General features: G+C 36.8%; 1 protein-coding gene and 1 pseudogene across 1 annotated transcript; both read left to right on the forward strand.

Moving 5' to 3' along the window:
* Positions 1–16,184: 16,184 nt before the first annotated feature.
* Positions 16,185–37,788, forward strand: LOC149248733 (uncharacterized). Its single transcript, XM_089450884.1, has 5 exons — positions 16,185–17,587; positions 17,966–20,258; positions 36,725–36,780; positions 37,335–37,432; positions 37,532–37,788. The coding sequence occupies exons 1-5, from the start codon at positions 16,185–16,187 to the stop codon at positions 37,786–37,788; spliced, it is 4,107 nt and encodes a 1,368-aa protein (XP_089307010.1).
* A 25,896-nt stretch (positions 37,789–63,684) lies between these two features.
* LOC149248734 (serine hydroxymethyltransferase 3, chloroplastic-like) lies at positions 63,685–67,159 on the forward strand (annotated as a pseudogene).
* The last annotated feature ends 4,930 nt before the right edge of the window (positions 67,160–72,089 follow it).

A 72,089-nucleotide genomic window follows, 5' to 3' on the forward strand; every position in this document is an offset into this window, starting at 1 on the left:
TTAAATATGGCCCCCTTCAATAATGAATAATTTTATTTTTTATGAAAACTTATTGGGTACATTAACTTTTTCCCAACCTCTTGGCCTTGCAAGAAAAGGTTTTGTCACCATCTACAATTAAAATATACCAAATATTTGAGCAAACAAATCCATGAAGGAGCATAAATCATCAAAAAACCCTAGATTGAATTCAATTCATAATGGATACCTAACATGATTATTATATTTGGGGTCAAGTTTGCTCTCCATCCCTTGAAATATGGTAATGAACCATCCATATTCTAAGTTCCACATTGTAATATATGTCTTGTTGTAGCCTTCAAGTTAAACAATAAACATTTATATCTCAAACCCAATCCCTAATATGATTTAAGAGAAATATCCTAAACCTACTAGTTTATAATGCACCATTTGTTAAATGCTTATTTGTGCTACTAGGAAATAAAGAATGATTCCCATTTGCTTCAAGTTTTTATTTTGCTTCGCATACTTAACGTTCCCATTTAGAAATAAACTAGCGCATCCATAAAAATTAAATGGTTGGTAAATGTCGATAGGCATCAATCCATAATAAGCATCAAATCATGTACTTCATAATAGATCTCATGTTGTTAAAATTTGAAAAATCATAAAACTAACTAAATTATATGTTTATTTTAAATTATTATTATTAATAATTATAAAAAGAATTAATATATAAGTTAAACATATATACATTTGAAAGAACATGGAGCACGATTCTTATATATGGAGGTTTACTCCCACTTTACCATGGAGATTCATAATATGTAAATAGACTTACAATACCATGGCTTATCAATACCCCATGTCCAAAAAACCATAACTCATTTCATATGGTACTTGTTCATACGACATTTTTTTAATTAAAAAGGAAAAAAGGGCATAACTACCTTGGATATAAATCTCAACATTTGATTTGTGCGTACTACTATGAACATTCTATAATATTCCATGGCGATTAAATCCATGTCATCCACCTAATAATTATTGATAATGAAATTTAAATTATGGAAGCCCTATTCCAAAATCGACATGCCTATTAGCATAATTAAACCCATTGTGTTTCCTCATTGAAGCACTTTTGTAGAATCCAAACAATCAATTTATAGTCCTTAATCCTCTTCCTCTAAGAATGTTATCGTAAATTCTTAACCATGCTCGACATCTTTGCGATGTAATTAACCTCCTTAACCAACAAACGATCTTGCTACACTTAGTATGAATTAGGATTTGCTTAAACAAGAGTTGGGTGCCCCAAATTAGGATTACCATTAGGAAAAAAACTTGATCCATTGTGATCTAAGAAGCTACTTATGATCAATCAAGTTCATTTATGATTGGATTATTGGATACGAAGAGTTATTTTCATCAGGCACAATTTTATCAACATTTGGATTTATCTTGGATTTGGTCTTTGACCTCAAGCTCTCGTCCTTACTAGTTGCTACAATATGAATAGACCTAGTGTGTTATGGACTATATAGTGTTTTGACAACCTTGATTTGAAGAACAAATTCCTTGAGGGCCATATGGTTGATTTTGAAGGACAAAATCAATCAAACAATTCTTTAAATCCACAATTGCATCTAGAGAGACATAACAGAAATGTTGGTCTAGAATGTTGGTTTCTCGCTAAGCTTACACACTTGATCCCACACCCTTGAAATACTCAGAGAATTCATATCCTTCACTACAAGAGAGAAATCCTTCCTAGCATAATCCGTGATTCAACATCTAAGTTGACATTAAGTTTTGGCATTATGATTTGAGTGCAAAGTAAGGGGATATTTTTATAACCTTTGACCATACAGGAATTAAGAACTTTTGAGATAGTTATTATATTCAAATCCTAGGATGTAATATGACCCATCACAGAGAAGGATGATAGGGAAAATTAATGAATTAAGATCCATACTTGCAACAATATACATTCTTAAGTTGGGCCCCTTTCTCGAGATTGTGTAAGATAAGAATACATAGATTTTGCATCTGCAGATAATGGATTGTCATAGATCCTACCTCGCTTAGACCTTGGTATTGAGAGGGATCCTCCATTAAATGACCTAGGAAAATATCTATGCATCTTTAAGAATTTGGTGTTGGAGAAGATTGAGTTGTTTAGATATCTTTCTCTACATGTTGATCTTCATGGCATATTTCCTAGTCTTCTGAACCTTAACCCTTATTCAATTTAGGTTCAGTTAAAACAATAAGTCATTGCCTTTGTTTTTGAAAAAGAATGTCACAAAGTGACCTCTTGGAAGGAGCTGAAAAGGAAAACTATTATGACTCTTTAGTTTTGTTTTAGAAACTTTAAATTTGTATTTTCCCAGAGTTAAATGCCTATAAAACAATGAATTACATTAAATTTTATGCAAGTTTTTTACATGTGTTATAAGAGGTTCTCACATTAACATGATGACTAGCAGCTTTATTATTGTTACTATTATTTTTTTTGACAATGATGAAAATTTCCTACCACCTTTTTCTTTAGAAAAGAAATTATCTCTTTTAACAGAGAAAGATTAGAAACATGTAACAATCCTATTTAAAACTATTTCAACAAAAAAAGACACTAATTACCAATGAAAATGTCACAAAAGCAAAATTTTATTTTTTCACACTTAAAATACATACATAATTACCAAAATTTAAAAATTGTATATATGATTGTAAGAATTTAATGAAAATAAACTATGAAAGACATGGAACCAATTTGTCTCTAACATCACCCATTTATTATCCTTGTTGTTGGCAGGTATAACACATTCAATAAGTCGTTGACTACCAAATTAGTTACTTATTTGACCAAAAATTAAAACTCACTATCTAAAGTTAACAATATAAAAACAAAAATATTCATTTTTTTATATATTTTGTTTTGTTTTTGTTGCATTCCATTGGTTATAGTCTTATTTTGCAATGATTTCATTATCAGGTACAACTTTCTTTCATGTTATTCAAAACACAAAGGTAATTACAAAGTGAATGTTTCTCTGTATCTATATCATCCTGATGGATTTGTTAGCCCAACACAAAATTAATTAGGGAATTAATGATCTTTTTTCCATATCATCCTGCATATTTGTGATTATTTATATGAAGGTTTAATAAAGTCTAGCACTGCATCATCCATAGATTTTGAGCTAGGGGTTTTAAGTAACATTGATACAACTCATATCTTGTTTTTATGACATATGATCCTAATAGCTGTATATAGATATGCAATTAGTAGATTTGTCATAATTGTGAATTACATCAAAATATATGAACAACATGTTGAAAAATGCAGTAAGAAATTCTTAATTTGATTTTGCCTTGATTAAATTGAGAAAATTTGAATTTCCACATCAGCATACAACTTTGATGATGTTAACTTGTGTGGCATGGCTTGTGTCACCTAGTTTACTCAGTAAATTCGAGTTGGAGGAGTTAGAGTTTAGTTTTGCAAGTGTGATTGCTAATTTGTAGCAATCAAGGTCAATTATCTCAGGTCATTTTTAATTAAACTAGTTCCAACCTTTAGAGGAACTGGTGGAAGGTCAGTGAAGTGGTGAGACTTCAATTAAACTTAGTGATTAATCAGCCCAAAATATCTAGTGCATGCAGAGAATTTGAGTTACCCAGTTGAGGTGGAGATTCTAAGTCAGTGTAACGTCAGTTGTAGACTAGTCTTGAGTTTGGAGGTGTTGCATGCAGTCAGATGATCAACCTAAGGAATTACGTAATTCAATTAGAGGAATTTCCTAACAATAGGGGCTAATTCCTCAAGGAACAATGCAAGGAAATAGGAGCTCAAACCTAGGCAAAATTTGAATAATTTTGGGTTAAAAGCCTTCAGTGAGTAGAGAAATAGGTTATGCGCTTGCAGGGTGTGCTCAATTGAGAAAACAAATTGTAATACATCTCTATTCATTTGATTAATGTAAGCAAACATTGGGATTTTTAGAAGATTGCTTTCCCCAGATAAAAATACTTGTTGCATGTGTGTTATTTCTTCTTGCATGTCTGAATTTTTTATTCTAAATTGTGAATTAATGTCTGCAAAGTCGTAGATTAGGTTTTTGTCTTGTGATTTTAATTAAAAATTCATGAACAGTTTCCAATATATAGCCTAATTTCTACACGGTATTAGAGTTGGATTCACATTAGAGAAGGAAATTCGAAGTTGTTTCTCATAGGTTCGAATTTGAAGATCAGTGTAGCGGGATTTCTTCAGAGCTGAGGAGATGGCCTTCAATGGACTAAGGCTAGAGTATGTTATGGAAGGCACCTCAAATTTTGTTGCATGGAGGCAGTATTGGATGAAAATGGATTGCTTGAATATGTCAAGACAGATATTCCAAGACCACCAACAGTTGATGTCCAGGACCTTGCACAGTGGAAGAAAGATGTATCCAAGGCGAGGAGAATAATCTTCGAGGGAGTACGAGATCATATTGTCTTGAATCTCCATGGAAAAGAAACTTCGTTCGCGATGTGGAAATCACTGACATAATTGTTCAAGAATAGTAGTGACCATAGGAAGTTGGCGCTCAAGGATAAACTTCGAAGTATCAAGATGCAGAAGAATGACATTATACCATAGTATCTGATCAGGTTCAGACAATGTTGTGATGAACTGGGAGGGGTGATGTTACTATCCCTGAAGATGACTTGGTAAACCTAGCCCTTTTGGGCCTTCCCAAGAGCTAGCATAACTATCAAAATTCGATGAACATGAGGGAGAAACTACCAAATTGGGAGCGCTTATGGTTCAATTTGGTACAAGAGGAAATAAGGTGGAATACCAGATATGGGACTTCATCCAAGGGTGAGGATGAAGAAAAATTTGCATTGGCTGGAAAGGAAAAGAAGGGGAAAGGGAATAAATCCCAATCCAAACCAAAATCCAGTCAAGGGGGCAAGAAGAAAGATTTGTCAAAAATTAAATGCTTCCATTGTCATGAATTTAGGCACTATGCCACAAAGTGTCCACACAAGAAGACAAGCAAGAAGACCTCAGGAGGAGAAGCAGGTGAAGCTTTGGCTTCACAGTTCGAGCTTGAATTTACCCTCATTGTATGCATGGCCAGCACAGTGATGGGGAGTGTGTGGTACTTGGACTCAGGTGCATTGTTCCATATGACAAGGTGTAGATACTTTTTCAGTGACCTGGAGGAGAAATATTTGTAGATGCACATTGAGATGGGGGATGATGGAAGGTATAGTGTTATCGGGATTGGTACAGTCACCTTTCAGAGGGAGTCAGGATCCCCCCTCAGGCTCAAGGATGTCATATTTTTTCCTTGCATAAAGAAAAATCTCATCTTTGTTGTAGTTTTGGAAGACCGTGGTTATGATGTGATCTTTAGCAAAGGAAAGGCATTCCTAAGACACATAGCCATGGGATAGGTGAAGAAGATCGGGGTTCATGTGAAGAACCTGTACAAGCTAGATGTGGATGATTGTGTTGCATTGAGCACAAAGGTGGAGAAGATATAGACTAGTGATGTTGGTGAACTTTGGCATAAAAGACTTGGCCATTTGCATCATGGCACTCTAAAGATCATGCAGCAGATAACAATAGGCCTCCCAAAAGGATCACTTGAGTAACAAGATGTATGAAAAGGATGTACCTTGGGGAAGTATACAAAAGTCACATTCCCTGATCAAGACAGCAAAGCACATGTAATCCTTGAAAAGATCCACTCTGATGTCTGTGGACCTTTCTCGATAGCCTCTACTGCCAGGGACAAATATTTTGTCATTTTATTGATCACTTCTCACGGAAGTGTTGGATCTTCTTCATGTGGAAGAAGGATGAGACCTTCCCCAAGTTCATCGAATTCAAGGCACTTGTTGAGAAATAAATAGGCAAGAAGGTGAAGGCTCTCAGGAGTGATAATGGAGGTGAGTATGTGTCGAATGAATTTGCAAATTTATGTGCAAAATAAGGCATTCGACGAGAATTGACAACACCCCACATCCCACAGCATTGTGGGTGCAGTGAGGGAAATGTTGCATGATCAAGGCCTACCTCTGCTTTTATGGGTCGAGGCATGCAACAAAACAATCTGTTTGCAAAACCAGAGTCCTCGTCAGATTCTAGGCATGATTACACTGGAGGAGGCTTTCTTAAGGAGAAAGTCAAATGTGTCGCACTTCAGGATTTTGGAGCCTCTGTTTACAGCCATGTCTCCAAAGAATCAAGGAAGAAGCTAGATCCAACAATAGAATTGGGGGTATTTATGGGTTACGCAAAAACTCCCCACAACTACAGTGTGTACTTTCCATCCCTTAGAATGACAGTTATGCAAAGGGATGTAAAATTTGACTAAGATAAAGCCATGTGGTGCTCTTTTGAGAGGGAGCTTCAAATCCCACTACAAGAGGAGCTTTTAGCTCCAAAGGAGGAACCTCGGGAAGTTGTGGAGCAACCACAAATTGAGGACAAGACAATGGACATAGCCATTCAAGCAAAACCATATAGAGAAAGAAGGAAAAGGACCAGGGAAGCTAAGAGACTTGTGCAAGATGTGAGGGAGAATGTGGGTGATCCTTCAAATCAGCACAAGCAGATAAGGTCACCATATCGGTAGACTGCCTACATGGCTCTAATGACTGAGCTTGTAGAGACTGAGCCATCCTATTTCGAGGAAGCAGTAGAGAAACTTGTGTGGTTTGATGCAATGGTGGAGGAATACGAAGCCATCATAAAGAATAGTGTTTGGTGGGTTCATGTGAGGAAATGGATGTTATTGTTTACTAGAAGTTGGTGGGTTGACTCATGTATCTTGTAAACACATGACCAAATATATGCTATGCAATCAACCAACTGAACCAAGATATGGTTAGGCCAACCAAATTATTTTGGAAGGTAGCTAAGCATGTTCTATGGTACCTTAGAGGCACTACCCAGTTTGGACTATGGTACAAATGGATAGAGGGAGTGAAGCTATGTGGCTTCACAGATGCAGATTGGGCAAGGATTCCATCAGACCGAAAGAGTACATCAGGTGGAATTTTCAGTGTTGGGTCCGCAACAGTTTCTTGGTACATCAGGAAGCAAATATTTGTGGCACTCAGTTTAGCAGAAGTAGAATACATGGTTTCCAGTTATGCGGCATGTGAGGTGATCTAGATGAGAAAGATACTTGTTGGATTGTTTGGTCATATGATGGATCCAATTGTGCTCTACTATGATAATCAAATTTGCATCAAGCTCTCTGAAATCTTGTTTTTCACGATCAATCCAAGCATATAGATATCCGTTATCACCATTTGTGGGATTGTGTGCAGATGCGGATAATGTTGTTGCAGTAAATTCTGACAAAGTAACAAGATGTTGACATTTTGACAAAGGCCTTGTCAAGAGGGAAGTTTGAGTTCCACAGGTGTAGGATAGGGGTGGTTGATAATCCCATTCTTGTTGAGAGGGAGTGTTGAAAAATGTAGCAATATATTCTTAATTTGATTTTTCCTTGATTAAACTGAGAAAATTTGAATTTCCACATCAGCAGACAACTTGGATGATGCTAACTTGTGTGGCATGGCTTGTGTCACCCAGTTTACTCATTGAATTCGATTTGGAGGAGTTAGAGTTCAGTTCTGTATGTGTGATTGCTAATTTGTAGCAATCAAGGTTAGTTATCTCAAGTTGTTTTCAGTTAAACTAGTACCAACCTTTGGAGGAACTAGTGGAAGGTCAGTTAAGTAGTGGGACTTTAGTCAAACTCAGTGCTCATCCAATTAACTAATCAATAAGCTCAAAATATCTGGTGCATGCAGAGAATTCGAGTTACCCAATTGAGGTGGAGATGCCAAGGCATTGTAATATCAGTTGTAGACTATTCTTGAGTGTATAGGTGTTGCATGCAGTCAGATGATCAGCCTAAGGAATTGTGCAATTCAATTAGAGGAATTTCATAAATAATAGGGGAAAATCCCTCAAGGAACAGCGCAAGGAAATAAGAGCTGAGGCCAAGGAAAAATTTGACTAAGTCTGGGTCAGAAGCCTTCAGTGAGCAGAGAGATAGGTTATGCACTTGTAGGGTGTGCTCAGTTGAGCAAAGCAATTGTAATACATCTCTATTCATTTGATTAATGCGAGCATACATTGGGGTTTTTAGAAGATTGCTTTCCCCATATAAAAATACTTGTTGCATATATGTTATTTCTTCTTGTAGGTCTAAGATTTTTGTACTAAATTATGAATTAATGTCCACAGAGCAATAGAGTAGGTTTGTGTCTTGTGATTTTGATTAAAACTTCATCAAAAGTTGAAAATCTACGGCGTAATTTCTACACGACATTATTACTTACGTGTTAGGGTTTATATGTAACTTATGTCGATTGATCGCCATAAGGTGTCTGCATGGGCAACAACGTGGCCTATAACACATTTCACATCCCATTCGACGTGGCCAAGTGGTAATTGGTGAAGTACTTTGGATTTACGATATGTCATTTCACAACTAAATGTCTGTCTTGTGTCTTCAACTTACAAACCACTATGCCGTGAATACTTTGGATAGTCTTTCAAGTTTAGCAGTAATTTCAGTCAGTTATAAGGTAGAGAACACTTGTAAGAGTGCACTGGAGGAATTTTCAAGAAACAAGAACTTTGGGGAATTGCCTGCAACTGAATTAAAGTCACTGTGAACAAGGTATGTCTCTCTCCCGTCTGATGTTTTTGGAGCTATAACATATTGGTCTAATAGTTTTCGAAGAAGACAATCAAGGAATCAATGTTTATATATTTTATTTAATTATAGTGGTGTAAGAATTAAATATTAGCTTCTTTTCTATCTTATTAGTGTGGTTGCCTCGTTCAGCCAACGATATTGTAAAGCTTAAGGTTTGATTTTTTTCAACCTGATTAGCGTAGCTGACCTTCCCCATTAATCCAAAAGTGATGCAGACTGAAAGTCATAGGATTAATTTCCAGCGTACCATTACATGTTCTATTCCGTGTACATCTCATCTAACCCACCATTCTAGTTGGCAGCATTGATATCTATTTACTACAAAATACTTTCCGTGTTGTATATGGAAGTCGTGGAAGAAACACACACTTTCTACAACTTCTATGTCCATGGCGACTTTATGCACATAGGTAACACTACAACGGTCTATTCCGTGTACAGGTCATCTAACCGACCATCATACTTTGTGGCATCGATATTTATTTATTGGAAAATTATTTGTGATAGATATGAAAGAAATGGACGAAACCCTTAATTTCCACAATGTTTTCTTAATTTACACAACTTTTAAGCGTAGTATCTTTATTTTCTATGCCATGTTTTTTCTCATGTTTTGTTTTAAATTTTAGAAATGTAAATTTGATTCATTAGGCTTGTATAATTGAAAGATTTTAGAAATGTTACGAAGAGTTAAATTTATTTGTGTATTAAAAAAAATTATTACTAAGATAATATAATTATTTTGAAAAGTGAAAAAATGTTTTTTTTTTTAATATTTCATTTTATATACGTGTGCAGATTTTACTATGAGATTGTCTATATGAAATTTATTTAATTTATCATTGAATTAAAATGAAATAATATTAAAAAAAATGTTTTTTTAATTTTTTTTACTTTACTAAAATCTGGTCGCATAATTCTCAATAAAATTTCAATATTTATAAAATCTCAATATTTATAAAAGTGAAGAAAAATGATATGTTGTCTATATGGCCATGCATATCCGTAATTTTTATATGAAGGTTTAATAAAGTCTAGCACTAAGTCATTCACAGGCTTCGAGCTATGGTTTTTAATGAACATTGATCAAACTCATATCTTGTTTTTATGACATATGATCTTGATAGCAGTATAGATAGATATTCATTCAGTAGCTTTGTCATAACTGCGAATTACATCATAATATATATGTCAATTATGTGGATTGATATCCATAAGGTATCCCACATGGACCATAATACATTTCACATCCCATTCGACGCGGCCAAGTGGTAATTGGTAAGATACTTCAGATTTATGATATGTCATTTCGCAACTAAATGCACATCCTGTGGCTCCAACTTACGAGCCACTACATCACGAATACTTGGGATAGTCTTTCAAGTTTGGCAGTAGTTTCAGTCAGTTGTAAGGTAGAGAACACCTCTAGGAGCTCGCAAGAGGAATTTTCAAGAAACAAGAACTTTGGGGAACTACCTGCAATTGAATTTGTGTCGTATAAAGTCACTATGAATAAGGTATGTCTCTCTCCCAACTGGTGTTTTTGGAACTATAGCAGATTGATTGGTTATGTTGTTTTTTTCGAAGTTGAATGGGTAATGACATTTCTTTTGTGTAAGCTTGGCAGTACTTCCTTTTCCTATTAATCATATATAGGCAAGTAACAAAAAATATGTTTGGTGGCCTCAACCTGCCTGAGGGAAACCAAGTCTGTTAGCCACCGATTAGCATCATATGTCGTCCAAAATTAAATAGTTTGAGAATATCCATACATGCTAAATATGCTATTATATCTACTATATGTTTAATCATTCTAGTATTAAAGTAAATGCTATCCGACCAGATCTTTATAAAAAACAAAAAACATTGATTTTTGCTACTCTACTTCAATCATCTGATGATTCGATAGGGGTCAGGTCCTTAGCACTCGACCCAAGGACTTCATTCTACAGCAAGCTTTGAATTTGTTTCTCCATTCGTCCCAAACAGACATTCTGATGATATTGTTGCACTTGCACAGCCTGAATCTCCCTTTGAATGTCCTTTAGGCTTCACCCCTCTTGTCGTGCTTGTTGTGGTTCTTCTAGGTCCATGTTTTTTGTCATGGCCCTGGCCAACAGGTTCTTCATTACCCAGTAAATCTGGACTAAACAGCGTTTTCCGGCCTCGGGTGTGTCCCGGATCTATGAGCAGGGGATCCCATTCCTCCGTTGGAAGCGGTTTTGTTGTTGCCTTGGTGTTTAGCTCTGCCTCCCATGTTGAAATTATGGCTTTAACCTGTGTTGGAGTTCCTCCATGGTATGCATGCATGAGGTTCTACATGTTTTCCTCTCCATTTTTCCTGCCCCTCTTCCGCTGGGTCTTGCTAGTCGAAGCCACCAACGATTTCTTTTCTTTTATGTCTATTTGAAAGCACGGCGACCCCATTTTCTTCCTGGTCCTCTCCCTGCCTTCACCATTTTGCTTTCCCTCTGAATTTATTCCTACCACCACCCCTCTCTAATTCTTTCATGCTCCTGGTGTAGGAGCATCGAAGTCAGAAGGGGAGGAAAATTAAATAAACCTGTAAGAGTAGCATAAGTACAAACATTATAACCATACCATATTTCATTCTTGGCCTTCAGCCATTCCATGTAAAGCACCATTACAGAATCTCAAATTCGGATTTGAGGGAGATGACCCGAGTTCCCCCCAGTCCCTTCCCGTCTTTCCTTCATCCTCACTATGCGCACTGGTAAGTGATACTCTTCCCTCAACCACTTAATTCCCCCCTTGGAGTAGCCAACCCACTGGGTTCCAGGCTTAGGCCCAACGACACCCAAGTTGACGGACAAGCAAGGTTTGGGGAAATCAAGAAAAGAAATGCAGGAGTTTGACTCTGTTCTAACTGAAATTGCAAGCCCGCTGAGGTCTGGAGCCCCCGGTTCCTCCCTCCTACCCCTTTGGTTATTGAGGCTACCATGCAGCCCGACTTGAACTAGATTGGCTAAGAGAATGGTGAAGAACATACCCAGAACTCTCCAACGATCAGTCTTATAGTCCTCTACCCAACCATATCGCCAATTCCACCGGATTGTACTCACAATGGCAGAATTACCAGCCGCACTAGGGTTCCAGTCCCCCAACTCCCAATTATTGCCCCTTCACTCCTCCGAATTACCCAGGAGCCAAGTTGCGGTCGGTTGGTCGAGATTTCTGAATTTGTGGTACCCCAACACCCCTTTCCTAACCCTCTGGGTCTAGAAGTCTCCCAAGAACCAAACTAAGCCAAACTAGACAGACAAGTATGAATTACAAATCCCTTACCCCCCTCGTATCCCTCACTGGCTCTAGAGATTGCGAGATGACCGCAGGCCCTCAGGTGAGCCTCGGCCCCTTCTACATCCCAGTCTTTGGGTTTCAACGATGGTTATTGCAAATTTCACTACCCAGGAGACAAAAATCCCTCGTATACCTCCATGGATCCCCTTATTGCCCAACAGGCTACCATACATTGTAGAAAATAAAAAACCAGACATCAACATTAGACTGAGCCAAATTTCTTTCAATACATTTGAAACCACTACCATTCGATGCCAAACCAGCCTCCATTCTTGCAGTATTGACTCCATATCAAGACTAAGGTAGGCCTGAATTACATACCAGTCTCTTTCTGAATCGTTGAAGGCGTTTTCTAGGTGGAGGTGATAGTCCCTTCTACCACAAGCCAATTTCTCCCCCCGACTTCTAGTCTCGTCGCCTACTACCCATTTCCTCCTCCAACCCTGCATGCATGCAATGACTGCCTTCACCACCTTTCCTCCTTGATTACCTGTCAACCCACCCTTTTGTTTTCTCGAGGCAATCAACACCTGCCTTTCTCTCCCGGTACCTCATGTCGCGCTCGTGTGGGGTCCTTAGATGGCCCGCCCACTTACCCTACCCACTTGTCCTTCAAGCATGTCCATGATCCAACTCCGGATCTCCTTTCCCATCACACCCCGATCGGGGGCTGAATGGGTATTGACATTTTAATTCATCCTTTTTTTCCTTATTTTCACAGTGTTTCTATTTTTATGATTTAGTTTCTATTGTGAAGAATCTGTCTATATGAAAGTTTGTGGTTTTGCTTCAGAGATGTAGAACACTCTCAACTAAAGCATCGAAGCTCTTGAAATTTGTCTTAAATTGCATAATTGTTTATATTGACAGAAATTTGTGCTTCGCTTCTTCTTTTTTATCTAGTGGGAAATTCTTTGGTCTAATTCAAGATTATTGTGAGGTTTTTTATTCTTAAGGGCAGTTTCTAAACGGCATTTACTACTGGTGAGATCTTACTATAAAATATTTTTATTTATGGGTTATTTAAATACGAAAATGTCGAAAAAATAACAAGCTTCTCGAATGTCTAATTTCTTGGATCCTTGAAAGGGCTTAGAGGTTTAATTTCATTGGTTATGTTTCCTATCTCTGCTCTATGAAATTGAAGGTTCTTGTTTCGCAGTTCATACCGTGAATTTGTGATTTTTTTGTAATTTTGGTAGGACTACATCTTCATCATGTCTAATATATCACCTCCATCGGGCGGGGAATTGGAACATTGACTTCACATCAAGGAATGCCTTAACAGAGCACCCGATCACCATCTATCCAAGGCCTTGTAGACTTTTTGATAAGCGTGGTAGGACTACTTATTCATCATGTGCATTTATATCACCCCGATTGGGAGGCAAGGAATTGAACCAGTGACTTCACATTAATGAGTGCCTTAACATACCACCCAATTACCATCTATCCAAAACCTCATAACTTAAATTAAATAAAAATAATATTTTTTTAAAACAATAAAATTAAACATTAATTGAATTGATTTCTTACCTGGTTCACATCTTCTCCATTTTATATATTGTACAATGAATAAAGAAAAGGTGCAAATGTATGACGTAAGGTAAGGTTGATAAGAAAATTGCTTGAGAGAATGAATAAAGGAAATAAGGTTGATTTATAAAATGTGCAAGAGAAGAATAATATTTCCCGAGAATATATGATGACTTCTTTGGCTCCGCGTGCTTCATTTTCTCTTACAAATTTGACTTTGTATGGACTTGTTTTTTCTCTTACAACTTTGGCTTTGTATGAACTTGCTTTTTGTTTTTCAAAGATTGATAATGTTTTTCTATAAAATTTATGTTAGCAAATTATAAAATAGTAATTAACTTATCATAAATATATTTGAAAATGTAAGCAGCACAATTTTAGATCGATGGTATAATATGCCTTATTTAGCGATCACAAAGTATGTTACTTGATTTTTTCCATTTTAATGTGTACCAAATCTTTCTCATTTTACTTTTTCTTCTTAATGATTCATATTATTTCTTTTATTCATATTAATTTTGAGGATAATGTATACGGATAGAATGATAGTATTTACTAGCACAACCATATTAGTAAATGTGGTTGATATACGCTGAAGGCATATAATCATGATTATTATGATTATTATTATTAATTAATATTATTGCCATTGTTAATTAATATTATTATTAATTGATATTGTTAATATAAATATTGTTAATTCTAAAACCCCAAGGTATTATAAACCCAAGGGAATAATATTAAACCCAAGGGGTTAATATTAAAAACCCAAGGGATTATAAACTCAAAGGAATAATATTAAACCCAAGGGATAAATATTATAAACCAGAGGTATATAAACACTAAGATTAATATTATAAGCTCTAAAATAAACATGGTTGACCGCGGTTGACTTTCATATTGACACAATCTTTGTCACAATTCGACATTGGACTATGGTTCACCATAATTGATTTTCATATTGAGACAATTTTTGACACAATGTGACGTTGGACAGTGACTGGTCATGGTTGACCAAGGTTGATTTGCATTTTGAGACAATCTTTGTCACACTGCGACGTTGGACCTTGGTTGACCATGATTGACCATGGTTGAACCTAGTTGATTTACATATTGAGACAATCTATGACACAATGCGACATTGGAACATGGTTTACCATGGTTGATTTTCGTATTAAACCCTAGGATTAATAGTGTAAACCTTATGAATAATATTATACCCTATGGACTAAGAAACCTGGTTGAAAAAAAAAAAAAATTTAGATTTTCGCGCGCGCTGCTCTGATCCGCGGAGCCGAGAGAAGGTCTGCCGCCGCCAAAGATCTTGGACGCAGCCATGACTGGCCCTGGGGGTGGGGAGTCCGCTCCCTCCCCGCCATTATTCACCGCAGATGCTTTCTGAAGGCTGTTAACGCAAAAAGGGAAGAAGCCACAGCACATTGAGGTGCCAAAATTCATAAAAAAGCTCGACGAAATACCAGAGATAGCACTTCCAGAGGATCAACCTATTAAAATAGCTCTTGCGCTGTCTGACAGAGGCCTGGTAGGGCAGTTTATGGGCCGATGGCCGTCCACTAAAACCACGGATGATTGGATTCAGCGAAACTGGAGACCGCAGCTGGAAAACAATGTAATTTGTTATGTTGTTGGACGAGGTTATTTCATCTTTGAATTTACCACCAAAGAAGACCGCGACCTGGTTTTCAGAAACGGGCCGTATTTTATGGGAAATCAGGGACTGTATCTCAACAAATGGAGTTCTGATTTTGACCCATCCGTCGATGTCCCCAAGGAGGCGCCGGTCTGGGTTCGTTTACCCAATCTCCCTCTTCACTGTTGGAGCTACTAATCTATGCAGAAGATTGGTAATGGGTTGGGTCGATTCATTGACAAAGCTGATCACAAGGGCCAATATACATGTGCTAGAATCTGCGTGGAAGTCGACTTGGAAGCCGGACTACCAGAAGCGATCAAACTCAAAGTTGGAGAATGGCAGCACTTCCAGAAGTTGGACTACGAGCAGCTGCCTTTCAAATGCCGAACCTGTCATGAGCATGGACACTTCCAGAGAAACTGCCCAAAAGCTCCAACAGGGAACACAGTTGAAGAAGAAGGATGGAAAGAAATCAGAAAGGGAAAGGCTGTTCCAAAGCCTCCGGGACAGAACATCTCCGCTCCATCGGGGAAGCCTCACTTCAATCCAAAATCCGTTGCTGCTTCTAAAGATGGATCCCCCTCTGGAGAAAAGGTGGACGATAAGGAGACCCAAGAGGAAACCGAAAATAAGGAGAAACAAGGGAATGTAAATGAAGCAGAACCATCAGTCCCCTCACCCGAGGAGTGTCAGAGGGGCAATGAAGGCAATGAAGAACACATTAGTCTAGCCTCAGACTCTGAGGGAGAATCAGAAGAGAGAGAATCTGAAACTGACAACTCATTAGTCACTCCAATCAAGACGACTAGAGGGCGGAAATCCAAGAAGAAACAGAGAGAGGAAGAAACTTACAAAGATGTCCTCCAAGGCTCCCAAAAAACTCTCAAATCAATGATAAACACCAGATCTGGGCGCAAGAGTAACAAGGCTCCAATAGGAGCCTCATCTCCCCAAAAAAGTAAATAATGAAATACGTCTCCTGGAATTGCAGAGGTTTAGGTAGCAAGTTGGAAGAGGAAGCCCTGAAAGATCTAGTGAGAATATATTTGCCTGAAATCCTCCTCATCCAGGAGACAAAGCTGGAGGATCTTTCTCTCCTCCAATCTAGTAAAGTTTTTTGGAAAAAAGGCCATGGAAGAGCGGTTAGTGCAAGAGGTGCCTCTGGTGGAATAGCCACCTTCTGGAACAGCGCCATTTATGACTTTATTCAAGAAAAAAGCAGCCCTCACTGGCTCTTCACTCAGCTACTTCACAAGGATTCAGGTCAGCAAGTAAGTATGTTTAATGTTTATGCTCCTGTTTTGCCAAGCGAGAAAAAAATCTGTTGGAATTCGCTTCATTCATTTCTTTTAGAGCAAAATCCCGAGAATATCATCATTGCAGGGGACCTGAATGTCACCCTTGCTCTCGATGAGAAAAAGGGAGGTTCCATTGTCAGGGATCCTGCCAGAGAATGGGTTGAAGACATAATGTTGGGCTGGGACCTGGAGGATATTAAACCCTCTTCAGGTAAATTCACTTGGTCCAATAAAAGAATAGCCCCCAATCACATTGCTGCCCGGTTGGATAGATTCCTTGTTCACTCTTCTTTCCTAACCTGCGGTCTTATGGCATCCTCTAAAATTCTCCCAAATCTCACCTCTGATCATAAGCCCATTCTTCTCGAGCTTTCCCTTGATTGCAATCTTGGCCCCATCCCATTTCGGTTCAGCCCTCTGTGGATCCAGCAAGAAGGCTTTCAAGAGGTGGTCTTCGAATCTTGGAATAGGCCCGTCCATGGTTCTCCTTTCTTTGTCTGGGAAGAGAAAATCAGGGTTCTAAAAAGAAATCTTAAAGATTGGGCTAAAAGACTGCAATCCCCCACAGCCAAAAGAAAAGGAAATCTAAATAGGCTTGTTGCTCATCAGCTAGATATGGAGCACAGTCCTATTTCTCAAAGTCTGCTACTTAAAGAAGTCGAGCTCCAAAAAGAGGTTCATAGATCTAGCAGGGAGGAGGAAGAATTTTGGCGACAGAAGTCTAGGAACCTTTGGTTGAAATCCGGAGATAAGAACACCAGCTTCTTTCATAAGCAAGCGGAAGCCCAAAAAAACTTCAAATCAGTCTCAGAGATTCATTACCAAAATACTGTGATTAAGGATTTCGAAGGCATCAAGCGAGCTGCATATTCCTTCTATCAAGATCTTTATTCGGCTCCTGAAGAACCAGCTATTGATCCCCATTTCTATCCGCTCGATTTAATCCCCAAATGTGTCAAGGATTCGGACAACGCCATGCTGACAGCGCTGATTAGTATGGAAGAGCTAGAGGAGGTGCTGAACAACATGGAACCTGATAAAGCCCCAGGCCCAGATGGGTTCTCTGTCAGGTTCCTCTTGACTTGCTGGTCAACAATTAAAAAAGATCTATTGAGGATGGTCAGAAAATCCCAGAATTGTGTAAAGATGGGCGGTGGCATCAACTCAGCCTTTCTCGCCTTGATCCCAAAAGAGAAAGGCGCCATTGATTTCAGTAGATTTAGGCCAATATCCTTGTGCAATTCCAGTTACAAGTTGGTGTCCAAAATAATAGCCAACAGGCTGAAAAACATTTTGCCAGACATCATCCCTGAAAATCAAGGCGGTTTCATAAAAGGAAGAAAGATTTTGGATAACATTGTGCTGGTCCAAGAAGCAGTTCACTCTAGTTGCCAAAGAAAGGAGAAAGGTATGGTGATTAAGCTCGACTTGGCTAACGCATTCGATAGGGTGAGACATGAATTTCTGTTTGCTGTGATGAAGAAACTAGGCTTCTCAACAAACTTCATAAATTGGGTGAAAGCCTGTATTGCCTTGCCTTGGATTGCGCCTTTGGTCAACGGCCGTTCTACTGACTTCTTCCAAGCTTCCAGGGGCTTGAGACAGGGATGCCCTTTGTCTCCGCTCCTATATGTTGTCCAGGCCTCGGTGCTTAGCTTCCAATTAGATCATAACCAGCAAAATCAAACTCTGCCTGGCCTCAGAACTACACACAAGGTGAAAGACATTAATCATGCCCAATTCGCCGATGACACTTTGCTGCTTGGAGGAGCCAGCATGATCTCTGCCAGACACTTCAAGAGGGAACTGGACATTTACAGGTTGATCTCGGGCAGCAAAATCAATTATCGAAAATGCTCTATCTATGGCTGGAACTGTTCGACCAAAGAGCTGTCTGACATAACAAGACTTTTAAAAATGGATGGAATTCGAAACTGGGAGTCATTTAAATACCTTGGGATTCCAATCTTCAAATCTAAGCCTAAAGTTGCTCACTGGTTACCTCTGCTTGATAAGATAAAGAATAGAATCCAAGCTTGGGGTGCCTCTTGGCTGAACAATGCAGGGAAAGTCATCCTTTTGAAATCGGTCCTAATAAGTATGCCTCTATTCCAAAACTCTATTCTCCTAGCCCCAAAAACCTTTCTCAGTAAGCTAGATAGTCTGTTGAGAAGATTTCTGTGGGAAGGTGGGAATAACAATGATAGAAGGATCCATTTAGTGAGCTGGGAAACTCTCAAGCGTCCATTTCTGGAAGGAGGCCTTCATCTGCGCAACTTGGCTGCCCAAAATCTTGCTTTGGGCTCCAAGATTCTGTGGAATTTAGTCTCTGGAAACACTAGCTGGAGTAAAAGAGTTATTTGGAAGAAATACTTCCAAGGGCAGCGCTTGAGATGCCTGGATAAGCCTCCAAGAATTCTAAAAGGTTCACCAATATTCAATCTTTGCAATGCTGCTAGGGAGCAATTCAGCCAACACCTTTATTGGATCCCTGGTAATGGAAGGAAAATCAAAATCTGGGATGATTCGATCTTGGGTGACCAGCCATTGAATCATGTGGATGGTCTTGCAAACATCAAAGATTGGCTTCAGTCTTGCAATCTGCACACATTGTGGGATATTTCGAATTGGAAGGAAGCTCCTGATAGAACCTGGGATGGTTGGAATCTGGGGGAGGTCCCCATAATGCTGCAGGGGGAAGCTTCTTTACTTCTAGATATACTCCAAGGTAAATCTCCTTCAAAGGCCACTGCTAAAGACAAAAGAGGCTGGGGATCCATCTCTGGCCATTATACTCTTTCTAAAGGTTATAAAAGAACTATGGCTGTCCCTCATGCTCCTCCAAATCCAGCCCAATGGAAATTTATTTGGGATTTCCCAGCTCTCCCAAAAATCGACTTTTTCTGTTGGACCGCTGCCCACCAAAGCATTCTTACCAGAGACAATTTGAGAAGAAGAGGGATGGAAGGACCCTCCAGATGTCCATTCTGTTGGTCTGATGAAGAAACTATCAGTCATCTGCTGCTGCTTTGCCCCTTCGCTCAAGAAGTCTGGAGGGGTGTTCTGCTGTTAGAGCCAACTAACCTTGATCTTCCAAATAATATTCCTGCCCTGTTCAAAACTTGGGCCAGATTATCCCCCTTCTACCTTAAAAATAAAAATCTTCTTAAAACCAGCTGGATGTGGATCCCTAAATTTATTTGCTGGAAACTTTGGTTGGAAAGGAACAACAGAATTTTTCGTGAAGAAAGTTGCACTGCAATAAGAGTTATCTCAAAAGTAAAAGCTTTGCTGGGCGAGACAATGGAAGACAATACTTCATCAAGGAATGAAATGAGTCTGCTCAAAGAAGAGGAGAAATGGTTCAAAGAATTGGTTCCAAATCTGAAGGAAAGGCCCTTTCACCCTGTTTCTGTTCATGCCGATTGGGAGATTAGGCTGGAAGAACAAGAGTTCATCAAGTGGAGATCGGCCCTGGAAGATCATTGTTTATTTTTCGATGGGGCCTCTAAAGGAAACCCAGGGGTTGTCGGCAGTGGTGGAGTTCTAATTAGTCCTGGAGGTTTTCCGGAACTGAGATTTCACTGGGGTCTGGGAACTGAAACCAACAACAGAGCGGAGGCTCTAGCATTATGGCAGGGGCTGACACTGGCGATTAAAAGAAATATACTTTCTCTCTCAGTCTTTGGAGATTCAAGACTTATTATCCAGGCCATGCTACGCCCTAAGACCTCCCACCAGGTTCAGTTAGCCACCATCATCAGGAAAATCAGACTACTGCTGCCCAAATTCAATAAAATCTCCTTCTTCCATATCCTGAGAAATCTCAATTCCCAAGCTGATACAGAGGCCAATCTTGGTGCCCTATGTTCTCGGAGATCCTTGGTGGTTAACTCAACAGAATCTTCTTGTTTCATTCCCTAAAATTCCTGCTGTTCGATCCTCCTATCCTCCTTGAACCAAGGGCTTCCTATTCCCCCCTCTTCCCTACTCCTCGGGACCTCTGTTCAAGTAATCCGACAAATCAAGCCTGATTTCAGTCTCCATTTATTGACCTCTGTTTTCTGTTTGTTCCTGCTTCACAAAAGTCCTCTAAGGAACCTCAAGGGCGCATCCCAATTTCAGTTGGATCTTCTCCACGCTTTCTTCCCTGAAGGTTTGGCTCAGCATAAACAGAGATTATCACTTCCGGAAAGCAGCATTAGAGAGTCTATCCAAATCTTGCGTTGGGGCTTCCAGCTGATGAAGCATTCTCCCCAAATCGCGGTCATTCAGGTCCCTATGCCAACGACGCCTTTTGGTTCAGTATTTTAAGATCCGCAGGAAGATCATTAGCAGCGATGGCCTGTGGCACAGCAAGCTCAAGCTACGTTTGAAGTCTGATGGCATTGTGCGTTCTACAGCCAATACCAAGCGACCTTATGTCAAAGTCGACGCAGCTTTCTTCTCCGTTTCAAAACTCCGGTTGGACCAGCAAATCTCCGGTTTAGAAGCGAACATCCTCTGCATCATCAAGAACTCCCCAGTTCTCTGTCTCTGAATCTCCAGAATTGTAATAGCACGCGGTAGCTTGTTTACCGCCCAAATAAATCTAACCGTTATTGTCCAAAAAAAAAATATTATACCCTATGAATATGAACCCTTAAGTTGATAAACCAAAGGGATTGATATTATAAACCCAAGGGGTTAATTCGAAAACCCTAAGGTATTATAAACCCAAGGGAATAATATTAAACCCAAAGGATTAATATTATAAACCCTAAGATAAATAGTATAAACCTAATGGATTAATACTAAAAACCCAAGGGAATAATATTAAACCCAAGGGATAAATATTATAAACCCAAGGTATATAAACCCTAAGATAAATATTATAAAGCCTAAAATAAACATGTTTGACCATTGCTGACCACGGTTGATTTTCATATTGAGACAACCTTTCTCAAAATGTGACGTTGGACAATGGTTAACCATGGTTGATTTTCATATCAAGACAATCTTTGTCACAATCCAACGTTGGACCATGGATGACCATGGTAGTCACAATGTAACGTTGGACCAAGAGACAATCTTTGTCACAATGTGACCATGGTTATTGACCATGATTGACCATGGTTGACCATGGTTGATTTCCATATTGAGATAATCTTTGTCACAGTGCAACATTGGAACATGGTTGACCATGGATGACCATGGTTGTCACAATGTGACATTGGACCAAGAGACAATCTTTGTCACAATGTGATAATGGTTATTGACCATGGTTTATTTTCATATTGAGACAAGCTTTGTCACAATGCGGCGTTCGAACATGGTTGACCATGGTTGAGACATGGTCGACCATGGTTGAGACATGGTTGACCATGGTTGACCTTTGATCAACCCAAGGGATTAATATTATAAATCCTAGGTATATAAACCCTAAAATAAATATTATAAACCCAAGGGAATAATAAACCCAAGGGGATAATACTTAAAACCCAAGGGATTAATATTATAAACCCAAGATATATAAACCTTAAGATAAATATTATAAACTCTAAAATAAACATGGTTGATCACGGTTGATTTTCATATTGACACAAACTTTGTCACAATTCGGCGTTGGACTATGGTTCATCGTGATTGATTTTCATATTGAGACAACCTTTGGCACAAGGCAACATTGGACAATGGCTGGCCACGGTTGACCATGGTTGATTTTCATATTGAGACAACCTTTGTCACAATGGGACGTTGGACCATGGTTGTCACAATGTGACATTGGACCAAGAGACAATCTTTGTCACAGTGTGAACTTGATTGGCCATGATTGACCATGGTTGATTTACATATTGAGACAATCTGTGACACAATGTGATGTTGGAGCATGGTTGACGATGGTTGGGTTTATTATAAACCTAAGGGAATAATAAACATAATGGATTAATACTAAAAGTCCAGGGGAATAATATTAAACCCTAGGGATAAATATTATAAACCCAAGTTATATAAACCCTAAGATAAATATTATAAATGCTAAAATAAACATGGTTGACCATGGTTGATTTTCATATTAACAAAATCTTTTGCACAATGCGATGTTAGACTGTGGTTAACCATGATTGATTTTCATATTGAGACAACCTTTCTCAAATGAGACATTGGACAATGGTTGACCATGGTTGATTTTCATATTGAGACAATCTTTGTTACAATGCGACGTTGGAAGATGGATGACCATGTTTGTCACAATGTGACGTTGGACCAAGAGACAATATTTTTCATAATGTGACCATGGTTATTGACCATGGTTGATTTCCATATTGAGACAATGTTTGTCACAATGCGATGTTGGAACATGGTTGACCATGGATGACCATGCTTGTCACAATGTGACGTTCGACTAAGAGACAATCTTTGTCACAATGTGACCATGGTTGATTTTCATATTGAGACAAACTTTGTCACAATGCAATGTTGGAACATGGTTGACAATGGTTGAGACATGGTTAACCATGGTTGATTTTCATATTGACTATGGTTGAGACATGGTTGACCATGGTTAATTTTCATATTAAACCCTAGGATTAATATTGTAAACCTTATGAATAATATTATACCCTAGGAATATGAACCCTTAGATTGATAAACCCAAGGGATTGATATTATAAACCCAAGGGATTAATTCTAAAACCCCAAGGTATTATAAACCCAAGGGAATAATATTAAACCCAAAGGATTAATATTATAAACCCAAAGTATATAAACCCTAAGATAAATATTATAAACCCAAGGGATTAATACTAAAAACCCAAGGGATAAATATTATAAACCCTAAAATAAACATGGTTGACCACGGTTGATTTTCATATTGACAAAATATTTGGCACAATGTGACGTTGGACTATGGTTGACCATGATTGATGTTTATATTGAGACAACCTTTCTCAAAATGTGGCGTTGGAAAATGGTTGATTTTCATATTGAGATAATCTTTGTCACAATGTAACCATGGTTATTGACCATAGTTGACCGCGATTGACCATGGTCGTGGTTGATTTCCATATTGAGATAATCTGTGTCACAATGCAACGTTGGAACATGGTTGTCACAATGTGACGTTGGACTAAGAGACAATCTTTGTCAAAATGTGACCATGGTTATTGACCATGCTTGACGATGGTTGATTTCCATATTGAGACAATGTTTTTCACAATGCGACGTTGGAGCATGGTTGACCATGGATGACTATGCTTGTCACAATGTGACATTCGACCAAGAGACAATCTTTGTCACAATGTGACCATGGTTATTGACCATGGTTGATTTTCATATTGAGACAATCTTTGTCACAATGTGACGTTGGAACATGGTTGACCATGGTTGAGACATGGTTGACCATGGTTGACAATGGTTGATTTTCATATTGACTACGGTTGAGACATGGTCAACCATGGTCTACGATGGTTGTCCAAGGTCAACCATGTCTCAACCATGGTTGAAGACGGTTGAGACATGGTTGTCCATGGTTGACCATGGCTCTACCATGGTTGACCATGGTTGACGCATGTTTGGCCATGGTTGAGACGTGGTTGACCATGGTTGATTTTTATATCGAGACAATCTTTGTCACAATGCGACGTTGGAACATGGTTGACCATGGTTAAACATGGTTGACCATGGTTGACCATGGTTAGACATGGTTGAGACATGGTTGACCATGGTTGACCATGATTGATTTTCACATCCAAGCAATATTTGTTAGCATGCGACGTTGGACCATGGTTGACCATGGTTGATTTTCATATTGAGAAAAAATTTGTCACAATGCGACATTGGACCATGGTCGATCATGGTTGTCACAATGAGAAATTGGAACATGAAATAATCTTTGTCAGAATGTTGCCATGGTTATTGACCATGGTTAAGCATGATCGACCATGGTTGACCATGATTGATTTTCATATTGACACATGCGACATTGAACCATGGTTGACCATGGTCGATTTTCATATTAAGACAATATATGTCGCAATATGGCTTTAGACCATGGTTAGCCATGGTCCAATCTTTCATATCGAGACAATCTTTTAAAAATTTATAATACAAAAAATAAATAAATATATTTCATAATTAGTTACCTTCCTAAAATATAATCAATCAATATTAATCTCTTTATAACTATTATTTTCATTTAATAAAAAATAGTATATCATCATTTCTTTTTAATAAAATTTTATTTATATTTTTTCTATTTTAATGATCAAAAGTAAATAATTTTTCAAAAACTTATAAAATCAAATATGATTGGCTTATTACTAGTAATTATCATGTAAATTTTAGAAATGTTATCACTCAAGGGTTTTGAGATTATTCTACGAGCAGTTACATTTTCTTATATATTTATTTATTTAAGTTAAAATTAAAATATAAATTAAGAATATATTGTCCACGGGGTTTTAGATAGATAGTGATCGAGTGCTCTGTTAAGACACTCCTTGATGTGAAGTCACTGGTTCAATTCCCCAACTTGATTAGGATGATATATTGAACCTGATAAAAATATAATACTACCAAACTTACAAATATATATATATATATATATATATTATTAAAATTTTAATTAATAAATATATTAAAAAAATTAAAATTAAAAATATATTAAAATTTTATTTACAATAACTTTTGTATTAGTTTTTGTCGTGTTTTCTTTTGTTTGGCAGATGATATATGAACATCTATAAAGGAGGTTTGTAAAGTAAAGTTTTATTTCATTTCACGTATGCCGAAAGACAACGGATCTCCACATGGAAATGATTGGCCAAACCCAAAAAGCCAATACACCAATTTGTGTTAGTTTTTGTCTTGTTTTCCTCGCAATAAAATCGAACTTTGGATATGAATTTTGGCTATGGCTTGCATGGACAATGATGATATTTGCTTTAAAAGTAAAATGTTATAATTAAGATTGCTCAGAATTAGGTTAATTTGGAATATTTTTAAGAATCAGGGTAAGTTTGAATATTTTTAAAATAATTATCATTATTGTTCACATCTAAATCAAGTTATAACGTCCTTTAAAATAATTATGATCATAGAAGCTCTGTTAATCTACATCAAGCTTGAACATCTTTTAAGATAATTTATCTTAAATTATAATTATATTGCTCACAAATAAATCAAGTTTTAACGCCCTTTAAAATAATTATAATTCAAGAAGTTGCTCTAATATAAATCAAGTTTGAACATCCTTTAGATAGTTTCATTCAAATAATTTAATTGCATTTATAAGATGTTCCATGACAGCAAGTAATATTTCATGTTAACGTTTTATGACTTCAAAAATTTAGTTTGAAAGCTTCCTAACAGCCAATGCACATTAGTAAGATTTCAACCCAGAGAGGACTCAATATTAAGCTTTCAAATAAAACATCAAATTTCAATACTATATGCAGAGTCTGAAAGTGTATATATATATATATATATATATATATATATATATATATATATATCTATATATATATATATATATATCTATATATATATATATATATATCTATATATATATATATATATATCTATATATATATATATTATTTTCAAGTATGAAAAAGTTGTATATTAGATAATAAAAACTGATGGATCATATACATCAAGTGCCTTCCAGAATGTACACAATATCATTCCAGATTACCAAATAGCCTGAAACAGTCAATCCCCTCAAAACTGCCATATACCCAGATATAATCATGCTTACTTAAGAAAAGAAGCTTAAGCAATATGATCCATAGAATTGTATGTTCCTTCTAAATCGTCATCAGCACTATCAAAAAAACTGAAAAGTATAGCATCCATATACACAGTTCCAATTATCTACACATACAAGTATGATATTAATAGTTTTATCAAAAAACAAAATAGATCGAAAATTGTTGATGTGAGAACTTATCCAGGGAATGTGAAATCCACAGAGTGTGATTGTTGCGCCTCCATATAAACGACCATATGAACTTTACCCATTTCACCCAGAAGACCCTTCTTTGAGAGCAAATCCACAGTCTGATTATATTCTCTTCCTATGTAATTAATAGGAGGACACCCTATCTGTGTCCAGAGGTAGTGAATTCTCCATAACCAGCCTAAAAGGGAGGGCTAATTTATGGTGGCATTTCCCTTAACATGATCCACAATAATCTTGGAGTCGCCATATTTATGTATCTCTGGGATATTTAAAAAGCTTATAAGCCAAATGATACCTCAAAGCGCCATTGCCTCAGCCTTGTTGTTGGTCCCTGTACTTGCATTCCAGTATGCCCTGTACTGCAAATCAAGTGACATACTGATCCAGGTGGATGTTGGTGGCCACCCACCTATCCCATTTGGACACCCACAACTGTCTCTTTCAGTCTTTTCAGTTTCCCAAATTGCAGCACAGTTTACTATTTTTAGCAGTTTTTCGGATCCTGAACTTTCGGAGCCGTTTTGAGGCCCTAAACGACGTTTTTTTGGGAATCTGGAGCAACCCATGTTGCCTCCCAAAGTGGTAGTACTCGGATAGATCTTTCTAACGAGCTATCGTACGCATCAAACGGAGATCGTATGCCAAAGTTACGACCCCAAGAAATTGATGTACCAATTTACCCAAACGGGGCCCACAATTTGGCGTTTCATCTTCTAGGGTTAGATTTCGAAATGTTAAGGGTTTTACATTGTTTCTCAATAATAAATAGGCATTCGAGCCTCATTGTAAGACAGTTTTAGAACAGTTCAGAGGCATGTAGCCACCACATCTCTTCTCAGAGATAAGCTACCATCGCCCTAGCTGGTTTATTTCCATTTCTGGTTGTAAGCATATTTCAGTATTTTCCGTTAATGGAATGAAGTATTATTTCCGCTGCATCTTTGTGTATATGGTTATCTCTGTAATTTGTTGCGTTCCTGTTTAAGTTCGGATCAGTGGTATCAGAGCGGTCTGTTTTTTCTCTGTTTTTCTTTGCATGTCCCCAACGAGGTCGGGATATAAGGAGTTAGGGATTGAACTGGTCGAACCTTTGCAAGACCAGCCTCGCAAATCCCGACGGCCTCCCATGGCGGATGAGAAGAAAGACGAGGGGGCAGGAGATCCTATCAAAATCTTGCTCGAAGAAGCCCTCAAGCGGCAAAGGAACGCGATGATGGATAGCTTTGCGCAGATCCTTCAGTGGCTACCCAGAGGCGACGCATCGGCTTCCAACAGCGAATCTGGAAACGCCATGCCGTTTAAGGTACAAGTTAATTTTGAAATCCCCATCTTCGAGGGTCAAATAGACGCAGATGCCATAGATAAATGGTTAAATCTGCTAGATGGGTATTTTTCTGTTCATGAATTTTCAAGTCGGGAAAAGATCGGTTTTGCTCTTCTCAAAGCAGCCCCCCACGTCAAGGACTTGTGGGAAACCTACTGCGAGCAGAAGGATGAAAGTACAAGCTCACTATTTTCAGCCGCACCCACTTGGAATGACTTCTGGGATGCCATCAAGGAGCAGTACTACCCTGTCGGAAGCTATGAGGACAAATACATCAAATGGACCACACTGCGGCAGGGACGAGACCAAGATGTACCAGAGTTCACAAACATTTTTCATACCCTTCGCACACAGTTGGGTATCAAAGATTCTGAGCTGCATCTGGTACTCAAATACCGTGGCTGCCTACACAGATACATCCAGGAAGAGATGGGGTTCTTGAACATCCCCTCACTCGGCACAGCATACCGATACGCTGTCAAAATCGAGCAAAAGTTCAAACAAAAAAAGCGAGACTTTGGATCTGCAAATCCGAAGCCCAAAGGACAAAGCCAAGGCGAGGTGACCCAAGACAACCCGTCAAAGCCGCAGGAAAATAACAACACCACGAAGCCGAAGAGGGACACAAGAAAGTGGTGTGAGTTCCACAAGAGTCCCACTCATAACACAAGTGAGTGTCGGACCAAGCAGTCGCTGGTGGCCGAGTTGAAGGCTTCGAGATCAGATGCATGTTCCGACCCTCAGCCAGAACCCGACAAGGGGAATGGCAAAGGGAAGCAGATCATTGATGTGGATCCCAGCGCCACTGTTGCCACTGCCAAGATCCAGAAGAATGAACCTGCAGATCCAGAAGAGGGGGAGCGCCTTTTCCACTCACAGATGTGGGTGAAGGGTTCGCCGCTGCAATTCATTGTCGACAGTGGCAGCCAAAAGAACCTCATTTCAGCAGAGGTCGTGAAGCGGTTGGGCCTACCGACTACACCACACCCACAGCCATACAGTATTGGGTGGCTTCATGAAGGACGAGATCTCAAAGTTCGCCAGCAGTGCCGCCTTCCCTACAGCATCAAGCCCTTCACAGACGAGGTATTGTGTGATGTTACAACTCTGGATGTTTGTGATGTATTATTAGGTCAACCATACTTGTGGAGGCGACATGCTGTGTATGAGTCAAGGCCTCGTGCTGTCATTATTTCTTTGAATAATTCATTATACAGGATACCGGAGGTAGCCCCACCTACCGCCACATCTTTGATCACTACCAAGAAAGGCAGCAAGCTCATATCACAGACCAGGAAATTCATCTGTCTGGTCCACTCCCAAAGTAAGGGGAAGATTGTTGCTACATTCATGACCCCCGCAAAGGGTTCCTCTACGCAGCAGCAGCAGCAAAGGAATACGGTCATGACAGAACACAGGAACAACTTCTCACGCACAGGGGTACCACACAAGCTTCAAGTGGGTGACAAAGTCTGGTTGCATATGCAGAGAGAACGCCTTACTAGAACCCATCAAAAACTCAGACCACTCTGACATGGTCCTTACACTAATACCAAGGCTACGGGAAACAATGCTTTCAAGCACAGCATTCCTCCATTCCTTCGCTTGCACCGAGTGTTCAATGTGGACCATCGTCGACCATGCTTCCCACCATTTCTGGACACATCAGAGATTGCAGAACAGCTCACCAGAGACCCAGCTCAGCAGAAGCTTCCTCATCTCAAAGAGGAACTCAACGCAATGGGGATCATTGCTTCCTAAGGGGGGAGGAATGATCCATGTGGATGTTGGTGGCCACCCACCTATCCCATTTGGACACCCACAACTGTCTCTTTCAGTCTTTTCAGTTTCCTAAATTGCAGCACAGTTTACTATTTTTAGCAGTTTTTTGGGTCCTGAACTTTCGGAGCCGTTTTGAGGCCCTAAACGACGTTTTTTTGGGAATATGGGGGTCCACGGACCCATGTTGCCTCCCAAAGTGGTAGTACTCGGATAGATCTTTCTAACGAGCTATCGTACGCGTCAAACGGAGATCGTATGCCAAAGTTACGACCCCAGGAAATTGATGTACCAATTTACCCAAATGGGGCCCACAATTTGGCGTTTCATCTTCTAGGGTTAGATTTCGGAATGTTAAGGGTTTTACATTGTTTCTCAATAATAAATAGGCCTTCGAGCCTCATTGTAAGACAGTTTTAGAATAGTTCAGAGGCATGTAGCCACCACATCTCTTCTCAGAGATACGCTACCATCGCCCTAGCTGGTTTATTTCCATTTCTGGTTGTAAGCATATTTCAGTATTTTCCATTAATGGAATGAAGTATTATTTCCGCTGCATCTTTGTGTATATGGTTATCTCTGTAATTTGTTGCGTTCCTGTTTAAGTCCGGATCATATACCCAGCCATATGCTACAACCACAAATTTGGTTTTGTGATGCCCCATTGAAAAAGGCGATCGGATATACCCTAGGAGGAGCAACACTCTTTTTTAGCTTCATATGTTTTTGGAGAGTATCCTTCGCTAGATAAAGTGCCATTAATAAGATGATCTTATCATATATAACTCCAAAATCTTTAAAACAGTCATCAAGAAATCAAACTTGCATTCATACTATAGTGAGTGGTTATCTTGGAAAATTATGCGAATCGATGCAAGAAATTACGATATATGAAAGACAAAATCATTGTGAGAGCTTTGATTTGATCAAGAAATCTAGAGCTCATCACACTTAGTGTTTAGTGATTGTATCATTCTTTTTCACTCCAGAGTCTACATCTATCTACTGTAAATTTCCATATTTCTTTTACAGCAGGAAAAGGATTCTTCCCTACAATGGTGGGGACGCGTCACGCATGTAGATTTATGGTACTATATTTTTTTATTATAAAGTATGGAGTTTAGTTTGGAGTGGACTTTTATGCTCCACGTATTAACTTTTTCACAGCTCACGCTCACCTCACTTTATATTATCTTTGACACCACAAGGTCCTCGCTTTGAATGTGATGTGTTTCATTTCATTTTCTATTCTACTATGGTTACTATTGCTAGAATTTTTTTTGAAGCTATTATTACATTATATGTTACAAGGTGGAATTTAAAGATAAATGAAAAGCATAATTTCCTTCGTAATTATACTCTCGAATGGAGCATTCGAGAAGATACTCTCATGCACACAGTTTGTTTTCTCCCTTATTTTACAGTGTTCAAAGTGTAAGTTTAAAACTTGCACGAATAGAGAGATCTCATTCAATGCAGTTACCTTCAATAATATTAAATGAAATAAAAGAACAATTACATCCCACGTAAATAAATACCATCATGGTAATAGTCTGTCTTATTGAATTCGAAAAATAACCTAATTGAAGATGACAATCAGTTCGTGGGAGTGGCAGTTTTAATAGGCAACAATATGGAAAATTAATACCTTTTGTGATCGAAGAAAGGAACACATGAAATTCGAAATGCTTTTCAGGATAAAGGGTGCATTGCTCGACTTTGGATTAAGGAGATAAAAGATGTGATTTTCGTTTTCACTATAATTGAATTTTATTTGTGAATATATTTAATAGTTTTTGCAATTATTGAGCTAAGATGCTTATTTTACAGCCAAGTATGATGTGGAATGTTGTTTATTCGTCATCAAAGTTGAAATTTTTCCCATCTAAGTCAAAAAAAAAAAAAAAAACTACAAAAAACATTTAAAAAATGTCTACTCATAAAAAACATTTACACATGAAGAAATTGGATCCCTCTCGGTTCATATTAGATTCGTATTTAAGATAAATCTATGTTGGTTTATATTTTTATGTGTATATTACATTGTTTTAACGAGATTGTTCTCAAGTTACTTTAAACTTCCTTTTAGTTAAGAGTTCAGTCACTCACTCACACAAAAAGATATCAATTTATTCATTTAAATCACCTGAAATAATTCAATAAATATATTTATCTACCTGAAAATAATTTATTTAAACCGTTTGATCATATGCTTCAACAAGGCCACATAGCTAGCGTTCCCTACCGCTTAGTTTAATGAAATATTTTAATGTCATGATGTGTTGTATGTACTCCAAACAATAATAAAACTGTAAAATAAGTTATATGAATATTTCTTTAACATTTTTTTATTAATTTTTTTAATATAATTAAACATTTTTCTGGTAGATAAAGGTTACATATATATATATATATATATATAATTGACATTGAAGAGAATGATAACAAATTAATAATTATTTATTTAATATTGAATGATGACAATTTTTTTATATAATGCTCATATTATAGTACACATGTCATGTCATTAAAGTATAGATTGATATAATGAGAGTTGTACAAATTGTACACATGTTATTTTTACATATATTTTTCAAGTTTATATTTTTTAAATTATTTTTTTGTAAATTAAAAATTAAAACTCATAAAAATTGTCTATTCAATACTTTACACCAATGAGAAAACGGAACTTTTAAATTTAATTACAAACCATTTGTGTTTATGGTACATAGTAATTAATATATAATGTTATTTTTCAAATTATTTATATTTATTGTACATAGTAATTAGTGATATAATACATAGTAATTAATAATAGAGTACACAAAAGTCAATTCTTGCCATCATTACACAATAAGAGGGGAGACATTTCAACTAATCATATTTGAGATAAATAGAAATAAATTTTATTTAAAAATAATAAATTTAATTTCATAATGTTAAACTTTGGATAGATTTTAAATTTTTTTAGTCAAAGAAAAACTAATAGCAAGTCAATGAAAAACTGAATACGTTATATCCTGCTAGCGGCAGGTATAATAAGTATATATATGTAGCTAAAAAAAAATTGTGAATGTAGTTTGTTATGAATCGATGTTGTACGTGTAGTGGTATTTTTTTAATTCTGACTTCACATCAAGATGATGAAAATGAAAAACAATCCACATATGCTCCAACATCCAAAATAATGAATGCAATATCTATACGTCCATACATACTGATTTGATCTTCAAGCGATAATGATGAAGCACATTATGACAAAACAGAAGAATGTTGAAAATAATTTATTTAAAACAGGTCAACATATTTTCCCTCCTTTTGTAGCATTGTGAAGATTTCAGAATGGTCCAATCTCACGTCTCTGTTGTGTACGTCGTGGGGCTCATCGATGCCCAAGAAAAGCTCCACTTCGAAGCTCTATGAGGCAGTGAACCTCACCCACCAACAGAAATGGCAAGATGCCCATGTTGTTATAAATTGTGTCCTTGATCACCTAGATAACGTTACAAGCCAGGCTACTCTCTACAACATGAGGAGGACTCTTCCCTATCACCTCCGAGAATGGAACTGATTACTTCTCCTTGTTACTCAATCAGTGTGTTGTGAAAGAAACCCTAAAGTTGGATGGCCATATCAAATAGGAGGACATGGGAACGTTAACACCATCAACTTAATGCCTTCACATCCTTTAGATCTCCTCAAGCTCCACATAACCGGTGGCAAGAGGTAGCGGCCCAACCCAATTTCAATTACAAAAATAACTTGGAAGATCAACCAGAATGACATTGTTATACAGGATTTACGATTGTGGACAAAAGTATCTCCCCTAGGTCGTTGGCTAACTTATAACAACAAAGAGACAAGGAACACAATGCTTTTCCTTCAAGTAAATAGATGACGGAGTGAGGCCTACCTAGAATACTTCGCACACTTCGCTTCTTCTTTAGCTTGGAAGCTCTAATTCCAACTCCAATTGCCAAAATTAGAACCTGCACAATTTGATAACACAAGCTAAGAAACTACGAGACCTATGCAGTATCATCTAAATACCTCATTTAATAGATCAACATGGTATTGAAATAAGTGAGATAACAACATCACATATAGGAAAACAATGAATTCTTTGCATCGCTATAAATGGAAGGAGATTACAACCATAAGTAGCAGATGATCTTGTAGAAGAGCTCCTATAATTTGTTGACTTGTCCTTTCCTTGTCACAATATGCTCCTCCAATCACCCTAAATGCATGAGATGATGACCATTAACTACAACATCATAAGGGAATAATTACTCTCCAAAAGCCAACCCCCAACCACATAGAAGGATGGGAATATATAGAGAAGTAGGGTAAGTTAGGAGTTCTTATCCAACTACCAATCTAGGGTAAGAGATCCACCTTTGATGGAGGGATAGGATCAAAGGATAAGTGGTGAAAAATCCAAAGTAGGGAAGGATAGGATCCGAATGTTTTATCCAAGGTAAGTAATTGAAATAACTTTTGGAAACTCCTAGAAGAGGAAGCTTCCGGAATCTCAATCATTCTCCTATATTTCTAGAACCAACACAGGTGCAAAGGGGAGAAACCTGTTGGTGACCAATGTAGGCCATAGTGGAGCAACTTGTTGGTGAACGCACCCCAGTAGGCTTACAGGGAACGTTGGTCCTCAAACTGGCTCAGATGAAGCAGTTTAGGGCTAAAATTCTGGGAAATGAATGGCACGTGCTTAGGGCTTTGTGCAAGGGGAATAGCATATTGATTGATCCCATTAGGAGGTTCACTAATCATATGTGAAAAAATGGCTTATAATAGAATGCCCCTAAAGTGCAAAGTCAGAGATGATGACTGATGACTGAAGTGTTTTACCTTGTGACAACTAGAGATTAAGGACAACTAGCGAGCTTCATCTGTTACAATACATTTACAACATGACATCTTTATTTTCTGAGGGAGGCATACCCATACTCAACTCATAAGCTAACATAACATGTGCAATGATCAAAAGACATGTCCACAGATGCAACTAGTGGACCCATGACTGGATGATTGTCTATATGATCAGGGTCATCATACAATGCAATCTTTGTATAACTCCTGAAATCATAGCCTGGATGGATGAAACTAGATCCAGGGTATTATATCTCGTTCACACGACCAACCAATGTACGAGTATAACCATTTGAATCAATGAGCTGGAGTCAAACATGGTAGAGATCATCTGATTACTGGTCAATGATGCAAGCCATTAATAGACGCGAGAGAAACCACCAATGATGTTAATGCCTCTCAAGGTACTATAGTACAATCCGTATGGTGTGAATGAATCAGTTGATGTCGAACACCAAACAGAATCTTTCGGTTGAAGGCCATTGATGTAAACCTGTCGCCGAGAGCGACGAAACTTGTCATTAATGTATGCAAGCACCAAGGTACCAAAGGTGTGTTTCTAAGTCAACTTCCAAGATGATGTGTTAATGTCGACTGGAAGCAACCCGTCGTAGTAGGGCCTTGATGTATCCCCCATCAACGACACGAAACGGGTATCATGATTGAGACAAAATGATCATAATGATGTTGACATGGAACTGGATCAGGAAAGGCAGACATGAAATGAAGGTTTAAGAGTATTGTAGTGGAGATCAACTGAATGACTTCTCTTGAACACATTGACAACACTGAATGGAGTTGGAAGCATTGACCCAAAACCAAAATGGAGGCTCTGAAAATGGTATGATAACCAAAAGACAAGCAGATTACCCAACCCAACAGCCACGGAGATGAAGTGGAAGAGTGTCGTGTTCAAGAGCGACTCGCTTCCATTAGCAAAACGTAATCTCTTTTTTTCCCAATTTCCCCAACCATACTGGTCAGTACCTCTTTATTTTTTAACAAGATTGAGGAGGATAACATATGCTTGATCTGTAAGTTCATCCTTCAGATGAATCCCTCCGAGTATATTTAACGAACCCTAAGAAGGAGTGGTTTGGCCTCGTCATGTTCGACAAGTCCATCACTATTTGATGTTTTAATGAGTCTAGTGAAGGTAAAACTTGACATCTTTTTCATGTTTAGAGAGTTTGAAAAAGAGGCGAAAAAGAAAACTCCAAATGTCCCTTTTCGTAGGTAGTCCCTTAGGTTCGAAAAGGTAGAAAACAATACCCAAGAGAACCTCTTAGCCATGTTCGACTAAGGTATTCCTTTTTCGTAGCTAGTCTATCTCATTCCGGAAAAGGGTTAAACTTATACTGAGTAGACATATTTTCATTTACTTTTACAAGTTCAAAAAGACAAGTGCTCGAAAATATTTTCATATTTTGGGAGTCTGAAAAGAGATGAAAGAGGACTCCAAGGGGGTTCCTTTTTCATAGGTTTAAAGAGCCCAAAAAAGAGATAAAAGTGTACTATGTGGTCAAAGTAACTTGTTCAAACATAATGAAAACCTGTTAATAGTTGTCGACCTGCTCAAAACACCACAAGAAGGATTAAACATACCTATTTCATAGTAAAAATGAAGCATATCTAGGTCAAAATACTAAAAATGAATAAAATAATGAGAAAATGACCATAAATATTCAAAATGACTTGTCATTTTTACCATTTCACATTTTACCTTCAACAATGAGTATTTGGAGCCCTTTTTCCCTCGATCTTCTGCAGCTGATTGTGGCCAATCCAGGGAACCATTTCGAGTGTCGTCACTTCTAGGTAGGAACTGAAACCTTTCTCTATCTTTCCACGGTTCATTTTTGTGTTTTCATGCAAAAATTTTAAGGTTTTGAGGCCCCTAGGGTTCATAAAAAACACACTACAGTTCATAAAAAATGCCCTAGGACCAACGCACCCCCCCTTGTGTTGAAAACTATGTTGCACCTAGGTAGAGGTGAAACGCTCTGGTAAACACTGCTGGAGTGCATTGGGTGCATTTCTCTAAGTTTTCTTTCAGTTTTGCCTCAAATTTTGTCAAGTTTTTTGCATGGAAAAGAGCCTAATGGATTCCTTGTTGATGTTTCAAGTACCCATTAGCATAGAATGGCATTCATTTGGAAATAAAGAGAAAATGAGGAACAAGACTTGAATGCAGAAAATGACCCTGCTACCATCCAGGCACTCAAAAATTGTGGGTTATTGAAATTCTTATGGCTTCCCGGTATGAGGCAACAGATAGAGTTGTTGAAGTACCGTGTCCGTTCATGGGAGATTCAGACACAGACGTTCAGGTTTGAGGAGAATCTACTCGAGATACAGGTAGAGGATATTTACATTCTTACATGATTGTCAAAGAAAGGTGCCCCCATCTCTCTTCTAGGTGGAAGAAAATGCCGGTGAGACGGTGAAAGATTGTATCGCTACCTATTGCAGACCTCGAGCCCTTCCTACTAGGGATGGAAATATCAGCATAAAGCATGTAACCTAATTACCTCTGAGAATGATTGTGTTCATTATCACCATATTGGCAGGCAACTCAACACTACATGCAGTATGGGATAGAGTGTCTAGAGCCAACAATATTCAACTGGAATGAGAGTGTCTTGGTCAATTTAAAGGAATAACTTACTAGAGAAAAGGAGGGGAAGTTGAAGAACTTTAGCTATGGTGCGATCTTAGTCTCTTTTTCTCTAGAGTTGGTACCATTACTATAGCCTCAGTAGATTGTACTTGATCCCATCGATCCAAGGACCCCACAGATGAGGAGGTGGATAGACCATATGAACCGACATGCAAGCCCATCATTGATCAACTTTTCACCAGCCTTCCTTGTGTGGCTATGCAGACAGTTCATCATTATTAATGATTATCCTTACGCAGGGATGGATTTTTGTGATGATCCCGAGCTCGAGTTTCCTGAGGGTGAGAAATGGGATGCTTCAGGTAAGATACTTCGACCATTAAGTTTTTGAAAGTTTTACGATTATATTTTTTTTGTTTTTTTATGCTCCCGAGACTAAACTATTTGATGTTTTCATGCAGATATGGGACATGTTCGACTAGTAGGTGCTAAATATCTTCGTTGCACAGAGAGACAACCACATGAGGAGGCAATGGGACTAGTACAGGTCACTATGGTAGGACGGGATGCGCTACAAGATATTGAGGTAGCTGAGATCCTATCAAAGGTGGAGTGGCACATGGAAGGAATGACACATGGGATTGATGAGATTGTGGTCGATCAACTTCCATTACGACTTCAGCGACACACAATCGGAGTTCCTAGTCGTATTGGTTGATTACTACGCAAGATAGATCGTGCGGTGTCATTTTATCATAAGAACCACTGATTTGTCTACCTAGATGTTTTGCATGTAGTTTTTAAATGGGCGATGTTGCCATATGTGTCTCGGGGCACACATTTTGTAAAACCAAACTAATATATATATATACAATATTTCCTAGTTCTTATTATGCTTTCAATATGATGTGATGTGAATTGAAAGTTATTTACATTTGTTGCAAATGTCGATCTAAAACAAAATTATCTGGGGCATCTACTAATGTGTTCAAATTTCTAGAAATATGTTCATCTTGTATAAAATCAAAATGTCTTTCCAGAAACGCACCCTCAAAACCATGTAAAGGATGGCGGATTTCTCGTTGAATAGATATTAGTGAGTTTTAGTACTACGATTTGTGAGTCAAGCATGATGACTATACGACGAATACCATGCAAAATAGCATGATATAATAGTTCAACCATTGCGTTATACTCAGCGATATTGTTAGTAGAGAAACCATTGCAAATCCCTTTTATACTCACTAGCTCTCCATTTGGAGCAATGATAGCCCATGTTGTGGAGGATAGGTTCTGAGTTCTACGGCTAGCACCATCGGCATAACCAATATATGGTTCGAGAGAGGTCAACATCTGCAATCCAAAAGTAAAAAGAATCAATCAAAACCACAGGAAACTCTTGAAAACACACTCAACACACCTATAGACAGTATGTACACTGTGTACTATGCATGGGATCAAGCATGGTATTTTTTTAGGTACAGCCCATTTCTAAGTTGTGCCAGTGGAACTCCGTCGAGATATACTAACTCATAATCCCCTTTTGCAAGGACTCGCTTAACAATGTATGGCCCCAACCATATAGGTTGGAACTTCCCTGGACCTAACTTGTCGGCCTCTTGGTCATATAAGAGAACCAAATGACCAGGAGGCCTAGAGTAGGCATCACTTCGGCCCACTTGGTAAAGTAGTCAACAACAACAATAATATAGCCATGCCCCCTAGCTAAATGAGGGTTACATGTCATAAAGTCGATACCCCATTTCACAAAGGGACCAACAGTGACAACTGGATGCAACGGAGCAGGCAGAGCGCCAAATTTTTGATAATAGATCTGGCACGCATGACATTTCTGGACTGCAAGGATACAGTCGCAGAAAATGATGGGCCAAAAGTAACCACTATGTAAGATCTTTTATGTGGTGGCGTAACCAGATAAGTGTTTGTCGCATGCCCCTAAGTGGCATTCATTCAATACTTTCTCGGCCTCCTTGAGAGTGAGGCACCTCCGTAAAATAATATTGATACCACGACGGTAAAGGGTGTCGTCAATAATGACTTAATGTAGTTCTTGGTATCGGATAAGTTGATGCTCTGAGTGAGAGGTATTAGATCAGAAATTCTGGGTCTGGAGATCGATCAGAAAATCTCCATACCAGGGGTCAGATGACGAGATCAGAAACAATGACTCATATGGGATGGAATCTTCAGATGTAGATTCAGCATCAATAGAAGGGAGATCACACATTAGTTCGGAAAAAACTAAGGATTTATTTGACTTGGATTTGATGAATTCCATGTCAAACTCTTGGAGAATAACAATCCACTTAGAGTATTTGGCATAGGGTTGCAATCCAAAACAACTAAGGTTTTGCGAAGCAAGATGTAATGGATAAATCTTTGGATTGCTTGAACAGCCACCAAAGCCAACTTTTTGGCATGAGTATACCATATCTCGGTATCATTAAGGTTCCTACTCATATAATAAATGGGATGTTTAGTCCCCATATCATCTTCTTGGACCAAAACCATAGCTATAGTAGAGATGGCGGTAGCAAGGTACATGAAATAGTCGCGTTGCTAGTCATGGGGATATAAGAGAGATGTTTGAACCAATACATCTTTTAAGGCATCAAAAGCTTTATGTGAAGCGTCATCCCAATGGAAGGGAATCCCTTTTTTCAGTAAGAGAGTAAATCCTTTGGTCAGTTCAGCATAGTTAGGGATGAACCTCCTTAGGAATTTAGCTTTCCCTTGGAGTCTTTATAACTGAACGAGGGAGGAAGGTGCAGGAAAGTCAACAATTGCCTATAATTTTAAAGGAACAATACGAATTCCTTGTTTCAAAATTAAAAAACCAAGGAGTCAACCAGAACCAACACAAAACAAACATTTGTGCAGGTTAAGTTGAATATTCTAGTGCCTACAACAGAGAAAAATGGCACGTAAATGCAAGGGGTGGTCAACTCGATGCTTGGAGTCAACTGGGAGATCATCCAGATAGGGTTGCACGATATGTTTGATGTCGTGGAAAGCATAATCCATCACACGTTGAAACGTGGCCCCTGCATTCTTTAAACCGAAAGGGATCTTTCTATAAGAAAAAGTACCCCAGGGACAAATAAATGTCATTTTAGGTTGGTCCGCTAGGATAATTTTGATCTGATTATAGCTTAAGAACCCATCCATAAATGAATAAATCTTGCAACCAGCGTAGTCATCAACAATCTGATTAATGAATGGGGTCGTCTAGTTGTCTTTCGGACAAGCTCGATTTACGTCCCGATAATTGACACATACTCGAATCGTGTCTTGTTTCTTCATGATAGGGACAACGTTCGATACCCAATTAGTTAAATGAATGGGCTATATGAAACCAGCCCAAAGAAGGTTTTTGATTTCAGCATTTATGTCAACAACCTTCTTGGGATGGACTAGACAGTGACACTACCGGACAGGTTTGGCATTCGGATACGTCTTGATTTCGTGCACTACTATGTTTGGTTCGATACATGGCATCTCTTCATATTTCCAGGAAAAGACATCTCTGAACTCATGAAAAAGGGCTCGATAAATCTTCATTTCAGATGAAGAACAAGATGATCTGATGTATAACTTTTCGATTATTCCTGGTTTAATCAAAATATCGAGAGGAATCATTTCTTCGATATTCGAAAGGTTCTTTTCAGAGTTGATCTCATGAATGGAAATGGAATTCGTAAAGGGTTCTAAAAACTCAGGTAGGTACACACCATTGAGATTATCTTCAATGGTATCTGGGAAGGAGGGAGGATGATGATGTTCGTCCCACGGTGCGTCGTCTTACATCATGATCTCTTTGATGCTTTCGTTGGTAGAGAATGTACGCGAGAAAGGATCAGATGGTGTGCCATAATCCAATGATCGATCTACCCAATTGATCGAAGAAAAAGTATGGGCTACACAAGCCGAGTAGATGGATTTGTAATCTTGCTCAATGAGACTAAGTGGCATTCGATCGCCAAAACTTTTGATGTTGTTTCATCAGGTACAATCCATGGATTGGTCAGGATCGTAGAGGATGATATCATGTTGATATAAGCAACCAAGGGGGAGGAGTCGGGAAGGAGAGGGGGAGGGAGTGAAAAGGTTCCCATAAGAAATGAATCCTTCAAAAAACCAACTTTGACATGCAGATAGGAATTTAGGGCTTCCCCTACAAGAGGGACACTTCCAGTAATATTGGAATCAGGGGTGAAAAAGGTGAGTTGATCTATGGCCACGATCTCGCCTTTGTGAGGAAAGGTGATCATGCAGAAGTAAGTTGAAACGACAGTAGCCATAGCATAAACCAACATACGTCCTAGTAGAATATTATAATCCAAAGGTCCGTCAATAACTTCTACTTCAACGGAGATGGCTTTGCCCCCTAATTCCACTTTGAGGGAATTCAAAATCCCACAAGGTTTGTATGTCCTTCCATCAAAGGCTTTTAATGTGGTGGTCGATTGACTCAGTTGGGGTGAACCAATCGCCTTCCAACAAGACAAGGACATGATGCAGGTCGAGGCTTCCTCGTCCACAATAGAATGATGAATGTTCTTGCCATGGAAAACAACCTTAATCATAAAAGTTAACTAAGTTGGAAGTCGAGGGGTGTAGTTTTCATTAGAGAAAACCACTATGTTGGAATCCGACAGATCCACACATCCGATAGCTAATAATAAGGCATTATTTTGGGTGGGGAAATTTTGCAACACCTCAAGAGTTGACATAGCCGAAGGAGACTGAGCCAAGTATTCAACTATGTTGTAATTTTGAGTGACTCTCAAATGAGGGTTGAAAGCAAACTTATGGATAACACCCTTCAGAGGCTTGATAGTCAATTTCGTGGGAACCGGAGGTGGAACAGGATCAGATGAAGGTGGTGTTGAACTGGCAGGTTGATCAGTAGCCTGACCATTCGGTGGATTCACATTACCATAATCCTTATTCCAAGTGGCCACCATGACATCAAATTTCAGCTTTAAATTTCGTGGGAACCGGAGGTGGAACAGGATCATATGAAGGTGGTGTTGAACTGGCAAGTTGATCAGTAGCCTGACCATTCGGTGGATTCACATTACCATAATCCTTATTCCAAGTGGCCACCATGACATCAAATTTCAGCTTTGAGGAGGAAAGCATCAAAATTATGTTAGAGGAAGAGGCATCCCAGGCAACCATATGAGTCTCCTAATTGGGAAACGGGTCAGTCAGCACAGCGAGAGAAGTGGATGATTTAAGAAACTGATTCACTTCAGTGCACTGTGGACAATCACGTGTAAAGTGATCCTCATTACAAATCAAGAATGGGTATCGAGGCTTTCGTTTCTCATCGGAAGACGAATTTGTTTGTTTATCCTATGGTGAGGAATCTTTCTTTTTCTTAACTTTACCTAACTAATTACTTCTATGTTTCTGTTGAGACTTGCCTTTATTAGATGAGATGACATTTATCTTGGAAGCAGAAGCCGCAGGAGGATGAGATGGAGGGTTTTGTGTAGGAGCAGTAAGAGCAATACTAGATGGTTTACTCGCCAACTGCGAACTGGCAGAACCTATAATTCCATCAGAAGCATGAGATTCTTTACCATATGGAGGAGGAACAATATTCGAGGGTCTCAGAGCGTTTGGTATATTATCATAGAGCGTACTCAATTAGGTATAAACCAAATCTAAATACTGAGCACAAGAAATAATACTAGATGGTTTACTCGCCAACTGCAAACTGGCGGAACCTATAATGCCATCAGAAGCATGAGATTCTTTACCATATGGAGGAGGAACAATATTCGAGGGTCTCAGAGCGTTTGGTATATTATCATAGAGCATACTCGATTGGGTATAAACCAGATCTAAATACTGAGCACGAGAAATAACTTGCTCTTTGGTCACGACTCCACCTTTGGCCACATCTTATGTTATGGGAGCTAACAGAGATTTGACAAACCATTCTGCTAACAACTAATCGGGAACATAAGTCTTGACCAATTGGCGACGACGCCTCCACTCATGAATGTGATCTAAAATGTGAGTAGAGTCTGATTGTTTGAAGTTAGTCAATAATTTTGTTCCAGTTTCGTATATGATGGGAAACTGGAAATGTGTGAGGAAGCTAGTGGCTAAAGTGTCGAAGTCGTGCAACGACGCTCTAAGTAATTCAATATACCATTTAGTTGCGGTACATGTAAGCGTTTGTTGGAAAAGACGAAGTCGAATGCAATCATCATTAAGTGAATTGGATAAACATAGATGATATATCATAACATGCGTTGACAAGTATTCTCCAGGATTCCCATTGAATTTTGGGATATCAGAAGGCAACTTAGTGGGAATAATTGGCCACCATGGAAAATGAGTAATGGGGTCATTAGTAAGTCGAGTTAAATCCGACAATTCAAGAGTAGCCACAAAAGGAAATTGTCGATTAAAGTCCGGAGGCGAATGACCTGGATATGAAGGGATAGCCTGGGAAATAGGCACTTGCATTCTTGGATAAGGAGGGTTTTGATAATAAGGAACCTGGTTACCAAAATATGGAGGGTTCTAATAACCAACATACAAGTGAGTTTGTTTCCCAGCCCCAGGATGGCGATAAAGTTGTTGGAATGGTTGGGTTTGGATTTGTTGGCCTTGAAAAGGCACTTGATGTGATCCATATTATTGCCTGATAGGGGTTTGCATTGCCCCCTGGTACAGGTTCGACTAAGACTGTGCCAAATTTTAAAGAATTTGACCTACCGAAACTTGAGGAGTACCTTGCGCAAGTGATTGAGAAGGTGAGGGACCTTGTACAGTTTGACTAATCGGGATCTGGGGGGAACCAGACACCATTGGAATAGGTTGTAAAGGTTGGATCACATGTATCTGAGCTTGTTGAGGTACTGAGGGATAGGTAGGAATTTGTGATGAAGACGGTACAGTTTGAGGATTCAACAATTGATCCCAATATGAACCAGGTTGAATGGGTAAAGTAGGTTTCCAAACACTGGAAGCCATTCCAGGATAAGGAGGACTATAACTAGGCAGATTACCATATTGAGGTATACCAACAACAGGTTCCCCCCTGCCATGGGAGGAGGGGATGATGGAGGCAACTGCGATCCAGATGGAGGGTACCCAACATAAGGAGGGTTGGGCTATTAAGGGTAGATTTGCTCACTGATATAAGGGCCAACCTGCTACTCTATTGTAGGTGTAGATGGAGGAAGAGGAGCAGATTGTGTGGCATTCATAAGAGAAGTAACAAACATTATTCCCAAATTGGGTGACATGGGAGAGGTCCAAGGATCGGAAGCCACACCGAAAAAGGTACCAGATAATGACTCATATCCAGGCGGGACGGACGTTCCACCATATAAATGAGATTTTGGTGATGTTACAATCATAGATGAGGATGTGACGCTTGATTTCTTGACCATAGTGGTGGACACAAGCTGGGATTTTGAATCATTTCCAGTCATAGTTAACAACCCCAATGAAGATTGTCGTGAGAGATCTGCTGGTAGGCCCAAAGAATCAAGTAAAGGAGATTGTGTCTAAGGTTGAGGAGACAAAAGAGGATCGGTTTGATAAAAATGAAGTCCTTCCCAATGAACGAAAGTAGAAGGATGAGTCTCTTCTTAAGGGATCTCTTCAATACTTTGAAGTTTGTATGGAAGAGGTTCACCGTCAAGCCCAAGATATATTGGTTTTGCATGAGACAAAGGAAGAGAGGAGGAGGTCCCAAAAGAATTAAGTGAAGATGGTTAAGGCTCCTCAGGTTCAATAACCTTAGGAAACAAAGTTTCTGACTCGGGAAGGTTAGATTGAATGACCTCATGAAACAAAGTTTCAGGGACTTCTATTTCAATTGTGTCAGTGTCACCAACAAGAATAGATGTAATCTTGGGTTTGGAACTCAAAGGGACAGATAATTTTGGCTAATCAATATCGGGAGGAGGGCCAAAATTAGTTCTCGATGTTCCTGATTTGGTAGTTTGCATTTTCCTATGTCTTAGACGATGATTAGGAGTAGCCTATGGAGGAAGAGGAGGCTTATTTTTCATTCTACGTGAACGATGGGGAGGGGGATTTTGTTCTTCCACGTTGGATAATAAATTTTATTAACACAAAAGGAAATAAATAAAAAAGAGGTAATCTAGGCATAAAGGATTACCAAGCAACCGTGAACTGCAATATACACCTTGGCGAACCAAGGACTTAACGTACGACAACCAATCTCCCCGAATGTTGTGTTCAGTGTATCACAGTATACAAGGCGGCAGACTCGGTTACCTATGGATGGATAGCAACCTATTGGGGACTCCCAAAATATACGCAATGGTACGTGGGAGTGCAATCCATAGTAGTGTTGTCTAATGCGTAATCGTTCGATGAGAGCATTCCCATATACTTTACATGCGTGGAGCACCACCAATATACTTGAAGGTACGTGGAGTATGATCCTATACACTCACATATGTGGAATGAGATTTCACCGTCGGGATACAATGATGGCAAACAACAATAGCTCCTACGTTTAATGACGTCGGAACACGTCTCTAGCCTAGACCTCTAAATGTTTGTGTTAATGTTACAAATGCTCCTTATGTTGATTCGATAAATTTTACTGTTTAACTTTGATTATGTTTCAGTTTTGGGGTTCACCATGAATGTCACCTAAATATCCTAAAATGAAAATCTAGCTTGAGAAAATAGAAATCCTTTGTCTTTCAATGAAAACCTAGCTAAGGATAGGAAGAAACAATCAAGACACAACACACAATATGCAGCAAACAAGATGCAAGATGTAATTTCCTTTTCGATGCAACTGTTCCTATGCTAATGCACATGCAAAACCCTAAATGTCGATGAAATTTTTTTCTTTTCACCACACTTAATTTTCGAAATGAAGAAAATTAAGATGTAAATGTTCAATTACTGATTCAATTACACTTTTCAGAATGAGGACTAGAACAACAATTCATTCAAGCGATCGGCAATCAAACGAAATTAGTTTGCAAGCAACCAAATGATAAGAACAAAGAAAAATCAAAACCAATTATTACCAAAGGCAAACAACACAAATGCAAACCAAACAGAGGCTTTAGAGAGACCACGAGATAGTGAAGACTCGGGGAAGTTCAGTTGGAAGTAGGCTGACTAAAGATAGGCTCAAGAACAAAGGAAAAATCAATGCAAAAACAAGGGCCAACGTTGGTGCAAAAGAGGCACCAGTGCGTTGCAACGCTGGTGTAGAGTGGGCCAGGGTGAGGTGCAACGCTCTGTCAAAGGCATAGGGGGTGCGTTAGGCCTGGGAAAGAGAATTCCGACATAAAAATTGCAAAAAAGGTTCAATGAAATCACTTCATATGTTTGTTCTTGGTTGGATGATACAACAAAGGTCTATCAAGGAGGTAATCAAACACAATGGACAAGGAAACCACCAAGGGAATACTTTGTTCCCCAGCGGAGTCGCCAATTTGTTATACGAGATTTACGATTGCGGACAAAAGTATCTCCCCTAGGTCGGTGGCTAACCTAGAAAAATAGAGAGACAAGGAACACAATGCTTTTCCTTAAAGTAAATAGATGACGGAGTGAGGCCTACCTGGAATCCTTCACACACTTCGCTCCTTATTTAACTTGGAAGCTCCAATTCCAGCTCTGATTGTCAAAATTAGAACCTTCACAATCAGATAACACAAGCCAAGAAACTATGAGATCTATGTTGTATCATCTAAATATCTCATTCAATATATCAACATGGTATTGAAATAAGTGAGATAACATCACATATAGGAAAACAATGAATTTTTTACATTACTATAAATGGAAGGAGATTACAACCATAAGTAGCAGTTGATCTTGTAGAAGAGCTCCTCCAAGTTGTTGACTTGTCATTCCCTTGTTACAATATGCACCTCCAATCACCCTAAATGCATGAGATGATGACCACTCACTACAGCAACATAAGGACAGAATTACTCTCCAAAAGCCAACCCTCAACCACATAGAAGGTGGGAATATATAGAGAAGTAGGGTAAGTTGGGAGTTCTTATCCATCTACCAATCTAGGGTAAGAGATCCACGTTTAATGGAGGGATATGAAGGAAGGATAAGTGGTGAAGACTCCAAAGTAGGGAAGGATAGGGTCTGAATGTTTTATCCAAGGTAAGTAGTTGAAACAACTTCTGGAAACTCCTAGAAGAGGAAGCTTCCAGAATCCTGATCATTCTCTCGGATTTCTAGAACCAATGTAGGTGCAAAGGGGAGCAACCTGTTGGTGACCAACGCAGGCCATAAAAGAGCAGCCTGTTGGTGAACGCACCCCAGTAGGCTTACAAGGAGCGTTGGTCCTCAAAGTAGCTCAGATGCAGCAATTTAGGGCTGAAATTATGGGAAATAAAAGGTACATGCTTAGGGATTTGTGCAAGATGGTGACCAGAATGTTGATTGATCCCATTAGGAGGCTCACTGATCAGATGTGACAAAATGGCCTATAACAGACACCATCACGCGCCACGTAATGATTGAAATTAAACAAAGAAAACAATTTTCAACTGACAAATGAGGATCGCGGGTGAAATCTCATGCGTCCATGAAGATTGAAATGAAACATATTCACTTTAAACTCAATATCGACTGTCGATATATTTAAAAAAAAATCAACGCCAGTACATCCACCGAAGTCGAAATAAGAAACGTCTTTGGCGAATAAAATATATAATAAAATAAAAATAAAAAATCTATTAAATATAATTTTATTTATTAATAATATAATAATAATTTAAAAATAATAATGTTAAATTTAATATTGTTAAAATTTAAAATAAATTATTATTATCATAGAATAAATTACAAGTAATTTATTATTTCTATGCAATATTTTTTATATAAAAATAATATATTTTAATTATTGTATGTTGTATTTTTACTATCTATTTTAAAATATGTTTTTTAGTGAACCTATATTTTTCTAATAAACTTGTTTTTTATTATTTAAAATATATTTATAAATATTTAAAATATATTTATAAATATATAAATAACTTGATTATCAAAATTTTCAATTCAACCTATTCCAACTTATCTTTTCAAACAAAATTATATATATATATACCAAAACTACAAAAATTTTATATAATATTTTACATAAACATGAAAAAGGCACAAAATACCTTGTATCAAGTGCTCGTTTGGAAATGTTAAAATCCATTAAATAATGATCATTGTGGCCTTGCGTGCATATGATATTTGCCACGTACTCTACATCCACTGGGAGCATCAGATAGTTGTTTCAATAAAATTATGTTTAAGCAACTTACCTGTGCCAGTCACGTTACGGTCACATGGCTGTTACAAATAATATGTTTAGACAATCTACGTGTCCCAATTGCCTTATTGCCACTATCAGGCGGAGAAGGTTTGTTTGTCTGAAAATTACTTTTCCAAACTGCTGAAATTTCTGGTTGGGAAACTCCAGTGAGAGTCTACGATTAAAGCACTGTGAGTTGCATCCAATGGTGAAAGCGTGAAGGTCATATGTGAAGAGATGGAAGAGGATAGGGATAATATTTTCACCACCACCAGAGAAAACAATGGCATAGTTCCAATAATCACAGACAGCTTGTGGGAGTTGGTTATCCATATAGAGAAGAGCTGGTATTTTTTTTAGCATAAAAGTTTATTATGATGTATAAAGATGTCAGTTTATTATCAAAATTAAAATTTTACTATATAATGAATTGTTATATTAAGCTCCAAGAGTTAGTTCAGTTGGTCAAATCAGTGTCTCACTGTTCAGTAGTTACATGGTCCATTCTCCCGAAGCCCTTGGAGGTTACAGGGTCCATTCTCCCATAAGCCCTTGGGGTTAGGCCATGTTATTGGTCGCGGGGCTAGATTCCCTTAATTTTACTTTTATTTTTAATGTAATTATTATTATATGATTATAACTTTAAATTTGTTAATTTTTTTGGATTAAAAAAAGATATGTAGATACCATTCGTATGCATGTTATAAAATCATTTATTATAAATAGTCTTGTTTTTTTCTTTGTAGCACTTGTATTTATTTTTTCTCAATTTTATTTTTATCTGGATGTTACAGTAAGAATTTATTTGACGTAATATTGTTATTTATTTATTTTTATGAATTTTTAAGATTTTTTATTTTTTATTTATTTTAATTTTTTAATTAATTTTATTAAATATTTCTTAATGAATTATTTTTGGATAAAGATTTTAGCTGAAGTTTTTTAGTGAACAAATTATTTTTCTAGTTAAGTTTGATCAAGTTTCTGGAGACGTGTTATAATTGGATTGTAATTGGGTTGTTGTCTCTGGAGACATGTTATCACTGGGTTATTGTGATATTTGTGAAATAGTTGTATCTAGTGTAATTTAGGGAGTCGAGAAATAGTTCTATCTAGTGTAATCTAGGGAGTCGATGTTTGTGATATTTGTGAAATAGTTGTATCTAGTGTAAATCTAGGGAATTGATGTTTTAAAGATACAAATTCTCTAGAAAATTCTCATTCCAATTTTAAGAAATTATTTTTCTTACTGTGTATTTTTCATTTTTCTTTTTGTTTACTTATTAGTAGATATCCATCTTAATTCACAATTTACTATGGTTCAAGAGAAATCAAATATCTTTAGATACAAACCTTTTCTTGAATACAAAATTTAGAGAACTATTTGCACCTTGAAAATACAATTCCTCTAAATATTAGCTAAATTTAAAATTCACATAAATCTATGCTGACTTTTAATAATATAATTTACATCAATTTCAAATCTCTATATATTCTTTTTTATTATTTTATTAAAATCTTAATAATAATTTTCATATCTAATTATAAAATGCTTCCATCTGCTTCCATCCAAATTACATCAAACACTAGATGAATAAATTTCACATCTTTATATATATTTTTATTATTTTATTAAAACCCTAATGAAGGCAATGAAATTTGTAAACTCAACATGAATCCCATCGATTTTTAAGCACGTGTTTCAAAATCTAGGATTTTTTTTGGGTTTTTTTCTTCATCCCTTTAAGGTTCATTGCTTGTTTTAAGACTCAGACTATAATTTGGAAAATTTGAAACGTGGAAACTGAACATGAATCTCATCGATTTTAAGCACTTGCTTTCAATCGCTATAACAGAACTACTTCATACAGTCGAAACGATTGTACTCTCATCTTTAATATATGGCCTTCATGTGAAGCATGCAAATGATAATATTTCAATTTAAATTTATTTAACAAAAAAATTAAATATAAAATATTCAGTATAAAAAAAATATTTAAAAAAAAAATGAAAATTATTTAGCAATTATAGATTTTTTTAAATATTTTAGATAGTTGTTGATAAAGTTTAAGGTCAAATATATGTATTTTGTATATTTTCTTGGGTTTTCATCTACTTGTAAGGTATCTTTGCATCAAAGAGTGATCACATTCAAATCATGTTAAATCATTCCTTATGTTAAGAAGATTAGAAACATTAGCATTTTTTTTTTTTTAGCACGCATTGTGCTTGAAATTTAGTTTTCCTAGGTATCATGTAAACTTCCCTTCATATTATGCAATTTGGCACATTTTATGTTTTTCTTGGCTCATGTCATTGCAGATAAATTTATAAAAAGTTATATAATTTCATATAAACAATAACTTATTAAACTATTAAACTATATTTATGGTGTGCACATTATGTTTAATTATTTTAATAAGGATTATTTCAATTTATACATATGATCTCACATGTTCACCATCAAACTAATAACTTGGGATGGACGTTGGCTAGATAGGAGCTTCAAAGTTGTGGACTAGAGCTAGTAGTGGGTCAACCATTTCTGTTTAGATTCACTAGCTTTTTTTAGCATATACAAGAACATGTATGCAAACTTGTCTCATTTTTCTTCCAATGGTGATCATATTCTTTTTAATAATTTTTCAAATCTAGTTATGTATTGCTTGCATTTAGGTTCCTGAATAGAAACATTCTCCATATTTGTTTTCCTTTGAATGTTGCACTTCCATTAAAAAACTGTAATCGTTAACAAATATGAATATTTAAACTAAATTCCTTTTAAAAAAACTTTAATATTAATTTCATGTAGCATAGACAACACTACTAAACTATATTCATGGTTTGAACATTATGTTTAATTGAGTTATTACATAGTCTTATTTGCAATTGTTGTGGACAACACTATTGCTCTTCTTGATACTTTCCTAATGTCTATGGCTTTTGTGGTTTTCCAAGACTCCACTTTGTTGTGCATACATACCCACATCATTATACTTTGCTAAAGTCTATGGCTTTTGTGGTTTTTCAAGACTCCACTTTGTTGTGCATACATACCCATATTAGTATGAGCAATAGAAAAATATAACTAGCAACGATCAAGAAAAGAGCAAAGAGTTATGCTAGAAATAAACCTGAATTTCCTAATAAACTTGTAATGTATGGAGACAATTTGCCTAGCATTTGGAAATTATGATCCATTGTTTATTGACTTTCAACATGTGTTGGCATCATAATGGTGGCCAATGAAACAAATATATACCCTTTGGTACCCAATGGTATGTTTCTATAGATACAATAAGAGGTTACAAATAAGAATTCATCTCTTTTATTGCAACTGCAACTTACATGTGCCTATTTCAAAGTTTTATATCATTGTCTTCATTGTTATAAAAAGGTCAAACAATATAGATTAGTCTACCAGGAAACACGAACTAGAGAAAGCATGCGAGGTTTAGCTCATTCATTGGTCATTATTCTCCTTTCTTGAAGTTTCCTATTGCTTTCGTTGTATGTCATAAGTTAATAGTTTCACAAATAGAAACTAACATGGAAACTTCATTGCCTTCTTTTGCATAGGCGTTTTGCAAATACGTGGAAGTGACAACATCAAGTTAGTTGTGCAATCACTAGAGGAAATTTTAGCCTAAAAGAGGCCATGATTTTTTCACGTAATTTACATGTCATAATATGTAAACCAACCAAAATCCTTTAAATTTAAAAAGAGGTACATATAAATATTTTGGAGGGAAAAGAAGAAAAACTACTTTATTAATTGTATTTTTGGCTTATCTCCTTATAGGTTTACTTAAACTTCAAGTGTAGACACCCATTTGATGGGGAATTAAATTATGCATCCAACGAGTACCCATCAAGAATACTTTCTAGAAGACCCACATTGATAAAAATTGAAGATACATTAAAAAAGTGTGTTCAACACATTTTTTTAATGTATCTTCATTTTTTGTCAATGTGGATCTTCTCCAAAGTATGCATGATGGGTACTCGTTGGATGCGAAATTTAATTCTGCATCCAACAAGTGTCTATGCTTGAAATTTGAGTAAACCTATAAGGAGATAAACCAAAAATACAATTAAAAATGTAGTTTTATTATTTTCCCTCCAAAATTCATAACTATTATTTTATTATTTTTCCTTAGAAGGACACTTTTAGATTGAAATTTCCTCTAATGGCATTATATTGTCCTCTTGGTTCTGTTTCATTGCAAATAAAATTTCTCTTTCCTATTGAAAATTCCCCAATCTTGCAATAACACATCAATTGCATTTAGCTAGTCAATCTAAAAAAAATTGTCACCAAACAATTATACAAAGATGGCTGAAATAATTGATGTTGACAATTACTAATTGAAAAAACAATGCAACAATGATGCCACTATTGATGATGTCTTGAACACCAATAACCTTTTTAGACTTCAATCATTTTCATACACTCCAGGTGATTGTCTTTTCAATGCAATTGAAGTCCTTTTGCATTTTCGTTATATGTCCACTGAATTGTGAAATGGCACAATAGACCACTTCTTGATGTGCCTCGAACAAGGTCACATAGAAGAAATATAATCATTTAATTACGAGCTAGCACCTGATTTCATGTATCAGGTTCATGGAATTCATGACATCGAAACATATTTGCATAGAATGTGTCTTCCTGCTTCAAACGGTCCTACTAGAAATGAACAAGGACTATGGGGAGATACGTTTTATATACGTTGCTTGGCTAAATGGTTGAATTTATTAATAGGAATCTAGTCAATCACAAAAGGGGGGTATTTTCTCTTTAATTCAAAGAAAATAGCAAACCCATTATATATATTGTTCCAAGATGAGAACCCTCTTAATGGGCATTATGAACCATTCTTGTACAAAAAAATAGCCCAATCCATTGTAACATGCAATGAATAATTTTCTCCTTTCTGCAAAGATCTACAAAGCTATTGGCAAACGATGAATGATAGAATGCAAGACCATGGATTGCATAAAGGAAAAAATACTATATCCATTTGTTGAGATAGCATGTTCTCTGCACTTTGTCATTTGATAACACCTGACTTTGATGTAGAATACTTAAGAATTTACATTGTGCAATCATTTTGCAATGCGATCATGTGCAATGCATAAGATGCATTACATTGTTTACAAAAAAATCTATGAAATGATTTCATAAAAAATAAAAATAAAAAATTGCAAACTGGCAAGCATGCCTTATTAATATCGAAATGCCATATGAAAAAGGTGGGGTTCAAGGTGGGTCATTTTGTTTGCAATGGGAAATAATATATTCAAATTAAACATACAATAATGGTCCTTTGTAACTAGATGCGTTGTCAATTGTTTCCAATGCAACAGTTGTTCAAATCAAACACACAATATAATGTCATTTGAAACAGGCCACTGCACACCCATTATGTACGTTTCTCAATAGATGAACATAGAAACAGAAAAAATGTAGAAGCTAGTTTTCAACCAAATTTATTTTAATAATTCAAATTATATTATATAAATTAACTATTACCATATAAATTGTTATCACTAAATTATTATTTTATAATATCAAAATTAAATAATTAATTATCACATAACAACTAGTTTTTAACTAAATTTTGAATTATTAAACAGATAATCCCTTACCACTTTTTCTTAAAATAATATTTTACCAACGGCTAACTTTGGGCAATGATGCATCCATGCTATTTATTCCTTTAAACCGATTGATTTCTCACCTTGTCCTGAGGATGAACCACATTAGTTGGTTCGAAACGTCGACCAAATCCTAACGATGTGATTAATCCGAAAGACTTATATCTACAATATGGATCACAAAATTATTAGATCTAACAATGTACATTTTCACATGTTTCCAATAGAAACAACCTCCTTGCACATGCAACATGGACCTATGTCAACAAATGTGCATAGGCATCAAGACAAATTGCACTATTGTATGATGCCAATGAGAAAAGATAAAAACAATAGGATCAATGTCCATAGATTAAAACAACTATTGTGTTTAGAAACAAAAAACCATAAATAAATAAAAAAATCATGCAAAAAAAAGTTGTAGAATCAACATCATTACTTATCCAAGAAAAATCCTTTAATAGTTTACCAGGACCATATAGAAGACAAGACTGAGAAGAAATGTCCAATATGTAAACAATTGCAGTTTCAAAAGAATATGAAGAGCATTGGACAAGACTTGGAACAAATATATGTAAATTTATCTGAAAACCATAGAAATCTACCCAAGAAAGTAATATGCAAAGTTTGCAAAAGAGCACTTCAAAATGGAAAATTGCCACAATTTGCTACACCTTAAAAGATTAGGCGAAATAGATCATTGTTAGTTGCATCCACACTCTCAGAACTTGAAGAACGTCTTGTAGCGTTAAGAATTGCATTTGCACAAATAAGACAATGGGGGCATAAACAATCACAAATGGGTTTAACATGATCGATTATCAATGTTCCTATCCAAACAAACATTGTTCAAACTACATTGCCACAATCTATGGAAGACACAACAACAATTGTTGTTGCATTGAAAAGACGATTGGAATATAAAAATGCATTTCAAACAGGAAAAGTTTGTGTGCACAATGTCATGAAAGCATTGAAAGAACTATGTTCTCGGCACCTTTCTAGAGATGAAAACATATTTGTAAATAGAAATTCAGATAGCATCCTACAATCAACTGCTTCGAATGCTCCAATTGAAAATGTTGACATTAAAGACAAAAATGAAACAAGTAGCGATTTAGAAAATGAAACACCAACTAAAACATTAGTACATGGATATATAGGGTCCCAATGCATCCATGATTTGCAAGACAAGATTATTGAACTTGCTCTAATTGAAGAGAAACACCCCCTTGGAATTTTTAGAGACAAATATGCAGAGGAAATGAGTTCCCCAACCCTTTTCTTTGGAGACCCACGTGATAGTGACATTGTAGAAAGATTTCTCTACCAAAAAATCGTGTAATGGGAGTTAATGCACTATAGTGGTGATTTCTCCTACCACACAGCTAATTTGGTTTTCAAAACACTATGAATAATAATTGAAAAAGTCCTTTCACGCATTTCAATAAGAATTAAAAGGAAGAAAGTTACTAGCAAAAGATGTTAAACACAAACCAAACTTGGACAACATTCTTAAAAATGACATTGGTTACATGGATTTCAAGCACGTAAGAATTTCTCTTGATTTCCTACAACAATGAAGAAAAATATATTTTCCATGATACATCAACAAGGCCCACCGAATTTCTTCATCACATTTACAAGCGTTGAGCATTGATGGACTCCATTGGTCAACACATTGACCATATTATATGACAAAAGGAAAAAAACATATTGAAACAATAGAAGACTGTAACATTGACTCTCTCATAAGAAAGAATCCAATAACTTGTACTCGTTATTATAGGAATAGAATTAATGCCTTAAAGCAAATGATATTTCAAGAAAAAACATTCTTCGGAGAGATAGTGGATTACTACTTTATAACTGAATTCTAAAATAGAGGAAGTGAACATGAACATGTGTTGTTATGGTTATAAAATGCACCAATATCTGGAGTTAATAGTAACTCTGACATTGAAACCTTTGTCGACAATTATCTGACTCGTAACACAGATCGCCTTGATCTAGATATTACAAAAATACATGAACACCACCACACACAAAAGTTGTAAAAAGAGAAAAAAAACTCACATTATAGATACAATTTCCCAATGTCACCCATGAGAAGCACAAAAGTTCTTAAACCAATTGGCTCAATAGATGACACATTAAAAGAAAAAGTGAAATTGCTATATAGCATCTTGGAAAATAAATGATATGACAACAACAATACTTTTGACCAATTTTTGGATGAATTACATTTAACCGAGATTGATTACATTGTAGCAATACAAAGTACATTGACGAAACTAATGATTCTATTGGAATGAAAACCCTCTCACATTTGGAACAATAGCTTTGCAAAGAATATGCCGCAACTGTGGAATGCAAATACTAATGCCCAATTTGTCCTTAATGAATATGCAATTGCATCATATTGCATATATTACATGAAAAAAGTTGATAAGTCAATGACAAATTCATTTAAAAGGATAATAAGAGAACATGAAAAGAGCAACCTAAATGTTATCAAAATGATACATTCATTGGGCAATTCTTTACTTAATCTCCAATAGATCTTGACTCAGAAAGCATTCCATATCACATTTTATCTTTCACTGAATCATAGTTCACGAGAATGCATATTTATAAACATAGTATCGATGGATGAACGCACATTTATCCTCAAACCATCTTTCTTGCTAAAATAGGAAGATGGCAACTCCAAAAATGTGGTGTAATTCCATTATTGATTATTACACTCGTCAACCTAATGTTATTAAGCATATGTGCCTTGCTGAATTTGCCTCAAGGTACAACAAAAATGGAAAACCCATTTCAAAAAGGAAAAAACCAAAGGTCATATGGTTCATCAGATACAAAAAGCACATTGACTATGAAAACTATTACAGAGAAAAGCTTTTTCTATATGTCCCATTTGAAAAAAGTGAAAGTGCATTGAAAAAAAACTTGCTATCATGGGAAGTCGCTTATATCTTACATGAAAACACAATAAAAATAAATGAATCTAATTTCACATATAATGTAAACCCACTATGGGGTGATTTAGAAAATGCCATTCAAGAGATCCAAAATAGCTCCATAGATCCCACTGATGGAATGAAGAAACAGGAAATCATTGAACACCTTAGTGAAAAATATGATTTCGAAATAGACTTGCAATGTTCCCATCACCATGAAAAAAAGACAATTAAATATCATATTCCATTTGTCAGGGCATTCATTTCTGCTTGAAAATGTAGAATACTGCATATTAAGAAGAATGCTCAAAAAAGAACAACAAGCAATTATGAAAGACATTGCAATGAAAAAATGTATGAACATGGCCAAACCACTATATTTATTCTTAACTAGAGGAGTCAAAAATGGGAAAACATTCACAACAAAAATAATATTCCAAATGCTCATGCAACCTAATGATGCACACCATTCAACTTGTCCTTTGAAACAAAAGGGGTTGATACTAGCATACACAGGAAACGTTGCATATAATGTGAGTGGTACAACAGTCCATTATTCAATGCTTATTCCTTTTAACAAGTATTCCCAACACTACTTAGCGACGAAACATTAAATGCGCTCAGAAAACTTTACCAAGAATTGAGACTAGTTTTCATTGATGAGGCTTCCTTGCTTGGAAGTTGTTTCTTGTTTTGCATTGATGATTGATTGAGAAACATAAAACATGTCCAAACAAAATATTTTGGAAATGTTGATATCATATTTTGTGGTGATCTCTATCAAGCACAACCTATACAAGATTCCCTTGTATTTGAACAACCTATTCTCAACAAACAACCAATCCCATATGACTTCTGGCAAGAAAATGTAAAGTGCTATGAATTTCATATTACAATGTGCCAGACATACGAGAAATTCATCTCAATATTGAATATAATGCAAACAAACACTCAAACAGAAGATGATTTGGTATATTTGAACAAAAATTGTGTTAGACCTGCACCTATTGACCCCACTTTCCCTTATATTTTTTATAAAAATAAATATGTCGCTTTGCACAACAAGAAAATGTTGTCAATTATTCCCGGTGACAAAATTGTCATTAATGCAATCGATCAAGAAAAAGAAAACCATGGCGATTTCCCTTCCAATTTACATACAACAACATTGCCTTCACATATAGTCGTAAAATTAAATATGTTAATTGAGATCTATGTTGGCAATTACGATTCACAAGATGGTCTTGTTAATGGAGCAGACATAATCATCAAATCCTATACAAAAATAAATGAAATTGATGTTATATGGATCGAGTTCTTTGATGAAAAAATAGGGCATCGCCAAGCCAGAAATTTGGCTCAATTATATAGTGAAGGCATTTTCCAAGATTGGATCTTGTTATCGCTACTACAACACCCTCCAAAATGACCTACATTCAAATTTCAAAGCCTTCTTTGTCCTTGCAAGTCTTTATTTATAGTAGGAAGAGCCATCCCATGTATATTCTCTAAGTTTTCAAGTCCCTTTGTGAAGAAAACTCAAGTGTCGTCTTTTGGAATATGGGAAGTGTTTCACATCTCAAAAATCCAAGCTATGGTTGATTTCAATGGGCAACTTTGGTGTTGATGTGTCCTATTTATCATATAGACATGTATTAGACCCATTCCTGAAGTTTCATGCACTGGCGCACAAGTGTCGTTGAAAAGTGTGCCTTAAGTGTCGCACTTTGAGGAGTATGTTGTTTTTTCATTGCATTAAGGGGACCATGTTGTTTCTGAGTGTTGAGTGTTCAATGTTGTGTTGTCGATTGTTCTAAGCATGTGATCATGTTCAAGTCCAACCTTGGTTTCATATATGCTTCACCGATCCCACACTCAGCCAAATTCTGGAAGATTTTCTGCCCGACAAACTTGAGCTCACTCTTCCCTCCTTGAACTATGCATTATGGAGTGGCAAGTCTCAAGCATCCCTTGCCTCCTGGAACTACGTAATGCGTAATTTCTGCCTTCAAGGACCATGCATTGTGCAATCATAATGCTCAATCTTAGACTTTGGAGCTCCACAATTGCGTAATCAAGCCTCCTTGACAGTCTCCTTTTGTGCATTGTGCAATCCCAGTCTGAAGTATGACTCCCTGGCTCTTTGAACTGCGCAAATTCACAATCTACTAGCCTCCCTCTCTTCTAAATTGTGCATTGTGCGTCACACTGGGCAAGCCTACCTCACTATGACCCTAAGCTACGCAGTATTCCTTCCCAAGCCTCTACTGCTATGCATTGTGTGGTCACAAGCCTTAACACCTCCCTTTCTGCCTCTGGAACTACACACTACACAATCCCTAAGCCTTCCTTCCCGTCAAGTACCTAGTTCTAGTTCAATCAACAGTTTTCATGATGCAAGATAGACTAGGAGTTTTTCGGATTGATGCCATATTCTCATGAGTGATTTCTAGTTGCAGGTATTATATCTTCACATGACAAGATGATGATCGAGGAGTAGGAAGGAGACTACACTAGAGGACACTTATGAAGCTGCAAGGACAAGTTGATCATTGAACAAGAAGATGGAAACTAGATTGCGACAGAAGTTGAAGATTAAGATCATAGTGTAGACTCGCTATCTTCAAGCCTTACTGGGGAGGAAGAGTAAGAGCATGTATCATCTCTCAAGAAGACACAAAGATAGCAATAGAAAGAGTGGCTTGACATTTCCACATCATCATCAAGTCTAAGTCATCAATTTCATGTCATGCCTTGTCAATGTGTCACTACAAGGTGTCATGTGAGTCATCATTTGCCACATCATTTGTGGATGTAATCATGTAATTTTCAATAATATGATAAATGTAATGTAAAGTGGAATTCCAATAGTCACTTATAGAATGTGAAAATTCGTAGAAGTCAAAGAGTCTCAGGGAAATTCGAAAAGTTAGATAGAAGCTCAAGATTCATGAGGGAAGTCCAAGAGTCACAAGGGAGGTGGAGAGTCACCTCATTTTTTATATATACTCCATGGTAAATTTTAGGGGCGAATTTTAGCCCAAGGGCGAAATTTAAGGGGTTTTTCATTTTAGAGGGGCGAAATTTTTATAAAACACCCATTTCATATATTTAGCCCAACTTTTATTTAAAAAATAATTATTTTTTTCATTTTAGCCCAAAAAAAGGGGCGGATAAACTATGAAAAGACTCATTTGACCCAATTCGCCTGGTTTGGGAGGTTATATTCCATTACAATCGCTCGATTTTCTGCTTTGCAATGTTAAATTCGTTTGCAATCGCCCATTTTCTGGTTTGGGAGGTTGTATTTGGTCGCAATTGCCCAATGTTAAATTCATTTGCAATCGCCCATTTTCTAGTTTGGGAGGTTGTATTTGGTCCCAATCGCCCTGATTTCTTCTGTGAACGGCTCCCTGTTTTCAAATCTGGTTTTCATCGATGGCAAGGGTGTAAATAAATAAAAATATAAATAAAGTGGAGGTATGGTAAATAAATAAAACCTCTTTTTATACTTACTCCAAAGGTATGGTAAATAAATAAAAATATAAATAAACTAGAGGTATGGTAAATAAATAAAACGTCTTTTTATATTTAGTCCATAACCCTCTTTCTATTTAAGAAGGCTCAAAAAAAGGGTTTCATTTAAGTGAATCCTATGGGCCAAATACCATATTTATAAAAGAGGTATGGTAAATTAATAAAAATATAGATAAACAAGAGGTATGGTAAATAAATAAAACATTTTTTTTATATTTACTCCATAAGTCACCTTATGTTTACTCCATAAGCCGCCTTATATTTAAGAACACTAAAAAAATGCGTTATATTTACTCCATAAGTCACCTTATGTTTACTCCATAAGTCGCCTTATATTTAAGAACACTCAAAAAATGCGTTATATTTAGGGGAAGCCTATGGGCCAAATGCTATGGGCCAAATACCATGGGCCAAATTATTATTAATATCATGCAAAAAAACATTATTAACCCTGATATTAGTATTAATAAAAATAAAGATGGCACTTGGTATTGACCCATGGTATTCACGTGAAATGTAGCCTATTTAAAGGGGGGAATTAAACCAGCATAGATCCATCTTTACTTTGGATCTACTAAGTGCTGAGAGGGATCAAATATCGTGATATGCAGGGGGGAATTAAACCAGCATAGATCCATCTTAACTTTGGATCTACTAAGCGCCGAGAGGGATCAAATATCGTGATATGCAAACTAGCATAGAGTGAAAAAATATTTGATCCCTCTTGGGGCTTGGTAGATCAAGGGTAAAAATGGATCTTGTAATTGAATGTCACTTAAACATTTTAACTCGGTTAAAATAAATAAATAAATAAATAAAATGATTAATTTTATTAATTTTTATAAATTACTAATAGTATTTTTTAAGCTCCAGGTTTATGATAACCCATGGTATTCATGTGAGCATAGACTACTTAAAGGGGAAATTCTATCAGCTTAGATCCATCTTAATTCCAGGTCTACCAAGCGCTGAGAGGGATAAATAGATTTCATCCCTCTAAGAGTGGTAGATGTGGAGTTAAGATGGATATAGCTTGGTTTTTATGATAATGAAGATATTAAATAAATTTAGGAAATTATATTGTAAAAAGCATCTTAAGATGAATGGTTAAAGCTACATTTAGTCACTTCACAAAATTTAGTAAAAAATACCAATATCTCCATTACTATTGGTTTTTCTGATTTAACAAAAAAAAAATCAAAAGAGTGAAATATTATCACTCTTTCTGCATCACCTTCGCAGAAAGAGAGATAGTCGTTGCAGATTTCCCACCATTTTTCAAACGTTCTCAATATGATATCTTCATGAAAAATTTAAGGTACTGATATTGGATTAGTTGTTCGAAAAATATGTTGGTTTGTACAACCTTTCATCTTCTCTGTTATTCTCAGTTTGTCGTAATGATCTGTAGGGGTTGGGCAACTGCACCATATTGTCCTAAACGGCGGAGATTGTGCACCAAAAAGGAAATTAATCCACATGTTACAACGCTGTTAAAAAATGAAAGACGTATGAAGGTAGTGAATTATGCTAATAAGCAATTTAGATTGGGAGAGACGTAATTAAATTTTATTATTTAATTGAAGATTTCCAATTAAAATAATAATAAATCTACATTTATATATTTATATATTGATTGGAAGGCTTCTGACAATGGTCACTTCTTTCCATTAGATCGCCTTCAGACCTTTGGGATACCTACTACTTTCTTATATTATATAGTTGGGGCTTGCTACTTGTTGGCGTGTTGGGGTAAAAAAACTTGATGTGTTTTTTTCTCGCAGTTGGAGTCTATGGAATAAGAAAGAAATTTGATTTGCATTTTCTCATCCTGATAGGTAAATGTTTGTAGATGAAGATTCCATCTTAGCAACTCTGTCACAAGGAAATTTTGTATATTTTGTTGTTGCTCAGTACAAAATCAAGCAATTTTTTTTTAAACTCAACATTGGTTGCATTTAGGAGCAAAGAGTTGTCTCCATGTCTTCTTCACGCAAGAAAGTTGTATGGTCCAACGATCCTGCCATATGACTGTTGACAGCTAGCTTGCGGTACAAGGCTATCTTTGATGATGAAGTAGTAGTAGTAGCTTGGTGGTGGGGAAGATTTGGAAAGTTAAATCTTCAATGAAATCCATGATTTTTATGTGGTTGGCCCTAACGAATAATGTTTTGACATGAGAGGTTCTACAAAATAGGGCAAGGTAGGGTCCTAGAATTTGTACTCTATGCAAATGTGAAGGGGAAACAATAGACCACGTGCTGGTGTTCATTTGTATTTTTTCTCAGGAGGTATGGGGTGTTATTCTCCCCTTATTTGAGGATAGGGTACTTGGAAGGAGGCTTCCTTGTTGGATTGTTTGATGATAGAGCACTCAAATAACATAGATCATTGCCCCTGATTACCTCTAGATCCATTTGGACAGGAAAGAAGGAATAACAATTTTGTAGACAAGGAGATCCCTCCTTTTCAGGTACATCATCAAATAAAATACCTATATGAAGGCATAAAAATGACTCCAAAGGTTAAAGTTCCAAGGTGGGTTGCAATCTGGAGGTTGATAAAACTTATCCATGGCCTTTCTTTATTGGTGCTTGCCAAGGTGATATTCTTGTTATATATATTATCTACGAATATGTGTGATATTCTTGTTCTATATATTATCTGTGATTTGAACCCAAGTCAGCTGCTCCTGCATGTGTGATATTCTTGTTCTGTATGCGATTCGAACCCAAGTCAGCAACGTGCAGGAGGAAAATTCGAACTGGTGCTGCTTTTGGTGTCTTTCATGTCTACCTCTGCCAGAGAATTATCCACAATACATCAAGTTCTGGATTCACATGTCTCCCGATATTTGATTATTTTTCACATTTTGAAGTGGGCACAGAGGATAACTCTTGTTTCAGGTGCAAACATATTCATTGCAAGTCATAATGGGCAGTGGAGCAGTAGGGATGGGCTTGTTGGGTCAATATAATTTGAACCCAATTGCAAATTTGATGCCCAAAACTTCACAACTAGTTTTGGGGGTTCCCTAGCAACAGAAAAGCAGAAAATTAGGAGGTTTGAAACTTTGAGGTCGTGCCCATCATATAAACCTTTTTGTATCACAACAAGCTTGACAATGGGAAATCCTTTGGCGTTCATGTTGGCGCAACCCTGCAACTTCCCAAGTGTGCATGTTGTTCACAATTCATGCTATGATTTATTTATTTATGTATTTGTTTTTGGTTGAAATTGCTACATGTATAGATAGCCTATGTGACATCCTTGATAATCTTGCCATTTGAAGACCAAGTGAAGAAAGCACAGATCATAGTTGAATATAGTTTAACTTGGAGGTGTTTAGAAGATTCATTTGTGAATTGAGTTGCTGCAAATAAGCTTCTTATCTTCATTTAATGAACTATGTCAAATACCTCAGTTTTATTTATAGTTTTGTTGAGTTAATGGTTAGTGAATGGCTTGATAAAGACTTTGTTCTTGATCTGGATTCCCCTCAGATGCCAGCAAACAGAAATTGTAGACCTCAATAATACAATTAATGCTCATGTCAAATCGTGCCTCAATTATCGAGGGTACTAAATTTATTGTGATTTCTTTATCTAGTTTGTAAATTACTCTGTGCAGAGGGAAAGCAGAGCTTTGTAGATCCTCCTTTGAGTGAGCTCGATCCTGAAATGAATGTGATAATTGAGAAAGAAAAGCAGTCGCAATTCAATGTCTTGGAACTTATTTCTTCTGAAAATTTTACATCCTGGGCGGTTATGGAAGTTGTTGGATCATGTCTAACAAACAAGTATTCAGAAGGACTCCCTAGTAAGAGGTAAGTGCCTGAAGATATAACTTGGAATGTGAAGAATGGAACCATCATGATTATGATTGTGTCTGAGCTGCTTGGTAGTTTCTTCTTGTCACTTGGTATTTTTTTCTTGGTAAACTCAGTTTCTCTTAGTTTTTGGACCTGTACTTTTTAGTTTGAATGTTTGACATGTGTGTAATGGTTTTTGGGTTCAGCGTTATAGTGTAGAGACCTATAGTTGTTGCATGAGTATCTGTTATCACAATGATGGATACAATTGTTGGACACTTTTCTATATTTATTCACTATTGTGTTGGGTTGGGATTTATGCCATGCATATAATATGCTAGCAATGAATTCATTGACCAAAGTGAGAGGCTTTGCTAGCACAGGGCCCTAGAAGCATTCCATCTTGACAACAGTACATGGGGTGTTAATTTTCAACCATTATCTCAATCCCCAGCTAATTTTGTTGTTTATACAACTCTCCTCCAACCACATCATCGCATTATGGTGTGTATGGTTCTGAACTACGAATCTCTGTTGATAAGATTATCATTCCTATTTGGGCATGTAACATGTGAAAATTTTGTTTTCAACATTTAGGGTTTGGACTTACCACATGGAGGGCATCTGTCTCATGGATTCATGATAGCAAAAAAGCGAGTATCTTCTACATCAATTTACTTTGAATCAATGCCATATCGTCTAGATGAGTCCACAGGTGATCACGCATTTCCAGTCTAATAATAATTAGGAGGGAAACAGTTCCATCATTGACAAATATTAAACCAATATTTTGGGGAAGTGTTCAAAGTATTAATGGTCGGGTTTCTTTTCTTGGGTTATAGGATTCATTGACTATGAGATGCTTGAGAAGAATGCCACCCTTTTTAGGATCAAGCTTATCATTGCTGGTGCTAGTGCATATCCCCGAGATATTGATTACCCTCGCATGAGGCAGGTATTGAAGCTGGGTATTTCTAGATCTTATAATGGCAGTCCTTTCAAAAATTTCTCTTTCCAGCAATGTTTATTCTAGCATATTTTATTAATATGTTCTTATAGTATGTAATGTTGGATTTTTTATGATTTTTAGTACTAAAAAGTTTGTGGTTTGGGAAGATTGCCAATACAGTTGGGGCATACTTAATGATGGACATGGCACACATAAATGGTCTCATCGTTGCTTCTATAATGGTTAGTCCATTTGATTTTTGTGATGTAGTAACAACTACAACGCACAAGGTGAGTTGATGCTATTAATTTTCTCTGCACTTCACCCTTTCGATTAAAAATATGAGTATATTAGATGGACCTTTTTTTGGATCTATCTTAATGCTATATATCTGTGCCATTCCCCCCTTGTAGAAGAAAAAGAATCCCATTAATGTTCAAGAAATGACGAAGAACTAAAACAAATATGCCATTCCCATCATAGGAGGAGTGATTATAGAGTTAAGAGGTGTAGATTTCCCTTTTGATTCTCTTACATGTTCTTTGATTCAGTTTCATGTTTTCATTTTTTTATGTTCTTTCTGTTTCTTATCACTACTAGATCAAAGCTTCGATGAAACTCATTATGTTCCTTGAATTGTTTGTCAATTGTTTCACCTTTTTCCTTTCATTTTTATCTTTCTGATATTTTTCATTCTGAAATATTTTTGGATTAGAGGGTTGTGATTTTTAGTCTTTACGAGGTCCTTGGGGAGGCATGATATTCTTCAGGAAGGAACCAGTATTGGGGGTCTACCTAGAGACAACCATCAAAAATATAGTTTTTCCAGGATTACAGGTCAATCTAAGTTCTCCTTCCTTTCCTCCATCATCCATATTGTTCTCCTGCTCACTAATATCATAATATTGGATATATCGATTTTTTGTATCATTTCGTTTCTAAAAGATACATGAAATAATTTGTGGCTTTCTAGGGAGGACCACATAACCATACCATAGGAGGGTTGGTTGTTTGTTTAAAACATGATGTAACTATAGAGTTCAAGGCTTATCAAGTATAGGTGTAGCACTCTCACATGTCTAAGCTTCTGTAAAATTCATGCATGTGAATTATTTTTTGAATGGATTTTGTTTCTTATCAAAGGTAAAATAGTTTTAGTAAGTTGTAGCAAATTGTCGAGCCCTTGCAAAGATCCTAATGGATTTGGGTTACAATTTGGTGTCTAGTGGTAGTGAAAATCACCTAGTTCTAGTTGATTTGAGGCCCTTGGTAAGGATCCTCTATTCATATGCTGGAGTACACAACCTACTTGTATATTGATTTCTATTGGATTTAGTTGGTTGAATGTAACATGGTATATATTAATGGGCTTGGACAGGGCATTGATGGTGCAAGAGTAGAGGACGTTTTGGATGTTGCTTCTATCACACTGAACAAGAATTTTGTACCAGGTTACATGAATTTTTTCTTTGTATATTTAGATGTAAGGGATTCATTGATTTTCCTTTCTCCATGGGATGATATAGCTTACTTTAATACCTTACATTTTCAGGTGATAAAAGTGTTATGGTTCCTGGTGGTATACGCATAGGGACTCCTACATTAACCACCCGTGGGCTTCTTGAGGATGACTTTATTAAGGTTGCAGATTTTATCCACGAGGGGGTGCAGATAGCCATTAAGGCTAAGAGCTCTGTGAAAAGTACAAAATTAAAAGATTTTATAGAATTTATTAAGTCAGACAATTTCCAGCTACGAAATAGCATTGTTGATCTCAAAAATCGGGTTGAATCATTTGCTAGCCAATTTCCATTGTCTGGTGTTGGCACTGAAAATCTTAGTTAGATATATGACGTGCTCACAAGATCAGAAGTGTCCTTTATTAACTTTTAGGTTGGGCTTCAGTGACGATAACCAGGTTGGTAAGATTTGGTTCCATGTGTATATTATAGTGATGAATAATGTTTTAAGCTGAATTTTGTCTAAATTTATGTGCTTTCCTAGCATTGGCATTAACAGATTCTATTCCGATGTGTTGGATGTTGAGTTTGCCATTTTATTTATTGGCAATTATGTGCGACTCTCTTTTTGTTCATCACAAGAATTTTGGGTTGAAAAATATTGATAACTTGTATGGAAGCTATTATAGCACTTATTTATGTGGTGTGACTATGGATATTTTATATAGCTTGGAAAGCAATATTCCATACTTCTCAAGGGCCCAGGTATTGGGCCAATTACACAGTTTCATAAAGTGTGTTCACTAAGATACTTCTACACATGCACAGATTCCATGTATACATGACACATTTGCAATCAATTGGGCTTCTAAGATTTTATTGTTACATTCATCATCTCACATAGGCTGGCAAGAATTGGTCTCATTTGTAGATTATAGCAATTAACCATGTTGAGATCTGTGCTTTTCTTGAATTTATGTGATTTCCCAGTATAAGCATACAGATTTTGTTTTGGTGTGATGGATGTTGAGTTTTCTATTTTATTTATTGGAAAAAAAAGTCTACATAATTTGTATGGTACACCCTTTCAATCCTTCATTTTCCTGAGCAGTTATTTAGACTCTCTTCTATTGGTTAGGACTAAGTAATAGGAATAGTAGGCATAAAGACTTAGGTAGGAATAAATAGAAAGAAAGTGTTATTGTTACATTTATTGTACACACCCTTTATAGAATGAATTTACCACCCTATCCATGGTTTATAGATAGAATTGACATAGCTTGAGTAGGTATTTACACAGGGTTTGATTACTGAATTTACCACTTTACACACCCTGTCTGTGTTTCATTTGACTGGTTGACTACTCTTACTATTTTGAATTATATTAGTATTAGTCAGTATATTAGATCGATTGGGACTTACACTATTAGGAAGCTACATCCTGAGTTTATTGAGTCTATAGAATCAAGCTCTCATTTAGTCTATAGGACAAAGGAATGCAAAGTATATAGAGACAAATTTGAGAGCCAAAAAAATAAGTGGAGTATTTGATCCAATTACTATTGGATTCACTTATTCCAAACAAGTGTATATATAATTTGTTATGGAGTTTTATGGGGTGAAGAAAAAAGTGCAAGGATTGTTGGATTAAGGCTGTGAGACATGATGTGATGTGCGTGAGGACTGTAAAATATACCATGACTGGGTGGTATCTATTTTTCCAAAATTGCATAGGACTTGTAACTGGTCCCATACACAATAAGCAACCCCTTGTGGAGGTATGCCAGTCCACGAGAGGTGAACATGTCACTTGGGGGAGTTGAACCCCAGTGGGCGTGATAACAACACCCCTCTTTCACTGACCAGGTAAGACCCTGTTGACAACATTGTTTAGCTTTTGATTTAATAGTCTTCTGGTCTTAATTGTCTTAACAGGAGAGGGTATTATTCAATGGAATCATAGTATCTAAATGATGAACATGGGTTAAGTTTTGTTTCAAAATATTTGACTCTTGAATGCTCAAATTTTTGTGTGACCACCAAATGCAAGGCCTTTCAACCAACTGGATGTTCAAAGTAGCGCAAATTATAGTGAGTGCAGTCTCACATTGCTAGAGATTGTTTTCAGTTGGAAGTGTTGAAAAGAATAATGGGAGTTTGCCAAACTGGGATTGTGAAACATATGAGTAACTGCTTCTATACCTTGGTGAACTTTCATTTGCATATACATATATTCCAACTAATCTCTCCTTGAATTAGCAGGATGTAAAAGCTTTTGTGAATGGTGGGCATGGTGTATTGGGATGTTTCCATTAACTCAGGTTTTGAACATCATGATTGAGTGTCAGGTTACAGGTAAAAACTTGGCATGTTTTGAATTAGTAATAATTTCTTTCTCAATGCAAAATTTTCATCTACATATACATCCTAGCTGGGCTCTCTCGAAAATGGCAGAATATAAAACTTTTGTTGTTGTGTCATGGATGGCATAAAGTAATATGATTTAATTAGCTCAGGTTTTCATTAGGTCAAGTGTCGAAGATCAGGATTGAAAGTCGTCTACAACCGTGGTGGTTTATCAAATAGTAATGGTGTTTTAATGAGAAACCTTCATCTGCATGTACATTCCAACTCGACTCTTTCAGAAATGGTAGAATGTACTTTTGTGTTTTGAGTATTATTGGTCGAATAAGGTAACATTATTTAGGCAACTCGGTTATTGCATAGCAGCCATGATTTTCCTGTGTCTAGTCATCATCTCAAATTCTTGTGCTTGTTTTTTTTGGTGCAGATTGCAAAATTGAGAGTTTTTTGCTTTTGATCAGCTACTTTGATTTTTCAATGGGAATTTATGTCTGATAATGTGGTGATTGTGCATGATTTGTTTTAATTCCTACACAGCTGTTGTGATATGTCATTCATCAAAAGATAACATTTTTTTCAGTCTGGATTATTTTTCATTACTCCGCTGCCAAAACACAGAAGTCCCTGCTGGGTTATGCATGTATTTGATTCTTGGGATTTTATGTTGGCAGTTCCTCTGTTGTTCATTGTAATACATTTGAAATTAAACATGAGGTGTTGTTTGTGGTGTAATAATACATTTGAAATTAAACATGAGGTGTTGTTTGTGGGGTAATACATTATTCTTAAGCAGCACCTCTTGTTGATCAATTCTTTGAATCTTTTTGTATTTGATGTCATGATCCCCAGTCATTCCTGTTGTAATGGAGATCGTTCTCGCAAGCATTATTGCATGCTTAATGTATTGTCTTGATACAGTGACCTAATTATTTTTTTTTATTGTTGCAACTCCATTGATATTATTGTCAAGTTCTCATTGGTTCTATTCAATTGTAATCAATGCCTCATGAGTTTGTGATTCTGGAGCAGGTGATAAACTAGGGGAGGGAAGCCAGTAGTGGAATGGGGACCAATAGTGGAGATAGAACCTGACCTCTGAAGCTATAACAAATCAAAACACAGCACACCGATAACACATTATAAAAGTGGTATTAAAATAACAAAGAATGCTCACAAGTTTAAAAATAGTCCATAAAATCACTAGGCATACAATTGTCTAGAAAGTGACTCTTAGTTCACTACCATACAAAACATCATGTCCAAACACATCTTTAAATGCTCTAACGTAAAGACACTTCAAATCCTTAGACATTAAGAACCATCAAATGTTTAGTCCAACAAGGTTCAGTTTTGATGTACAGATTACCTATCACATCTGACAGAGAGGTTGATTGTTGGAGAATGTCTGCAGTAAATGATGTTCCAATATGTATAACCTCAAGTCCATATAGAGCCCAATGCTTCTTTCCCCTTGTGCATTTGATCAGACATGAATAGGTAATGCTTATCATTCAATGCTTTCCATGACCCACCCCTAAGTTTGCAATCTATAATGCAAAGGAGTAACTTATTCAACTATGTTCAAAATGACCATTAATCAAATCAATCTGCTAGGGCCATTAAACATTTTAGAAGCACCAGCATTGGCTAGGAGAAACTAAGAGCCCCTAGATCATAATCAAATCAATCCTAGACACATATATCATCATTTTGCATATGCAATCCATGTCGATGACCATTCACCACTCAACTTTCCAATGGAATGTTATACATTTAATCTATAATTCATGGAAGCACCATTGCAGAAACTTAGTTTACAATACTGCTCTCTAGATCACTGTCAGAATTTCATACAATGTATCTTTATTCTTGGGACTCATCAATCAAGATTTCCAATGGAGCATTATAAATCTAAACCATCATTAATGGAAGCACCATTTCTTCAACTCAGTTTACAATACTGCTCTATAGGTCACTGCAAACATTTCTCTCACCACGAATCTTTAGTTAGGGATCAACACTATTTCATAAACTCTCTCCTTTTAAATTTTTGTTTCTTGTCACCTATGTTTACCTTAAAGTTTTTCGTTTCCTTGTTGCTATGCACTGCATCAACCTCTATTATTCTACAATATTTGTTTGTTTAATGTTTTTCTGTCATGCACGAGGAAATAGTGTTGCTCTTGTGAGGGTAAGAATGCAAGTGACAAGGGTTGATCATCTACAAAACTCTTCCTCAAATGAGGAGTTAAATCCGGTAGGTTTTGAAGAGAATAATGATATAAAAGCTGAAGAGCATATGATGTAGATGTTGAAGGTGGTGCTTTTGCATGAATTACGGTGCAAGGTGCAAGTTTAACCAAGAATATTAGTGTTAACAGAGGCCAAACTAAAGAGGATATGCTGAAGGAAATTGATGATGTTGACTTCAATGGATGCTTAATAAGAGTTGCAGTGAGAAAATATGGAACTCACCAGCATAAATACATTATTGGCTAAATACCTCATGCAAGGAAGAAGAAGAAAGGGGTTATTACAGTGTTAATTAAACAAAAGGAGGAAATAGTTGATTGGTGTAAGGAGATACTTGAAATTGGCCATGACCTAGAGTTGATACAACTTAAGGCTAACGTTGATCCACTTTGAGTCCATTCAAACATGGATTTTGGGGAAATCAGGGTGTGCAGGAGTTAAGAAAATATATCAATTGAAATCCTAAATAGAGACAAAGCTATGGATTTACACCCTACAGTTCTGACCAAGTTCTATTAGACTCTATCCAAGGCATACAAAGATCATTCATACTTTTTACAAAATATATATGCAATTGTGACGAGTTTCCTTAAGTTGGAAGGAATTGTGGCATGTGGATAAATTCCAAGAGAATGAGTGAAAATGTGCCAAAGTGTTTCCTAACAACAGCGTGGATAACTATATTTTGTTGTGCAATT

Source organism: Pinus tabuliformis, chromosome 7 (genome assembly GCF_031772625.1).
Source record: "Pinus tabuliformis cultivar Carrire ecotype Pingquan chromosome 7, CPIR1, whole genome shotgun sequence".
Lineage (NCBI taxonomy): Eukaryota > Viridiplantae > Streptophyta > Pinopsida > Pinales > Pinaceae > Pinus > Pinus tabuliformis.

Coding starts and splice junctions, on each gene's coding strand:
- LOC149248733 (XM_089450884.1), top strand. CDS start 16,185: ATGAAATACGTCTCCTGGAATTGCAGAGGTTTAGGTAGCAAGTTGGAA. Junction 36,781..37,334: donor ATTCAGACACAGACGTTCAG/GTTTGAGGAGAA, acceptor GTGGCTATGCAG/ACAGTTCATCATTATTAATG. Junction 37,433..37,531: donor TGAGAAATGGGATGCTTCAG/GTAAGATACTTC, acceptor GTTTTCATGCAG/ATATGGGACATGTTCGACTA.